The sequence below is a fragment of the Pelecanus crispus genome, chromosome 1 (assembly GCF_030463565.1).
Source record: "Pelecanus crispus isolate bPelCri1 chromosome 1, bPelCri1.pri, whole genome shotgun sequence".
NCBI lineage: Eukaryota > Metazoa > Chordata > Aves > Pelecaniformes > Pelecanidae > Pelecanus > Pelecanus crispus.
Window position 1 is genome coordinate 30974895 of NC_134643.1, and position 72089 is coordinate 31046983.

General features: G+C 40.2%; 1 protein-coding gene across 1 annotated transcript; it reads left to right on the forward strand.

The window, feature by feature from the left end:
• The first annotated feature begins 6498 nt into the window (after positions 1 to 6498).
• On the forward strand, positions 6499 to 28539 carry TMEM168 (transmembrane protein 168). Its single transcript, XM_075720555.1, has 4 exons — positions 6499 to 7708; positions 20515 to 20657; positions 22829 to 23103; positions 27291 to 28539. Exons 1-4 carry the CDS (start codon positions 6572 to 6574, stop codon positions 27836 to 27838), a joined length of 2103 nt encoding a protein of 700 aa, XP_075576670.1. The 5' UTR covers positions 6499 to 6571; the 3' UTR covers positions 27839 to 28539.
• Positions 28540 to 72089: the final 43550 nt, after the last annotated feature.

A 72089-nucleotide genomic window follows, 5' to 3' on the forward strand; every position in this document is an offset into this window, starting at 1 on the left:
AGTTGGTTTTTTTTAATTTTTAAGTAAAATATTCCCCAAAAAGTTCAAGAAATAGTTGCTTGAAGAGTATTCCTAAATCACAGTCGGACAGATACAGTACCAACTAAGTGTTGTCCATGATGCTGGTAAAGCATTTGGAGCAGGTGACACTTACTAAGCAACTGAGATTTCTACTGCTTGTTAAAGGAAAACCTCTTAGTTTGGGTTTTTGTTTTTGTTTTTTTTTTTAACCTGTGTGACTTTTAGGCCTGTTGGCCAGTTTTATTTAAAATTTGAAGAGGGGTAAGGATTTTGGAGATGTCTGAAGTTCTTGTGAATCAGTTGTCTTGAATAACTGAGGCAGGGAAGACAGACTGTCGAAGTTCAGATGTCTGAGTATCCAGCTGCTGCTGGTCAGCCCTAGTGCTTCTTGACTAAGGGGATGAAGGGTCTGGTTGTAATAAAAGGATTACAGGAACAAAGGACATAAATCTGCAGCAGGCCAGCCCTCTTGCAGTTCAAAAAGCCCCTGTGCAGCAGCTGTCTAAACTTACTCAAAGTTGAACTACCCTTGTTTTGCCTGTCTAAGCAGTGGAGCTATTAAGACCCAGAAACTTCCCACTCTTTCCCACCTGCCTACAAGGGCCAATTCAAAACACTTCCAACACAAAGTGTTGTGAAACACTGGTGGTCAAGGAGGTGTGCCTCCTGTATCATGCAAGGGTGGTGAAAGCTTTTGTTTGGGAAGCACAAGTCGGTCCAGGACCAGAGTCTGCTCCCCCAGAAGGCTCCTGCTAGCAAATCATGGGAAAGGCTAGAGAGCGTTCAGTCCATCTTGCAGTCCTGATTCAAACACAGCTTTCCCTCTTCTGTGACCTAAGCACCAGTTGATAGTGTTCAGAGGTTTTGTGGGGTTTTTTTTCATTCTTCCAGCCTATTAACCTTGCCTATTTTTGCGACTGGAGGGGACAACGCGCTTTCGGTCTTGCCTATCACCTAGATGCTACTGCATTCCCCGAGACAGCTGTGGGGCTGGAGGGTGCCGATGCGAATGCTGGTACAACCCCACTCTGGCCCGACGACACCAGGCGAGATGTAGGTGACTCTTCATACAAGAAAATGTCGCTCTGGACTCCAGGCAGCTGGAGCAGCACAGCCCAGACCAAGGCCTGGCCTTGGCAAGGTGCAAAACAACTGGTTACAACTACCTGAAAGGAGGTTGTAGTGAGGTGGGTGTTGGTCTCTTCTCCCATGTAGTCAGTGATAGGATGAGAGGAAATGGGCTCAAGCTGCGCCAGGGGAGGTTTAGGTTGGAAATTGGGAAAAATTTCTTTACGGAAAGGGTGGTCAAGCATTGGAACAGGCTGCCCAGAGAGGTGGTGGAGTCCCCATCCCTGGAAGCGTTCAAAAAACGGGTAGATGTGGCACTTCGGGCCATGGTTTAGTCTAGTCTCTCCTTAATTGGTTTAGAGTGGGCTTGGTAGTGTAGGTTAATGGTTGGACTGGATGATCTTAAAGGTCTTTTCCAACCTAAACGATTCTATGATTCTCATCTGCGGTAAAGCTGTAAGCAGTAGTACACACTACTGCTGCAGGTGAACATCATCACTGGTTTAAGTCAAGTCCAGCAGGTAGCACCCAGACACCAGAACCAAAGCCTGTGGGAAGGACCCAATCAGTCTGGCATTCAGCAAGACTAAACTCTTCAGATGCCTAATGTCCACATATTCTGTGCCACTTCAGGCATTAGCTTGAGATACCTATGTTACAAGCATAACAGCCCTAGGTTTTCTCTGTAGTTAACAGAAGCAAGTTTCTGCAGAGGGATTCTGACAACCAGGGATTTAGAAAGCTGGAGTAACTACACACCTAACTTCAGCAGTGCAGATGCTTGTCTATGCTTGGGCAGGATAAATTTTAGTCTAGGATCTTGAGTTAGGGCTTACAGTGCGCGGGAGTTACATAAAGCCAATGATTAGGTTTAACATAAGTGCACCCCTTCTCCCCGCCGCCGACAGCTGCCCCCGGTCTGACTGGCGCCGCCCGAGCGCAGGTGCCGTCCCACCGAGCGCCTTGCCGCCCGGGGCAGGGGCAGGCCCGGCCTGGCCGCCGCGGCGAGCTGGGCTGCGGCAGCGTCCCGGCCCTCGCCGCCCGGGCGGCCGCGGCGGCGTTTGAGCCTTGGCGCGGCCCGTAGCCGGGACGCCTCGCTCAGCCTCAACATGGCGGCGGCGCTGCGCGGGGGGTGCGAAGTTTCCGCGACGCCTGTTGAGGTGAGTGCGGGCCGGGGCCGGGGCCGGGGCCGGGGCCCGGGCCCGTCCGCCCGCGGGCGGGGGGCACGGCGGGGGCCCGCGATCTCCCGGGGCTTAGTCCGGGCTTGCTGCGGCGAGCCGGGGGCGAGGGGACCTGGCGGACAGCGCCGGGGGGGGGATGCGGCCTGGCGGGGCGGGGGCCGTCTGCGCAGAGCAGCTTCCCGGGGCGGCAGCTTGTGGTAATGGGGTTGCCCGCGGCTGGCAGCGCCCGCTCCGCGCAGCCGAATGCCTCCGTTAAACTTCCGTGGCCGGGTTCGGCCGGGTGCTCTCCGTTTGTCTGGCACCGGCGATCCGTAACGTGGGGTCGGTACTAACACCTGAAAACTAACGCAGTCGTTCATCTGGGGTCTAAGCCTGCTGTGTTAATGCGTTAGCTAAATGCGGCTTTTTTGTTTAAAAAAAGTCTCGTGGAGTTGCTTTTTTTAAAAAAAATATGCACTAAACTGGAAGAATTAAGCTGAAGGAAAGCGGGTCCAGTGTTTTAGATAGGCCTTACCTGGACTTCAAATCAACTACAGTTAAACTACTGAGCCATCTTTGGGTTTTTGTTCTTTTTTCTACTTTCTTAGACAAATTATGGTGAAAACTACTTTGGGAGTGCTGGACCGTTACATATAGGAAAGCTCTTAGATAGTTTACTGTCCAAATCTGTAGTTAGACTCCAGGCTTTGCTCAAAATTGTGTTTGCAAAAGTTGACGGATGTTTATGGGTGTACGTATTCCGCTTGTTTTGGATCTAAACGTGATTTGCTCAGATACGTACCTCAGATGTTGCAACCTAAAACTTTAAGGCCATTAGTTTAAAAAACAAGCAAACACAACACCCCTCCCCCCCCCCCCGACTTTGAACAGTCTTTGTCTGAACAGTCAAAGTCTTAACAGAAATTAATAAGAAATAGCTATGTTTTAAGGAATAAATCAGATAGTGAAATTTCTCATTAAAATTGTCTGAATTGCTGTGTTACATTTATTTGGTAATACCTGTGTGATGGGATACATTAATCATGAACACGCTGCCTTTTCCTCTTTTCCCCAAAAAGTTGACCATGAGTTTTGGTTCGAAAAAGACTAATGATTAATAGTGTGGTTTCGCAGTACCCCTTTTTGCTAATTGGCTAGAAGATCGGGAAGAGGAGGTTGCATTCACAGTCTGAGCTGTCGTTTTATGAATACTTTGTGCTCGAGCAGACTTTGTGTCTTTCCGCTAGGAACAGGCATGTTCCCCCGCTCCAGCACTCGGCGCACGTGGGGCGGCAGCAGAGGAGCTTCTCTTCGGTGTTTCTCGCGACGTGATGGCAGCAAAACTCCGCTTGGCACCAGCTGAACCAGTCAGAGTGGTTTTCTGTCAGAGCGGCTGCTTGCCTGCAAGGGAGTTTGCTAGTGTAACGATCCCACCAGAAAATAATTTTGCGACTAGCGAAATTTTAAGCCAGGCGTTAGGTGGGAGCTTCCGCCTTTTGCGCGTGAGCCAGCCTGCTGGCTTCCGTGAGGCTGGTGTCCAAGAGAATATGTACAGCATTAGCCCTTTGACTTGGAGGGGTTCCGGAAAGGCTCAGGAACCAAGATAACAGGATGGGGTGGCAGATGTGCTTCCTCGTAGAAGTAGTCACGCGTCAGTGCTGTGGGTTGGAAGGAAATGTGAAATCGTTCCTCTATACTTGAAGATCTTAAAGGTCTTTTCCAACCTAAATGATTCTGTGATTCTATTCATGGTTTAAACGAGAGATAACTGGGGGTAGGAGGTGTAGGTATTGAAGTAAATGGCTCAAATTGTCCATCAAGTGAATGTTGATTGCAGTACAAGAAACAGTGAGACTGAGGACAGTGCTGTGATACCTATGTTGTAACCTGGGTAGCTAGCTTTCAGCTGTGTTGCTAATGTGAAGTAGAAAACAAATGAAAGGTTGAGGGAAACAGTAAGTATATTACCAAGAGAGGGGAGAAATATTGTGAGATTTTAAGCATCCAGGCATCTCAGAATTAAGTTTTATGTATAAAACAGTAATAATAATGAGTACTATGAAGATGCACAGCTGAAATCCGAAGAAGTTTAACTTGCAACAGCATCATGTAATAACCATTTGCTTTAAGTATATGGTATGTATTCTGTTTCAGTTAAACAGATTTTTAATGCACAGTTCTTTCCAAACTAATATCTGCAATGTTGTTAGGTATTTAACATAATTTGAAAATACATGTTATCAAACTTAAGTAATTTAAACAATAGGAATTCTTAGGCTGACTTTGTCTCTACACCAATTACTTAAACTGGTTTTACACTGGATGTCAGTCTTCAAATCAGCCAAAGCTTACAGGCAAATCAGTCAATTCACTTTTTCTTTTGTTGTTCACTGGTTTGAAAAATGACAATTTGAAAATCAAGAGAGAATAAAGGCTAAGTTTCAGTTTCAGTCAAGTTGTCCTTTCATACTTCCCCTAGCATTATAAACGAAAGCAGTAAGCAGTAACCTAGCTCTGAGTGTTCTTGACACATTGGCTGCCTTCTCATACTGCTAACTCTTCAGAAGTCTCTGCAAGATGGGCGATTAGGTAGTTACTTCCAAAATGATAGGTGCTACGTATGAGTCTTCTTCCTTCTTGGGGATTCTGCCCATTACCTGTATAATCATACTCTTCGATAAGCTTTTCATTAACAACTTCAAAAACAAAAGTAATTCATAAATATAAATGTTACATAGGATTTCAGTAAGTTTTAGCTAAGGGAATTTGGACAATTGGTTGTTCTGGGTCTCTCTGTAATTTGTGGTACTTCTTAAGAAAATTAGAGACAAAAAAATATTGATGCTGATTTTCTTGTTTCTGTATTTTCTTGTGATCCACCTGTTTTCTGCCTTATTCTCTCTGGAGGTATAGGCTCTGATTTTATTCACTTAGTGACTCCTGGTTTAGAATTTCTAGGCACAAAAGGATCAAAAATCAGAAGTACCTGTGGTTCCCTTTACATGTAGTTTCACAGAAAGCTTGTTCTCCGAGTAATTCTTACCAATTTGTCACTTATAACACATTTTGTGTACAGAACAGGGTTGTGACTTCAGAGTACAAACCTTTTTTGCCTTTAACTAAAGAGCTTCAGAGTATGCCTCTGACAACTCTGTGATAAGTAGAAAAGTATATAAATACAGTGAAATAGAGATTTTCAAGGAAATAGAATTTCCTCAGTAACTTCTTTGTTTCTGATTATAGCAATTAATAGTATTGTTTATGTATAAACTCAGTAAGATTCAGCACCGATAGGATTACAGTGATCCTCGTGTTTTAAGACTGAGTTCAGACCAGGAAGAAGCATGTCCTGTAAAATAGTAATGATCACCAGTGAGATCTGTCTAGCCACATTTTCTTACAGAATTCCCCCTAAAAAGATTACTATCTGTTCCTATGCTATATTAAAAAGAAAAGCATGTCAGTTAAATGGATCTGAGTAGGGGGAGCTTATGTTCTAAATATAAAATTTATACTGATAACTTTTTGCCGTTTTTGTGGGGAAAAAAAGTGGCTTGGAGGAGTGAAAGTTAAAGCTTTGATTGGACATTAAAAAAAGTCTCTGAAAAAGTTGCCAGATCAATTGATAACATCCGTGTGTCCGCTCCTCATCTGTGAAATGGAGATAGTATTAATATCCTTTTTCATGATCTACTGTGGGTCAAGCTCATTAACTGATTATGGAGTTTTTTTGTAAATCCTGTAGCTATTTGACTACTAAAAAGACTACTGAAAAGGTTTAGTATAAAGTGAGAACTTACCAAATGTAATGGTGAAGTAAACCATGTTTTAAAACAATATTAAAATATTTTAGAAGGTAATTGGGTATCTTAGGAATATGTTGAATACCCATAGATATCCAGTATAGATACCTAATGGGTGTTTTTTGTGGAAAAACTGCACAGGCCAGGTTTGGTTTACCTTTTCGTCTCATTCAAATTATGAAATAAGATTTATGCAAAACCCATTTTATATTGGTTTTAATAATGACCCCAGTTTGAATGACCTTTAACAACACACTTACTTGATCTTTATTATGTGTTTTTTAATTCAGGTGTTAAACTCCTTGGTGAGAAAGGATGTGTCGGGTTTATGCTGTGCATGATTAAAAGGAATTATTTGCCACTAACGCTTCTTTTAATTCTTTTTCCAGGACTTCTGTGATTCTGGACCACTGTTACTGAAATGATATTACAGAAGGCGGCGATTGCATTGTGTTTGTTGGATGAAACCCAAATATTTATTTTCAGTCAAGTGGGTAGAACCCCCTAACTGCAGTTTACATGTGTAGGTCACTGCGTTACTGTGTTAGTCATTGTCTCTATACAGCAATGACAAGGCTAGAAGAGGCAAACAGAGAAGTGAACATGCACTCATCAGTCAGATACCTTGGCTATCTTGCCAGAATCAACTTACTGGTTGCCATTTGCATGGGCCTCTATGTCAGATGGGAAAAAACTGCGGATGCACTGATTTTGGTAATATTTATTCTGGGGCTCTTTGTTCTTGGAATTGCCAGCATACTGTACTACTATTTTTCAATGGAAACAGCAAGTCTGAGTCTCTCCAATCTTTGGTTTGGTTTTTTGCTTGGCCTTCTCTGTTTTCTTAATAATTCTGCCTTCAAGACGGATGTGAAAGAAGAAGCTACTAAATATTTGCTCCTTTCTGCCATTGTTTTACGGATATTATGTGCTTTGGTTGAGAGGATTTGTGGTTGTATTCATCATCGACCGACTCTGCTGACAACAGTTGAATTTTTGGAGCTAGTTGGATTTGCAATTGCCAGCACAACTATGCTGGTGGAAAAATCTATGAGTATTATTCTGTTGGTCATGGCTTTGGCTATGTTGATTATTGACCTACGTATGAAGTCTTTTTTGGCAATTCCGAATTTGGCAATTTTTGGAGCCATTGCATCCTTACTCTTTTTTCCATCACTCCAAATCCCCACAAACCCATTTGCCTTGGCATGTTTCTTCAGCTGCCTGATTTCAGATCCCCTTCTCGACGTTTACTTCAGTGGACTTTCAGTTACTGAACGATGGAAGCCCTACTTGTACCGTGGTAAAATTTGCAGGCGGCTGTCTGTCATCTCAGTTGGAGTCATTGAACTAATCTTTTTCATTCTTGCAGCCTTTAAACTACGTGATTTGGATCTCTGGTATTTTGTGATACCTGGTTTTTCTATTTTTGGAATTTTCTGGATGATTTGTCATGTGATTTTTTTTATAACTCTGTGGGGTTTTCACACAAAACTGAATGACTGTCACAAGGTATACTATACCCACCGTGCAGAAAATAACAGCCTTGACAGAGTTATGGCATCTAGAGGAATGCGTCACTTCTGTTTAATTTCAGAACAGCTAGTATTTTTCAGTCTTGTCGCGACTGCTGTTTTGGGGGCCGTTTCTTGGCAGGTAAATAATAATCTCTGTATCTTGATCTCCCTCTTGAGAATGCTCTGGAGAATTCTTGACTCCTTAAAATTCCTGTGACATTTGATGGTGTGCTGTGGCTCAGCAATTCAGTGTTGGAACACTTGGTTTCATCAGCATGCTCTTTGAATTTAACACTTTGTGCTGCCTTAAGGCAGCTGGAACTAACCAGCTTCCTTAAGTGGGCAGAATGGGAAGAGTTAATGCTTCCAGGGCAAAAGTGTGCAAAGTATTTTAAGTTTACCGACCAATGAAATTATTTTGCTTTTGAATTCATTGTGCCATAAAATTTGTTTTCAAAGTAAATCATAGTGTTGAACCCTAGTAATGCACGTTATACGGATGGCTTTTCTTATGGACTATTTTAATTGAATCAAGGCAAATTCATGTTTTAAGAATGTATTTTTCAATAATTTTGCTTTGCATTGAACCATTAATGTGGAGTTAGAGATCAGCTGAAAAACTGGTAAACTGTTGGTATAGCATGTGCTCCAAGTATCTTATTTTCAAACCTGGTTATGCACCACAGGATATGTCCTCTGAAAGACCAGTTCTTAAAATCACACAGCGTTCTTTGACTTTTCTTTCCATTTCTGAATTAAGGCCACTGTCTTGTCTTTAGCAGAAAACATACATTTCTCTCAAAAGGTTTGTTCAGTGCCCAAGTTAAAGTACATTGTGTGTTGTCACAGTAGCAGCAGGGTGAAAAGGGAGTTTGGTGTCTATTTTCTTTAAGTTGATGAAAAAAAAGACGACAATCATTTTTGTCCCCATGCATCTCTTAAATGAATTACATATATACATCATATATATGTAAAAATTATATATTATTTAGGGCAGATCCAGCTTACAGAAATGTTTCTATACTGTTTCCAAAACAATTTGTTGCCCATTCCTGCAGATTTTCTTAGAATCATAGAATCGTTTAGGTTGGAAAAGACCTTTAAGATCATCCAGTCCAACCATTAAGCTAACACTACCACGTCCACCACTAAAACAATTAAGGGTAGAGTAGCAATTTCTTGTTTCCTGGCTTGGTGGCTGGATTATTTTTTAATGAAAGGAAAAACTAGGTTGGAAAGGATCTCCAAGATCATCAGTCCAACCATCAACCCAACACCACCATGCCCACTAAACCATGTCCCAAAGTGCCACATCTACCCGTTTTTTGAATACTTCCAGGGGTATTGACTCCACCACCTCTCTGGGCAGCCTGTTCCAATGCTTCACTACTCTTTCCGTGAAGAAATTCTTCCTAATATCCAACCTAAACCTCCCCTGGCGCAACTTGAGGCCATTTCCTCTCGTCCTATTGCTAACTACATGGGAAAAGAGACCAACACCCACCTCACTACAACCTCCTTTCAGGTAGTTGTAGAGAGTGATAAGGTCTCCCCTCAGCCTCCTCTTCTCCAGGCTAAACAACCCCAGTTCCCTCAGCCGCTCCTCATAAGGCCTGTGCTCCAGACCCTTCACCAGCTTCGTTGCCCTTCTTTGAACACACTCCAGCACCTCAATGTCTTTCTTGTATTGAGGGGCCCAAAACTGGACACAGTATTCCAGGTGCGGCCTCACCAGTGCTGAGTACAAGGGGACAATCACCTCCCTGCTCCTGCTGGCCACACTGTTCCTGATACAAGCCAGGATGCTGTTGGCCTTCTTGGCCACCTGGGCACACTGCTGGCTCATGTTCAGCCGGCTGTCAGCCAACACCCCCAGGTCCTTTTTGGCCAGGCAGCTTTCCAGCCACTCTTCCCCAAGCCTGTAGCGCTGCATGGGGTTGTTGTGACCCAAGTGCAGGACCCGGCACTTGGCCTTGTTGAACCTCATACAGTTGGCCTCAGCCCATCGGTCCAGCCTGTCCAGGTCCCTCTGCAAGGCCATCCTACCCTCCAGCAGATCGACACTCCCACCCAGTTTGGTGTCATCTGCAAACTTACTGAGGGCGCACTCAATCCCCTCATCCAGATCATTGATAAAGATACTAAACAAGGCTGGCCCCAAAACTGAGCCCTGGGGAACACTGCTTGTGACCGGTAAATTAGATTAAATAATGTTATGGATGAAAGGTGTTACAGAACTTCATGGAAAAGGAAATTGACAGGTATTTTGTGAGGGTTTGTGTGTTGGTTTTTTTGTTTGGTTTGGGGTGGGGTTTTTTTGGTTTTTTGGGGTTTTTTTTTGGTTTTTTGCATGAAGAGCATTAGAGGTTAACAGACAAGCCTGTGTAGTTTTGCTCTTTCTTTGGAAAATTATCAGCATGCATAGCTGTAGTGCGTGGGCTTGCAGAAAGGACAAAAGGAAGAAATAGAACCAAAAAGAAGCAGAGAAGAAAAATTCCCAAAATGTATTTACTGAAAATGAAGGTGCTGCACTGAAATAAATGGGAAGGTGGTTTGGGAGACAGAAACAATAAAGATGGAATATCAGCATGCTAATATTTCTAACTTCCATACTTTTTCTTCTGAGACTTGTGTGATTTTATCAAAATGCAAGTCGTTAATTTTTATATGCTAGATGACTGGTTTTCAGTAAAAGCAATTTTTTACCATCTCTATCAGATAGTCTTATTAATTTCTCTATCCTTGCCCTCCTCCTTTAACATCCTGAGACACACTAGTTAATAATGATATAGTTTTAAAATTGCTTGGATGGAGTCACTTCACCTAGTTACACCTAACAGAGCAGTCAGAGCAAATCAAGTACGTAAGTTGTCCAGACAGTCACTGGAGAGAGGCGGTTCATTTTGGTGGTGGCCAGAGCCTGCCTGCAGGGAGCTAGCCACCGGACTTGGACAGGATCTCCCGCTGTAGCCCTTCAGGGGGGGGGCTCCCTCTCCCCATGCCATCTGTTTAAAGCACACAGGCGCTTCCTTTAGAACTGCTTCATTACCGCAAGCTGTCTGCGTAAGCAGGGAGGGTTGGGTTCATACTCATCTTGTTACTTTTTGCTCTTCACATTGATTGAGAATGCATTGTACTTTTTTTCTGTTTCTGTCCTCTACCCCAAAATGACTGCAACTGTTACATGTCTGATAATTTTCAGGCCTAATTTTGAAGTACAGTTGTACTGTGGAATGACTTGTGCAGGACCATTCACAAGAAGCAAACTGGCAATGCTTCTAAAATCTTAGTATTTGTTACTGGCTAATTTAGATTTGTAGCATCCTGTATGTAAATAAGATAAGCTGTTGCTCATCACCTCTGTCTGATAGGTTGCGTATTTGCCTGTTCAGTGGGAAAAGAAGTAATTGTAGTGGAAAAAGTGAAAGGCATCAGACCAAATACTTCTGCTTGTCAGGAAATCCATTTTTTTTCTTGTAATAATTTATTTTTGGTAGATAATTACATTTACATTTCTTTTACTGTATTTATATTTCTTTCATCATGTATTTATAGTAATGAATTAGCTTAAGCCTATGAATGCAGTTGTGTCCAACTAAAATAATTTCTACTTCAGAAGATGTTGTGAAGTTTGCCTTGCAGATCACTGTGCCTGTTCCATCTGTTGTCAGAAAATGAAATACTTTATCAGGCCTGGCCAGAACATAATTTAATAAATGGATGTATCATTTATCATAGTGATTGCAGGAAACTGTGGCCTTTTCTGTATTTTTCTGGATAGTATCAAGTTTCAAAATAATTAGAAGTATTTAATAATTAATAATATTAATAATAATTAAGTATTTAATAATTAGAAGCAATTATGCATAAGCATACAATTTACCCTCTTGCAGGGCATTTGTTTCTTTCTAGAGGTTTAAAGAAGCTAGTATTTTTCTTCTTTGTAGGGGGAATTCAAGGCCTCAAGACTCTACTTTAGAATCCTTTGCTGGATTTTTGAGTCTGCTGTTTCAGGAGGTCTAACAAGCTCAACAGTAATGCAGAAAACAAGCTTCTCCAGTGAATGTGTCCTTTCCTTATGGTGATTTATATGTGTTGTAACAGTTAGAGATACAAAATCAGAATGCTCTCTGCCTTTCCTCTTTAAAAAGTAATAGTTATTGCTAAATACTTAGTGGGTTGGGATTTCAGGGGTTTGTTTGGTTTTGTTTTGTTTTTAAGAAAACTTTGCTGCAGAAAAAAGCTAGTTATCAGTATGTGGTAGAAAGAGGTCTTAGGGCTGTCTTATATGCCTTTCCGTGAAAACATCAGTTTAATGTTTATTAGTGGTCAAAAAAGCAAATTAAATACTGGGAATTATTAGGAAAGGACTGGAGGTATCATGCCACTGTATAAATCCGTAGCTTCCATATTTTGAATAACTGCAATTCTTACTTGCTATCCTATAGGTAAGAAAACAAGCGAAGGTTCAGAGAAGGGCAACAAGATTCATTATAGACATGAAACAGTTTATATGGAGGCAATGAATAAACAAGGATGCTTCAGTCAGGAAAAGAGAAAACTAAGTGAGAATATGATGAACATATAAAATATTGTGTGTGATGTGGGAGAAAGTAAACAGTAAGAGACAATAAAGGATCAGTTTCAGTGCAAAGGTTGAGGGCAATCAAGTTGGCAAGAAGCAGGCTGGAGGCAGACAGATGGGAATAGTTCCTCATACAGCGCTGAGTTAGCTCTGGGGCTGTGGATCGTGGCATGCTGTGCACGCCGAGCAGTTGCAGAGGCTCAGGAGGAAGCTGGACAAGTTCATGGAAACAAATCCGCTGAGGTTTACGTACTATATGGAAACCACATCTGGCTCAGGAAGTCCTTGAGCCACCAGTGGTTGGAGTATTCAGGAAACATATGTGCTTGGTCTGTCCTTACAGTCTTTCCTAGGCATCCATTTGGCCTCTTTGGAGGCAAGACATTCTTCTAGATGGACTTTTGGTGCAGCCTAATGCAACCACTCTTACATTCTTACGGATTTCTTTTTTTACTTAAATGTTCAATATATTTTTTCCTTATATCCTTAGGAACACCAAGTATTCCTCAGTCACCAGTTCCTGAAAATGTGTTTGCACTTTTTAAAATTGTTTAAAACATTTTTCACATATGTAAGATTAACAGTTTTCAGTCTTTGCAACTTGCAGTTTGGGATTTATATTGTCATTTTAGTAAGTGCTAATTATATTTGAAATCTGTTAAGTGTCACCTAGAAGGTGAAGCATTTTTTACTTATACCTTTCCTAACTCTGAAGATGTACTGAAAGCTTGCTTAATGATCCTGCATTTGATGAGAGGGGTGGCTTGAAATCACTTCACGGTCTGCCGTTTGACCTCCTATATAATGAATAGAACTGGCTGAAAACCTAAGCCTTGGAAAGGTACCGCCTAACAGCCAACTATAAATAATTAGCCCTAGCATATAAAAAATCTAGCTCAGCTGTGTGTGTTAGGTTATAGCCAGAAACGAGGTGGTGGAGGGGAGGGGTTCTGTTTCGTGGAAAACTTTGTTATAGGCGCATTATGTATGCCCTTTTAACGTTTTTAATAACTGTAGTATCTGTGCATCATATAAATCTCTAAGTGTATGAAAGGTCAAGGCCTGAAGAGACAGTCGTCTGCTAATTGGTGGCTAGAAGTATCCTATTTGATTAAAATTGCCAGAAAAATATCAAATCTTCTTTTGCAGAAAGGCTTTTAAAGTGAGGTCAATTAACTCGCTGTTGCACTCACCGTGGTTTTCTGACTCATGCAGAACTGTTGAGGCTGGAAGTCCTGTTAGGCAAGGACCTTTCTTTAAGGGGAGCTTAGCCCTTGTAATAAGCCAAGGGCTGAAAGTCTCTGTTCCTGATGCTTTGCTATATGCTTGGGAAGAACTGTGGCTCCTGAAAACAGAATCTCTCTCCGACAGATCAAGCTTTAAATGTGAAGAGCAGAGTTGTCAGGTCTGTCTGAAGCTGGGGGATGAGCTCAGGAGACGCTTGAAGTGTAAAAGTACTTTGTTAAAGCTGGTTGAATTCAAAAATGGAGTCACAGCTTTTCAGTGGGGCATGTTTCAGCTGGGACATGGTCTGCTTCTGAGAATAATCCCTGCTTTAGCTGGAGAGGAAAGACACCTTGCTTTGTTGGTAGAAATACATGGACATTTTCCTTGCAAAATCTGCTGGAAGTGTTTTGCACCTGCCTTTACTTTTGTGTGAGTAATTTCAGTCAGATCAATGGACTCTTTAACTCCAACTTAACTCACTTCAGCACTCACATGCCTGCCCATAGTTAGGCCCTTGGATGGGACAAGATCCAGAAGTCATGCAAATGACTCAGGCATTACTTCTCTCAGAAGCCAATAGAATGATGGAAGATTTGCAGATAGAGCTCTTGGAATTTGCAAGCAAAGATCTTGGAAAGGTTTGGAGGAACCTTTTTCTCAGAAATTTAAAATCAGATTTTGTTAAGTGCTCTATGCCAAGGTAACAGTACAGTTTTTCTGAATTACTGGCCAAGGAGAATTATTATCCCTGGAAGACCTGTATTTAGTATTACCAAGAGAAAAATTAACTATGTCAGAGACAGGTAAAGTAATGGAATGAAGTACTTTCAGTACATTATTCTTGTTTTTAGTGAATTTTATAGGTTAGTAAGATAATAGTCTTCATGATATGCATGAGTACTTGTACTTAGATGGACAGTACTATTGAACTCAAATTATTCATGGAAGAAAAGTTAGTTTATGTATGGATACTTTCTTGGTTTGGGGAGAGTTAGTGATTTTGTAGTCTTTATTGTGGTGTGATTGGCTGGTGTTTCTTGAAAGCTCAGTTTACAATGCCTTAAAAGTCACCATCTTCAATTTTATTTAACTTCTCTAAAAACAAGATTATTTTCTGAATAGTAAGAAGTTTCTAAGTAATCTCTATACTTACGTACACATACTTTTGTTAACATCACATTAAATAACTGTTTGGAATGCAAATCATATTCAGTCTTTCTCCTTCGTTTTCCCCTGCTTTTCTTCCTGACTTGTATTTTTAATCCACTCTTCCTCAGCCTTTGCTTGTCCAGTTAAATATTCCACCCCCCCCAATCCCTGGAGGCTCTGCTGCAGCTTTTGGTCTCTCCATATTTTCTCCAACAGCCATTCCACTCCTGCTTTTCTGGTTTTTTTCCATCTCTGTCTGTCTGCTCATCTTTAGTTCCCCCCTTCCTTTTCCTCAGTCAGTTTTTCCCCTCCTTGCTGATTTGACTTGCCTATCTGTGCCTCGCTGTTTCTTCATGAACTCATCTGTTCAGTTTCTTTTGCAGTAACATTATTCCCAACTCTTTCATCATCTCTTAAGCTGGATCTTAAATCCCCCATGCTCACTGCTCATCATTTCTTTTCAAACTCACCTGCTATCCTGTTTGTTTTTCCTGCCCATCTTCCTCTCCGCAGTAGGTGCTCGGCCCTCCTTGGCTCTCTGCGTCTCCAGTCCTGTCCCGAGGGCTACATCAGGTTGTCTGCTCACGTCCGCAGTGGCAGCACACCTTGCTGCTGTCACCACCACTTCCAGAGGCCCTAGGTCATGAAGGGTACCTTTGGTGACAAGAGAAAGGAAGTATTCAGTGTTAGTCTAAAGAATCTAATTTATATGTTAAACTTTGCTGTCACAGTGTCATTAATTCCAGAATTCAAATTTTTATATTAAAAAAAAAAAATCAGAAATCCATTTAGAGTGCTTTTAAATTGACAGCCACTTCTGGTTTTGCTGGGACACATGCATGTAGACTAAAGCACAGGCTTTCCCGTGGTTAGAACAGTAGCAGGGATGGGAAATGTAACACATTAAATCCATCTGCCAGTGAACACGATGACTGTTTTCTGCAAACTGTTTTCTAGATTTTCCCAGGGCTGTTTTAATAGTCAGAAGTAATGGATTATTTATTGTTCTCTAGAGACTATTCTTTCATTCAGTGATTTGTTATAAGGCAGTTTCCTCTGGTAGTTGATCTACATTGTAACTTCACAAATTTTTTCTTTAAGCTTCTTTTTACCTGTAATATACATATCTTGGTTTCATTTGGAATAAGCTATCCATCAAATATTTGTAGATTAGCTATCATGTTATCCTTTTTCTCCTGAGCCTTCTATGTCATGGAGCATATACTTATTTGTTTTTGCAGAATTGCTGCAGAGGAGCTAAGCAGAACTGTTTATTTTATATTTACTTACGTGTGTGTATATGGGTATATAAAAATAAGTAAATATTATTCAGCTTGGATAATGGACAGCAGGGCAGAATTTTTGCTTGGAAGTACACAAAGACATCTTTGTAAGCCTCCTCTGTTGTTGGTCTGTTACATATAATCCCAGGCAGCCTGCTCTAGGTGGCCCTGCTTGAGCAGCAGGGTAGACGATTTCCAGAGGCCCCTTCCAGCCTCAGCCATTCAGTGGTTCTATGATCTTAGTTGACATATGTTTAGTAATTCATTCCTATTTTAACCAGAAGGGCTCTTCTACATGTCTTTGTAACTGGCTTCCAGTTTAAACTAACACTTCTTTTTTTTTTTTCTTCCTCCTCATTATTTTCATCAGTCACATGTCAGTAATGCTCCATTGTTAGATATGGTTGCAGAATTGTTCTGCTTCCAACACTGGTTTACTCCTTGGGACTGGAGTTGTCCTATCCATGAATATAAAATTATATATCTTGGCTGTAAAATACCTCTAAATTCTTCTGGTGTTTTAACAGTTACACTTAACAATAAGCATTGCTCGAAAAGCTAAAGAAAATGGAAAGGTAATACTACTAGTGAATCTCACTGATCTTTTATTGTCTGACATTTTAGTCATCAGAGGCAAAAAGTATGTTTCTTTTTTACCTTTTCTACATTATTTGAAAAGAGAACACACTGTGTATTTCCTAAATATTCATTTGGAAGAAGACAGACAAAGGCAAAAAAAACCCAGACTAGGAGATAAAATGGCTTCTCATGTTTTCTCGGAATTGCTGGGGTGGTCCCTGTATTCTGTTTGCTTCTTGAGCAGTCTGTCTGGAATCAATGGGCACTTGGAGTACAGGGATGTACTGCAGGCTGAGATTGCCAGTGCAGTTGAAAACAGAATGAAAATGGGTTGAGCAGATGAAAGAATAAAATCCCTTTCTGGCTCCGTCTATGCATCCATGGCCATCTGCTCCATTAAGGACCAGTCATCAAATCTTTTGGATTTAGTAAAGCACTAACAGTTTCCACCTGGCATCCTAGCTGTTATCTGAAAAGAGGAACCTATCTTCAGATTTACAGTAATTACTAACTTAATTAGATAGTATTTTTTGCTATTTCAAGTTCCTATAGTTTAGATGTTTTAAAATGCCATCAGTCATCTTTTGCAGCACTGAATTAAAAAAAAATTTAATATCTTACTATAGAACTGCTCTAAACGTCATTAATCATTTTTTCATTTGTTAGTGATATATTTCTTCTAAGTCAAAGCTGTTGAGGAAGTGTTGACAGCAGGTGCCAGCATCTTTACATTAGATAGATGTCTATAAATGTAAAGTACCCATACTAACAATACTTTCCTACTCCACAGCATAAGGTGGCCACTAAATGAAAACGAAATTGAAACTTCAGATGGAGCTGAGTTTATTTGTAACACTACAGAGCATATTTCCCATTCCTCTTTAATATTTGGTACAAACTCAAAGCAGGATGCAGAGCAAGATGGATCACTGAGATGGTCCTTACAGTTTCTATGTAGGATCCTTATCTCACAAGTACTTGTGAATTTTCTTGCCAGTATCTTTGTATTAGTAGGAGTACTTTGAACAATTAAATATAAATATTTTTTAGAAGTCAGACTTAGTCAGAAGTTTGGTGAAAACTATTAATCTCTGTGATGATCTCAAGTCGTGCTGCTGCAGAACACTGTGGGCTTAATAACTTGCATGTGTTTAGGGGATTGGGGAAATGCAGGGAGTGTTTAGAACAACATGGCATGTTATAAGAAAACTTCTACAATTAAATTCATATAAAGTAATAATAGTATTCTATAGGATATTATGATTGCTGTAGTTTTTATGGGCAAATGTGGTTTTTATTTTGTAATATGTTCACTGGGCTCAAAACATCAATGCAATGTAAGATCAGTTTGCTCTAACAAGATCCAAGAAAAGTCATATTTATATGTGTCATATTTGTATATGATGGAAAAGCTGAATTTGTTAGAAAAATGCATTATAATACTTCCTGGTTCATGCTTTCAGTCTTTCTAAAGCTTAGAAAATCCTCTAACTGATCATGAACAGGAAGGTTTTCCAGACAAGCCCTTCAATTTCTGCAGGATTCAAGTCTTCATTTTTTCTTTAACTTAAAGCAAATTATCCTTCTTGTATCTACAATTGCAAAAGTAAGTCTTCAAATCTTGAAACTGGTTTAGCTGGAGAGCTCCGCTACTTCATCAAAGTCTTATATTTTACAGGGTTTCTATAGAATGAAAACCAACCAAATCTTTTTAAGTGTTTATTGCTGCTGCTCTGAGTGCATTTTATAAGCGCATTTGGAAAACTGAGCAACAAAAATCAGCAGTTTCTTCTGATACATTTGAAACAAAAATTATGTTGTCTTAGTTACAGGATTTTTTCCTCCGTATTGACAATGAAACAAGTAACCATTGTTGTTACAGTGTTTCAATCTTTCCTGTCTTCGGGTGATTTCAGGTAATTGTATGGATTTGGGGGAAATTATTCTGAAAATCTTCATCCTCTGACACAAAACTCGAGAATCACTGTGTGAACGGTTCTCTGCACTTGTCCTAAATACATTCCATCTGCTCACTCACTCGTTGATCCTGACCCTCTGAGTGTAGGCAAGACTGGGACAGGGAAAGGAATATATCTAGAATGATGCAAAATACCTCCAGAGATGGCTAAGAAAATCATGTACATAAAGGTGATTGTGAATCTCCAATAATGTATGTGCGCTTCATAGACACACATTGTTCCTTGTAGATTCAAATTATTAGCACCAAAACATCAAATTATATGATACCACATGAAATCGGATTGCAGTATTAACACTAGCATTATCACCTGTTGATGGACTTCTTATATCCAAAGCAGTTTTGTAGCTCGAATGTTGGCAAGTCAATGAGCATATTAATTGCACTTGTGATAAGGTATGCAGGGCTGTGGGTAAAGGGAAGCTCTCAGGGGTTGTGCTGTAACATGATTTGATATCTGCTCAGTGTCATGTCCTCATGTCCTTGAGACCTAGAAGCTAAATAAATAAACTTTTCATTTGTCATGAATTATATAAAGCATAGTAGGAGCTGGATATATTTTTATAGTGGTTTCAGATGTTGGAATGTGAGGATAATGCTAACAGTTAACAGTTATTTGAGAATAGTGCTATTAGTTAATAATACTATCAGTTAGTTATCAGTTAATATCAGATTCTGGTGTTTATTTGTGGTTAGAAGTATTGCTCTCACCACACACAGGTGCGATCCTTCCATCAGAAGTATAATGGGATACTTTTTAAAACTGGGACAGGTAGCAAACAGTATTCTTCCTTAGGGCAGGAAGCACATTAGATGAAAACTGTTCTTTCAGACTAAGTCATGTAATATTTATGTGTTTAAAAACTGAATACAGTTGAGTTAGTGCCATGTGCCAACAAGAACCGAGTTGGTTTAGGTGTAATTTACTTTCCAAGTTATTAATAGTTTTGTCTATGTGTTAAGCTGAACTACCTACCAGTCCACGTCAAATCACTGAGTGTTAAACAATAAGGCAATATCCAGATTTTTAAAAAACATTAAATATTGTAGATTTATGAAAAGAGGGCAAATAAAACATATATGTAGTCAGAGGCCACGGGACTCTTCTCAAGACAGAAATCCGTAGCTATGAATTTGTTTCCTTTGCTATGTAACAAACATTAATATTTAATAACCACACCATTGATTAATATCAAGTTCTTGGTTAATTATATATTATAATACTGTTTCTACCTTTCCTAATGCATTTAATGCCTCATTAAACCCATTCACATCAGATTAAAATAATTAAAATGAATCTGTATCTGTTCTGCTTCTCACTGACAGCTGGCATTTCACAAGTCCATTTTTATTTTACTGGTACTAGTGGTTGAGACTTAACTTTTGAGACTTCTTGTTTTTTACAGAAATCATCTATGTATCAGTGAGTGTAATCTTTTCCAAAACTGCTTTTTACCTACAAACCAGGAAAGCTCAGTGTAGGGTATTAGCTGTGTGAATGCTACAAAGTCCTGTAGTGGATATCCCTTCTCATCTGGTATTTATGTAGCTGATAAAGAATTGACTTTTTAATTGCAATAATGTTCATAAATGTTCTCACAAGTCATCTTTTGTGTGATACATAGTATTCCACAAAGACTATTTTAAAAAATCTTGCAGTTAAAAAGCAAGAATAGTTAAATCTCTATTTTTAATGATGCAATATAGTATGCTATCATCTGATGCTAGGCACATAATATTCTGTTGTACTTTACTGATTAAGGCCTGATCCTGCAGATATTTGCAGATATTTTATGCACATAAATAATTCTGTGGCATTCAATTTGTCTGCTTACATGGGTAAAGTTAAGCTATGATCAGGGCTTTTAAACCTAAGTCCTGTGCTGTTAGTGTTTTCATTTCAGAAGACTGATCCCTGTTTACCAGCCACCTTGTCTCCAAACCCCCGAATTGGCCTTTCATTTGTCTTTAGAGTACTTCACCATGTAATACGTGCAAAAATAAGTATACATTACATACAATAACTTGCACGTTTCAGGACCCAATTACGTTTGATCAAACACAGGGAATTATTCATCAAACTGTAACCAACAGCTAGGAAGGATTTTTCATGCAATCCCTAAATCTGTCTGTTTTCTTTGTAGCCAACCAATGGAATCTTCATGAGTGCATTTCTCATTGTGTTACCTCTGGAGTCCATGGCTCATGGGCTTTTCCATGAGCTGGGAAACTGCTTGGGAGGAACCTGTGTTGGGTATGCTGTTGTGATTCCCACCAACTTTTGCAGGTATAGTTACCATGTCTTTCAGCTTCACAGTAGCGTAAGTGTACTGTTAGCTCGTAGAGGCAATGCAGAATGCAGTGCTGTTGCTTGTATTTTTCTGTAATTACATACACATTTAAATAATAGGCGGAGTTTGTATTTTTCCTTTCCTCACCTTCCAAAAAGAATGAGTAACTCCAACTCCACCCTTTTATATGTATTTAATTTGCTTTTAGAAAGCCAATGAATGCTTTATGCACCAACCACACATAGGCAGATTCCACAGTCAGTATCTCACGCAAAGGAGGATTGGGGCATTTGCCTGAGTGCAGAAGGTTGAATAAATCAAACACATCAGTTTAAAACAATTTTGAATTCTATTAAATGACTCTACATTGAAAGGACACTGAAATTAGATTTGCGAGTGGACTACGTGTCAGTTATTGGTGTTGTGAATTTACAGCTGATTTTTGTTCCGATATAAATGTTACCATATGAAAAATGCTTGGGGGTGGAGGGATTGTACTATTATTATTATTTGCCCATTTGTGTGTTTTCTTGTAAGCTGTAAACTTGCAAATGCTACTTTAGCTGTAGAATTAAAATTGTGTGTACACATTTTTTTTGTAAACGATAACCAAGAGCTATGTAAGTTATCTAGTTGAGTTACAAGAGAAACAGAGTGGTAAGTTGAAATGAGAGGCTTAAAAATGCAACTGCCCAATTTATGAAAACTGCCCAGCTTGCAGTACATATAATGAATTCAGTGGGTAGGGAAAAAGATTAAAAAGGCGAAGAAACAGAAGTTAGCATGCTGATCTTAGATCACTATATGTTAAATAGTGTAAAATGCTGTAAACAAATTGTCTGAGCTTTGATCTACAGTCTTCAGCTGTGCAGTCTTTTAAAAAAATCCATGTAGTCAATTATTGTTAGGGATAAAAAAATAAATTTTCAAAATTTACATTACAATAGAAATAAATTCTTTTTGTTTCCATGGCAATACTTTAATTCTTTCATTGTATTGTATTATTCTGTCTCTGGCAGCTCCCGGTAATTTCTGAGTGAGTGAGATACTCTTCAGCAACTGTTTAGGACCTGACAGAACTAAACTTCCTTATTAACAAAGCTTGACTGTTGCAGTAATGGGGCCAGTCTTCGCTTGCTGAGACAAACAGTAATGATGATGTATTCCATCTAATTGTAGTAGTGGAACGTTAGCCTTCATGAAGGCACTAGACAGGTGAGGAGGTGCAAAAGTTAATTAGCTAGACCAAAAAAGAAAGCAGGTAGCTTTACACACTGACTTGCAAAAAAAAAACCATGAAGAATACATACATACATAAATATACATAAAAAACAGAAGTCATATTTTGTATTAGTTGAGTAAGACCATCTCTGTATTTTCATCCACAAAACCTGTCCATTGCCCAGGGAACCCAGGTACTCTTTTGTTACATATGCATATTCTTTTTTTTTTTATGTATATACACACACACACATATATATAGATATGTGGATTGTTTCAGGTCTGGTTTGTAATTTTCTTAGAACTTTCATTTTCTAAGCGGTGAATACCATAATCTGAAACATATTTCTTATGCTAAAAGATCAGCATCTGAACAGCACACACAAGTAAGAATTACCATGTTTGTGTGAGTACCATATTGAATAAAGGCTAGTTTGGAACAGAGATAAATCAATTCAATATACCTAAGCAAAGTGTGTACTTGGATCTCTCTTTAGTCTGTTATTGGAAACTAGTTTGTATGATGTTTTGTGCAGACTAACACTCATTCTCCCTGCCCTTCTTCCTAGTTGTGTGTGGACAAATGCCTGTGTGAAAGCAGTGCTCTTTCAGTGGGACTTAATGAAATTGTTGAAGCCCAGCGTGTTCACATCACAGTTCCCCTCTCTCTCCGTGTCTCAGCTGCAGGAATAGCACAGAGTTGTGCAAGGACTATGCTTCAAAGTGAAGAAGTGTGACAAAAGGGAGGGGGAGATAGCGGTCCCTCACTCAAATACAGTGTTTTGAATTGTTTATAAACTGTGCCTTTCAAGTCAGTTTAAATTTAGAACAGTGCTACTTAACAGCAGAGGAAATACGCACAGGGCAAAAAATCATCAATTGCTAAAAGTCCCCTAAGCATGAAATAATTATAAATCATAATCATAGCTGTTTTTCTTCTCTTTAGTCCTGATGGCCAACCAACTCTCCTTCCACCTGAGCATGTACAAGAGTTAAATCTGAGGTCTACTGGCATGCTTAATGCCATCCAAAGATTTTTTGCATATCACATGATTGAGACGTATGGTTGTGATTACTCTACAAGTGGACTGACCTTTGATACCCTTCACTCCAAGATCAAGTCTTTTCTTGAACTTCGGACAGCAGATGGACCCAGACATGATACCTACATTTTATATTACAGTGGTCACTCACATAGCACTGGTGAATGGGCACTGGCAGGTGAGTGGTTTGGGGATTTTTTTTTTTAGTGATGGTTTTGGTATTGATAAACTTTCCAAATCAATTCATTAAAAAAATCATACTGTATTGCAAAACTTTGACATTTTGGTCACATTTATTATGTGGCAGTCCAGAATGGCAAAGAAGCACCAGTCACTGGAGAACAGGTTTATACAAGCTCCTGGCAGGGAAGGAAGAAAAGAAAGTGTAATATACAGAGCATGGCTGTTAAGAGATTCAGGGGCTACAAGGAATCATCAGAATAGGCAAGGTTGCAGGCTAACTACCTCTGCTAGTGGAGAGAATGGAGAAATGGAGAAGCCCCTTTTGTATGCAGTTAACTTGATGTAAAGAAGCAGCTCTTGCCATCCTCTGTATGACAGTCAGGTATGTTACTTTATGAACTTCTGTGTCATTTTAGTATTTAGTCACTTTGATAAAAATCCTTTTGCAGCTAACTAATCTTACACTTGTTCGCAAAATTGTCTAAATATTGTTGACCCCAAATGTATGCTTACAAATTTAAACATGATTTCAAATTCCCCTTACAATTCAGCAAGTTAACTTTAAAGATTACTTTTTTTTCCAGAATAGTAAAGTGGAAATGACCCCCTCCTGCTCTAAAGACAGATTCCCCCTGTATTTTGAGGAATATTTGCTCACTGTAATGAACAAGCATAATCTCTTCTCATTCCCTGGACATGGCAGAGTGAATTATAGAGCGTTCTGTGTCACTGTGTCAGTTAGGCTGTCATGAAGGACTGCATTCATGTCTTCAAGATATGCTCTGGTTTTTTTTGTAAAAGATAGACTCAATAAAAGAAATAGGAGGCAGGTATACAATCCACACTAGAAAAACAGATCTTCAAACATATAGCAAACCTTGTATCTTGAAAACAGCTATGGTTTGCTGGCATCCTAGAGTTTGAGAGTCACTGTGGGCACGAAGTAGCCTCAACATTACAAATCCCTATATAAAGGGCCGGTTTAGTACCTTGTCATATGCTTGGCATAGACTACACCATTTCCCATTTTCTTGGCCTGTTTTTAGTGAGGAGGTACAAAATTCTTCTTGCCCTTTATAATGGGCAGTCCCATCTCAACTGTATTCTTCGGTAAACCTACTGAAGTTTTCAAACCATTGGTAGGTTTAGCCTTGCTATCCTGCTGTATGGAACTGGGCTTCCGAGGTTGCTGTGTGCAAAAAGTGAATCTTGTAGTAAATACATTGAAAATTTGCAGCGTTTTTCCTTCCTGGGACAGAATTAATTCTCTTGGATAGCGCTCTGCCTGCGAGCTCCTGGCTGTTTGTCAGCAGTCTCTCTCCAGGGGCATGTGCTCTTCAACAGTGTAGACAGATACTAGCTTTGCATGTGGTCAAGCTGCAGTGTTTGGGCGCAGGTCAGTTTTCATCTGGAGGCCTTTTACCTGTTTTAGTGCAACTCCACACCTGAACTGTTACACCTGCTGAAGAGCAACGCATATTTTTTCTCAAAGGCTTCATCTGTATCAGTGATTTTACAAAGCCACAGCTGTACTCTGAGCTTAGTGCAAGTGACGTACCGCAGTGTACGCCAGGGTGGCTGAACGTCTTCTCCGAGAATAAGGTGGTCTTGTCCCTAAGAGCAGCTGCCACCCTGTGCAATTGCCGAGTGTGTCCGCACATTGTGCGGAGGAGGCTAGCAGAAAAACTCTGCCTCCCACCCGTGCGCCAGCCAGCAGCATAGACACAGTGAGCTTTCTACCGTATATAGAGCCAAATGTTGCTGCAAAAATTGGACAGCTTCCAGCCCAGTCCTGGCTTACCTCTGGCCAGCCTGGAGTGTGACAGGGGAGCTCAGGTCTCTGTACACCTGTTGAGGTAGCTGCAGCCTAAATTAAACTCTGTCTTCACTTCTAGGATAAGGGCCAAGGTAACCATTACAATAAAGAGAAAGCTTCTGTGCTAAAAGGTAACTGTGTAAATGCAGTGGTGTTCAGCTTTTTCACGAAGTTGCTTTTCAGTTCTCTATGCAAGCACATCTTCAGCTTCTACTTAGAGATACATATAGTCACATAAAGGAGAGGAACAGGCAGCTGTCACATCTTGCATCCTTTTTTGTGATTAATTTTAGATAGATCATGGAGTGTAACCTGATACTCCTTCCAGATAGCACTGCCCCTGAATGTAACTTGGAGTGTAAACTGAAAGAATGAAGGCTGTTTCCATGTGTAATTGTACCACATGTATTGGACAGTGGTGTTTTTTGACAGATGGAGCATTTGGTCATCAGCTCCCGTAACGTGTACCGTCCTCCGACCTCTGGAGAGGATGAAGAGAGATGGCAACAATGAAATACAACATTTGGATCCAATAGAAAAAGTAGTGTCTTACTTGTGGCTTATGCCATGATACAGCACAGCAGTAGCAGTGTAGTCTTTGCTTTATAATGACATCTTTTAAAGGAGGCTTACCGGATTTATTAGTTCACTAATGATGTTTCTCTGTTGTTGGAAGCTGGATGTAACACAGTGGTGTATAAAAGAAACTGTTAACTAGTTATTCATAAAGTATGAGCAGTCAAATGACCTGGGAGGTCATGTTCTCTGCGTGAAGGCAAAGGCAAGAGCTGGGCTAATGAAGCTTTGTCTCTGTTGCTGAAACTGTTGGCTTAACTGCCTGCGAGACCTGCCAAAGAGCCAGATGTGACCAGACGTGTAGATTTCTTACACAGCTTGGTGCCTAAGTCTTGCGCTGGCTGGTAAGTCCATGTGTTTGAGGTCAGTAGGGTTAGAAGCTGAGCATGTGTTTGTGTGTATGAAGGATGAGATGGTTCTCTTTGGGCAGTTCTATCCAGTACTGTTTTGAAATCACCTGCACCCCTGCATAGTTACACTAAAAGGAAGTTTATTTATAAGCCTTTAAAACGTGAACAAATAAAGAAATTTTTACTGCTAATTGACACAGAAGACTTACCTAGAAAAAGGGAAACTGCTTCTATACAAGTGTGCTGTAAATAACTGCAGCAATAACTGCATGGTCCAGATCATGGACCAAGACAAGTCATTACTGTAGGTTTGTATATTAAGATGTTCTTTGGTACTAATTTTCCAGGTTTGCATTTTTTTTGGAGAAAGGTGTAACCCTGTAATTTTGCTGTTACTTTAACTGCGATAGCATGCTCAAAGCTTTAACTCTGAGCTATTAATTTGAAGCACTTTTTTGTCACTCCTTACAGGTAGAAATGCAAGTGCTGAAATATGCAGCTATTCTGTTTGAGATTCATCTGTGCAGTTAAATTCCTACTAACAAAATTTGAAACACTGCTAAATGTACTTATATTGCACAACAAAAATCACCATGGAATTAAAATGCAGTTATTTTAAATCACATGTTTCTACCTTTCTTCTAAAAGTCTTCATTTTTTTTTAAAGTTGACTTTTCAAACTAGAGTGGTGGTGTTGTAAATCTGTATCATAGCTCCAACCAGTCAACACCTAGATGTATCAGTTCTTCACATTAATAGTCCCTATTGCAAGATGTTTTCCTTAGGCACTTGGGTAAGTAGTCTGATTTTCAAAACTCCATAGATCCTGCAGCCTCCAGGCTGAACAACCCCGACTGTCTCAGCCTGTCTTCATAGGAGAGGCGCTCCTCTGGACTCTGGTCCATGTCCTTCTTATGTTGAGGGCCCCAGAGCTGGACACAGTACTCCAGGTGGGGTCTCACGAGAATGGAGTAGAGGGGCAGAATCACCTCCCTTGACCTGCTGGCCACACTTCTTTTGATGCAGCCCAGGATACATTTAATAAAAACATATTTTAAAAAGTCCTTTTTTTTTTTTCTTCCTTAAAATTATTAGGATTTAATACAAAATAAGCTCTATTTCAGGTCATCTTTCCTTGTTTAGCTATTTCCAGATTTCTTCAATAGGGTGTAATTTCTTTTATTCTGTGAGGGAATTCCTTTTTTTTTTTTTAAAAAAAAAAATCAAGAGTGAGTTAATGGCCTCATCTGCCACAGCAAGTCAGGTGGAATCAGTTAATACCTCTCTGAAGATCTGCAACATCTACAAACAGGGAGGATCAGTTGAAAACTTCTGTCTGTCCAGGTTGTTAAAATAAGGGATTCTTGGAACCCGTAGTCAAAATTCTACAGAGGTTTCTGTTTTTTCGTCCTAATATTAAATCTTTTTTCCTTGTGGCAGGGGGTGATGCTTTACAACTTGACACACTGTTGGAGTGGTGGAGAGAAAAGAATAGCACTTTTTGTTCTCGACTCATCATCGTTTTAGACTGTGAGAACTCTCAGCCTTGGGTTAAAGAAGTGAGAAAAGTAAATGACCAATATGTTGCCGTGCAAGGAGCAGAAATGGCCAGAGTTGTAGACATCGAGGAAGCAGGCCCTCCACAGCTTGGTGACTTCACCAGGCAATGGGTTGAGTACAACTGTAACCCCGACAGTAACATCAGCTGGTCCGAAAAGGGACGTACAGTGAAAGCGGTGTATGGTGTGTCGAAACACTGGAGCGACTACACTTTGCATTTGCCAACGGGAAGCGATGTTGCCAAACACTGGATGATCTACTTCCCACGTATCACCTATCCGTTAGTACATTTGGCAAACTGGTTTTGTGGTCTCAATCTGTTTTGGGTCTGTAAAGCGTGTTTTAGGTGCTTGAAAAGACTGAAAATGAGTTGGTTTCTTCCCACAGTGCTGGACACAGGACAGGGTTTCAAACTCGTCAAATCCTAGTTAGCAACCAAAGAGAAAATGAAGTGAGAGCTCTTGGAACTTTCTCACTGTACCATACTTACAACTTTTTATATGACTATTTTTCTCTGAAAAAGTCTGCTACACTCACTTTATTCAGCTCTTTGAGCAGCTACAGTATATGCAACAGATAGGAACTGCAATCTTAAACAGAAGAGAGTAGGACTATGATACTTGAGTTTTGTTACTGGTCTGTATGTACATATGTAAGAGACTTATTTAATATGACCATGCATTTTGGAGACAATTTGCATGTTCATATGCATTACTTAAAGGAGCCTTCATTCAGAGTCACCAGTTTGATGGACAACAGCTCCTGTGAATGTTACAGCATGCTTATTTGTCATTTATATCCACTGTAAGGTTCAAATACAGGAAAGGAACCAAGCTAATACTCAGATCAATTTATATGTCCTTGAAATTACATAGTGGGGTCAAGGGTATTATACAGCAGCACTGAGCCAAAAAAATAGAAGAATGAATAGCCATTGTAGGTAAGTAGCTACCGAGAATCTTTAGTTTTATTTGCTTTTGCATCTTCAGCCCCTGCCTCAGTTCTCTACTGGCATCAGTGGAAATTTGCCACGGAAAACAAGGAAATCGGACAACCCTCTAATGTTCTGATGCTGCTCAGACAACATTTTCTGAAGTGCAGTTTTAAAAACTTCCAGTGTTACTTTCAAAATTCAGTATCTAGCTGGTGATCTTTTTCTTTTTTTCTAAATATTCCCAGTAGTTAATTCATATATGGAATAAAAAGTGCACTGAGAGTTTTTCCCTCGCCTGTTAGGGCGGTTTTGTCTTTTCCAGGCTCTTACTAGTTTGTATTTTGAAAAGCAACCCTGAAGAAAAAAACCTAAAACCCAAGGAATTTAACAGAAAATAATGCATAGATAAAAATGTAAATACAGGTGTTGCTTCCACATTTATCTGAAGTCTTTGCTGTGCCTAAGACCTTGATTCTGTAAAATGCGGAGTACAGGATTGGACCAATGAGTTCATTATCTATTAAAACCACGAGCAAAGTTTGTCAGAAAGAATAGATTATTCCCTTAGGGGAGGAGTGAATCCTGAGTATTCTTCAACTCTGTTCTCCCAGCCACAGGATCCTGGTCTTAATCTTTTCACTTACAGAGCTGGATGGAACTCTGGAAATCCTGCCCCGGCCCTTCAGTCAGAGAAGCTGCATAGCTTTCTGATCTCATAAGTGCAGAAAATAAGGAGTGAAACAACTAAGTGGCTAAGGCAGTATAATTTGTGGTGGGTTTTTATATACATGTGTGCAATCCAGTAGACCCAGAGTTTACTTTTTTCCTGTTTCCATCAGTATTTTAATGAAAATGTTAGGCATTAGCTGATATTTGTCTAAAATATAATTTTTTTGTTATTATTTAAATACATGAAAATATTCCAGGAGCTCTTTAAGTCTTTGCCATCAAGGGTTTTTCTAATTCCATTTGAACTTTCTAGCCAGCTAAGTCAGAGAATCTGCTAACACTGATACCTGTTAGTAACTCCTGAAAATGTGTGATTAAATTATAAGATCTGCAATAACCACAGTAATTTGCACCCACCAACTTAAAAATGGTGATTTTTGTAGGATTTACAAGTGACAGCCACTAAGTTTCTTCGTTAATGTGTATTACACAACTTTGTTTAGCAAGACGCAACCCCCCCACCCTGCTTTGCCTTTCTCCATCCCCTTCCATAAGGTGAAAAGGGGATAAAGAAATGAGAGGTGAGATGTGATATCCTACGAAGACTCAGTTCCATTGGGTCTTCTCTAAGTAAATTCTGTGATTGCAGCTCTGTCACAGACTTGGGAGGTGGCAGGTCTCAGTAAGGACAGAGGGTAATCTCACCATCTAACTCCAGGTATCCAACTTAAGTTACTAATGTGGGAGCCTGAGGTAGGAGTCATCTCATTCAAATTCAGATGTCTGAAACCTAGACATCTAAATCCATGCTTGTGACCTAAAGTGCTCCACTGCTCATTAACAAAGAGAAATAAATATTTCTAGAGGAAGACTCATTTGATCTCCATTTTAGGGTGAATTTTCCTGTGATTCTGCCTATTAGTTTTGTTTTGGTTTTGCTTTCATATGCCAAAGGTCAAGCAGACAAATCCCTTCTGTCTGTTTAATAACCTTAGAGCACTTCTGTTCTAAGTCATCCTCTGGAGCCTGGGCTGGGTACATAAGCTCCTCGATCAAGCACATAAATTGGATACTTGAAGTTAGGCTGAACGAGCATCTGTCAGGTTGCAGAAAAGCAGCACTGCCTCCTCTGCAGAAGTAATTTTCAGCCATTTCTGGCCAACAACCCTTCAGTACAGAGAAAAAAGATTGCATAAAAGCAATCATTTGATTTGTAAAATCCCCATTATTTTGACTGCTATTTCAGTAAAAGTTCATCTGATTGCATCATAAGCTGTTCCAGCTTGAGCACTAGAAATTTTTAACCAAGTCCACTTAAAGCAACACTGTAATACCCGGTAGCCACCCTGTGAACATTTGAAAGTCAAGAAGTTAATCCTTTTTTGTTTTGGAAGAGCTTTGAACATCAACCATAACACTTCTTGCTAATTATAATGGGTAAATCTTACTCTGTGCCTGCTACTGTTACATTTTTATGAACATCGTCTGTATTTTTCTTCTTGTGCATCAAGGGGAGTAGGAAGAGTGTGGGACTCCTGACCTGTCCTGGGACACTGAGCAGACTAAAATGGAGTATCCCTTCTGCAGTGCAGTGATGGGCCTAGCTTTGGGCAGAACAAACACAACAGTTGGTGCTGATCTTTGACCTCTGTTTATTAAATGGTTTCCAGCTTCTTATGAAACTGTTAGATTTTCTTTAGGATAGACTGAGTGATCTTCAGCAGTTTTCTGAAAGTTAGATAAAGAGCCAACTAAAAATACAGAAAAAAGATTATTTGCAAAACTAATCATGTGTTTGCAGACTTGTTTCAGTTTTCTCAACTAAAGAACTCTAGTTTCTGAATTTGAAATAGTTTTAACATGAGCAAAGGTATTCCTACTTTTGATTTTGTTTATTTTTTTAAACAGCAAACGCATAGTGAAAATGCTGATTTAAACTAAAAGAAATGTTTACAGCCATTCAAAACTGTGAGGGCTTTTTGGACAAAGAGACTGTCTTGTGTGTTTCAAAACACGATAAAACCCAGGGTGTGGGATGATGAGCCTCAGGAATTCAACAGTATTAATTCCCTGCTTCTACACCAGCTAATATCAAGGTGTCCTACCGTGACCCACGTCCCCAGGTGGAGGTGGAGTTCTCCGGTTCCTGGCATTCGTGCACCTCCGCAGTCTCTGCCCAGCCCCGGGCACGTCTCTGAGGGGCAACGCACCAGGAGCTCCTAATCCCAGGGAGGAGTTATCCCTCCACTATTCCCTGTATGAAATACAGGGGCAACGCCTGAAAGAGAAATCAAAATCAAATTCCAAAGAATGCTACCTATGCTATCAGTTACATATAAGTTGGGTTTTTTTAGCGGTAACCTGCTTATGAATTAATTGTCTGGATAGAGAAAATCTGAACTTTTTTTTTAGAGGCTTGTCTCTGTACTGTATATTCAGGCATTTTGTTATAAAGGTTGTTACAAATTTATATCACGACAGTAATTTTATGTTGGCTTTGTTTCATTTGCTTCCTGTAAGTATCAGGCTTGCTGAAACATGCAAATGCACTAAGTCCTACAAACTTAAGTATTTAAAAGGAATTCTAATTGCAAATTCACAGTAGTGTTTTTCTCTGAACAAGTATTGGGGAAAAAAGCCATTCTTCATTTTTGCACTACCAGAGTTACGTATTTGCAGTTCCTTATGCTTTGTATGCCTTGTGATTGTTGTCCAGCTTTCAGTTCAAGTTTTTCCCAGAAATAATTTCTTCGCCTTTATTAAGTTTTCCCTTTATGTTGCAAAAACATAATTAATGCTATGCTAGCTGTAAAACACCTCTGTTGCCAGCAGCAGACAATGCAACTGGGTTAAATTTCTTGTTTATAAATACTTTTTTGTGGGAAGACTTTTACTGGACTTACCAATTTTAGATCTGTAAATAGATTTTTTTGTGTGTGTATTTGTGATATTGCTTAAATATATTTTGCTGGTTTGGATGTTCATTTCCATTTCATGTTTTTGTTTATGCCTTGATCACTTCCAAAATTTCTGTGTTCCCTCTTGAATTACATGGGTTTTTTCTGTACAGCTGGTTTCAGAGTATTTTTTTTTTTAGCTAGAAATTGCAACAGAGTTTACTGAAAATACTCTAAGGATTATCTGTAGTTTAACATTTTAATTGGAATTAGAAATATTAGCATAAATTATTAACACCTTTCACCTTGTCATTTTTTTATCACTTAGTCTACAAGCTAGTAAAAATGTTCTTTGTGCTTTCAGACATTACTTTATAGAGCCTTAATTCAAGACTTCATTTACATGAGTATTTGTATTTAATCAAACTTGTCATCTCCAGTAAGGTCTGACTCTAAAGTCAATGGAGGGCTCCTGTCTGAGAGAGATCGAGCTTGGGAGAACAAAGCAGAAGGACGCTGACACTGCCGAATGCTGAGGAGGTCGGATCTGCGCATCTGCTCCTCTCAGAAACTGCCGGGGAGGTTCCTGCACTCCCTACTCGTGAAACAGCCCTGGCATTACCCTTGACAAGCCGGGGCTGAGCCGTGCACCTCTCAGTGGAGACTGCGTTGGGAAGCGGAGGAGAAGCGGAGCTGCTGGTGTGACGGGGAGTGACGGGCATGTCAGCGGTAATCCAGTGTCCAGAGCCGCAGACAAGGGCGCTGCACCATCAGCAGCGCTTTTAACACATTGACTAGCTGAGTACGATGAAGATTTAGTGGCACTTTCTTAACAGAAGGAATTTAGAGTTATCCTTCTATTTCATGATTGAATCAGTTACTTTTGCAGCTTATTAATCGGTGTTCCTTTTTTACCAAATTTCTGTAGATCCTTTCTGTTTGGTCTGAAATCCAGAGGTAACCTTAGGGAGCAAGACAGCTCGCCCTCAGTGCTACCCTGCAGCCATTCTAAGTCTCTTTGAATGGAGTTAAGCAGCCCAAGGTATGTCTGCATCCATGAAAGAAGACTTGGGGGTTTTGGAGGTTTTTTTGGTCAACTTTTTTGGTGACCTAGGAAATAAAAGTCAGTGTAAATAGACATACGAATATTCAAATAACGTTTCTTCTCAGGTGCTGTTACATACTAGTGTTGGGAAACAAGCGTAGCAGAAAAATTCAAGCACTTTGATTTGGAGCAAGGAGTGCATAAAGGCTTTGACCAGTGCTGTGCCAGCACTGCACGCAGCCGGTCTCCAGCGGCTCTTGAACACATTGCCCGCTACCACTGTGGTAGATAAAATACAAATACGCCATTACCGCTGTATTATGCTGGAGACTGGAAAGCTGGGTCCAGTAAAGACTGTCAGTATTACAGAGCTCACCTTTAGAGGTTCAGGCCCAGAATGAGTGCAGCGTCCTTGCACAACCAGATGGACACCTTAGGCACCTGCGAAGGGTTGGTCACCCTGCAAGGCAGCAGTCGGACTCTTTGGGGTACTGAGTAGGAAACTGTTCCCAACAGGTGCTTGCAGCATCCAGCTGCTTACAGCTACTGACATGGAAGTTTAAAGCTTCGCTTCTCATCAGCACTGAATTATTTTCACTATATAGTAATTATATAGCCACTTCAATGTATATTGAAACATTCTGGGCTCTCACCTCGCATACTGCTCTGCACGGAGCTAGGGAACTGCCAGTGCTGACTCATGCCAGGGTTGACGCTGATGGAGAAAGACAGCCAGCTCTGTTGATTACAGACAGTTCTACAGTTAATAGCTGCTCAAATAAATCAATGTGAACCTGACTTTGCCATCCCACAAACGCAAAGCCAGGATACTGTAAGACAGTGTGTGTCAGGAGTCTAAAACAGACAGCTTGGCTTCCTTTGCAAATCAAAGAGAACAGCCTGATTCAGAGATTGGCAATAGCCAGAAGAGAAGTAGAAACTTTTTGCAAAAACGTGTTTGCTTTATAAATTGTGTATAAGGTCCCTAGATAACATGGTACGGAGTACATTATAAATGCATAAGAGATCCATTAAGAGAGATGGGGAGGGGGGGGAAAAGCTGACAAATTAGGTTTATATAGCTGAAAGCCCTAAAGATTTCTTCTGCCTTGCAAAAGAGTATAAAGATTTTTATCCTTGGAGAAAGGTTACTTCTTTTCCCAGAAAGGAAAGGGCAGAAGAAAAGGAAGAAGGCAAAAAAAAAAAAAGCAGCCAAGAGAAAAAGCAGTACTAGCAGGTGGGTCAGATTTGGCGCTGTGGCCAGAACGGGCTCTGCAGAGCTAGAACTAGAGCGAGGCTTCAGAACTGATCGGGTTTGTTCCTTACCGAAGCAGCCTGTGTGTACCGTCAGACTGTCTTACCTTCCAAGCCAGGGCAGCGGCATCCAAACTGCCTACCGAACACGTCCCACACCAGCTCCCAAGCCCTGCCTGGGAAAGCTGTCTGCCTGGCCAGAAGTATGCCGCGGCCCGTCCTAACAAAGCGACAGGCTAGACCGGCAAGTATTCATTCTGGGCTCGTGTCCTGGCACCGTTTAATTTACTGTTATAAAGATAGCTTCTAAAAAATTATGATTATTACATTTTTAATACAGTGCCTGAAACCAGATAATGCTGTACAGCTACAGCTGGACGAGTAGTGAGGTTTTTATAGTACGAAGGCAATAGTGGATGCTACATACCCTCAGGCACGTTCCCACAGCAGTGTTTGTGCATGAAACATCTGCTGTGGCACTGAAGAAGGTTGCCGGTCTTCTGCCATCGCTGGTGAGGAAGCTGGCTCAGACCATTGAAGCCAGGTCTCCGCCCCTGTTTCATTTTTACCCTCAGGTAAGGCTCCAGATGCTTCTCTGGATGAGAAAAGCTGGTACCTTCCCTGCTGAATTTGAAGTCAGTTTCTAATATCTAAAATGGCTCAGGGAAATAGGTTGTTTAAAGATCGACCGTGCTCTGATAAGAGATTTAATGAATGCAGACAGAATACAGTGCTGGCATACGCGGACGAGGTATATGAACTACAGAAGGATGGAAAACGGGGCTGGATGGGGAGCAGGAACCCCTGTAAAGGAATCGCATCCTGTTTGTCTTGCACCCAGATGTACCACAACACTGCCTGATTTAGGGCAGGAAGTCGAATATTTTGTAGTGCCTGCTTGTTTGGTATAGGTGTATAAAAATAGTAAAACTAAGATAACTACCAGGAAGGATTCAGATGACTGACCTACAGCCTACCTAATCTACAAATACAGAAAGTGCGTACCGGGCCAGTACTCAGGAGATCGCCCCTCTCTGAACAAGTCAGAACAGACAGGTTCCACCGGAAGACAAGGGGACGTAAGCCTTTGGACCACCTTGTTTTTGATGCACAAAAACGTACATCAACACCAGGAGGAGTGAAGCTGTTGGAGACTTGTAATAGATATAGAGAGTCTTCAGGCATATCCAGTTCTGGGCGAGCAGTTTGTCCTGCTGTGCATGCCAGACTGCAGCTTAGCAAGTGTGGGGTTTCTGGGAATCTGATCCAAGCTTCTAATGCCTGTTACAAAACTGTATGATTTAGAGACAATTTTTGTGAAAGGGAGAAAGAACCCAAACCATCTGAAAAGCTAGTACTTTTCTGAAATTCATTGCTGGGCGTCAGCTGCCCTGTGGCTCTTCTGAGGAAACAACAAAAGGAATCGATGGCAGCCAGGAAATTGCTACGCACGCTTGCACGGTGAACTGCTGCGACTGGGACGTTAGCAGCTCTCGCTTGCCTGTACCCTGGAGAGAAGGTTTGTTGGTCATTGCGTGATGCTAGGTAGCAAGTTGCAGCTGGAGTACTGTTACCGTAGTTCATTTTCTAGCTCTTTCCCCAGCTCTTCGCTAAATAACCTTAATTGAGAGTTAAGCTGTGAGTCCTGCCAGAGGGTGTTGCAGATGCTTATATGGATTAAAGAGATCTAGGACAGACTCATGGGAGACAGCTGCACCGCGAGCTCTGAGCTACAAAGCTAGTAACTCAAGTTCAGGACCCCTCTCAACTACAAACTGCTTGACCCATTCTTAGGGCTCGTCCCATTTTTGGCCACTGTCAGAAACACAGCACTGGGCTGGATGGGGGCTCTGACCAGGTCTGATGCAGCTGCTCTCAGTTACATTCTCCACCCCTTGAAAAGCCCACAGCCCTCCTGTCTACCCAGTGAGCAAAGCGCCAAATGGCCACTGAGACCAGCACACTGCTCAGTGGTTGCCAGATGGTGTCTACCGTGTGTAGACATGTCATCGTGGCTGACAGAGTGCCAGGGGGTTAGTAGGTGTCGTGGTTTAGCCCCAGCCAGCAACTCAGCACCACGCAGCCGCTCGCTCACTCCCCCTGCCCCGATGGGATGGGGGAGAGAATTGGAGGAGTAAGAGTGAGAAACATTCCTGGGTTGAGATAAGAACAGTTTAATAATTGAAATAAAGTAAAATAGTAATGATAATATAATAATGATAATAATAATAACAATATACAAAGCAAGTGATGCACAATGCAATTGCTCACCACCTGCCGACCGATACCCAGACAGTTCCTGAGCAGCGATCGCTGCTCCCCGGCCAACCCCCCCCAGTTTCTATACTGAGCATGATGCCATATGGTATGGAATAGCCCTTTGGTCAGTTTGGATCAACTATTCTGGCTGTGCCCCCTCCCAGTTTCTTGTGCGCCTGGCAGAGCATGGGAAGCTGAAAAGTCCTTGACTAGCATAAGCAGTACTCAGCAACAACTAAAAACATCAGTGTGTTATCAACATTCTTCTCCTACTAAATCCAAAACACAGCACTATGCCTGCTACCAGGAAGAAAATTATCCAAGCCGAAACCAGGACAGTAGGTACCTGTTTGAGGATGCCAGGATCTTTAAGATCAGTCAGTAAAATACCCCAGAACCATAAACTGTGAAACTATTCTAAGTTTTAGGTCCATATTAGGTTGTAGGATAGCCACTGTGTGACCCCGAATGCCCACGATAGTGTCAATGTGTTGATTTGACCTGTAATGTCAAAACTGAAGTAAATACCCCAAAATATCACTTTGAGGAGAGAACTCCTTCCCTTTTCACTCTCTTGTCTTCTAGTTACAGTCTTTATATTTCCAGCGATCCTAGGATGGTTTCAGCTGTGTTAGTTACATTTTTGATGACTTCAGAATTTATGAGGCACTCTGCTTTAGACCGCAAAAAGGAAATAAGTCAAAACCTGTCACAAAGCTGTCAGTTCACAGCTCATTCCAGCTCATCTATCTTTCACTTTTCATTTATTTATTTGGTTGTCTTTCCCACAGCAGAAATCCCTGGTTTGAGTGCCGTAGCTCAGCTACAGCTCCTATTGCAGCCATCAGATTTACCCCAAACCCCACTCAGCTGAAGCCGTGATGAGAATGGTACCACGAGAGGGCTGGGGAATAACCACCGAGCTTGCAGGCAGCAGAGTGAAAGCATCCAGTGCTCACGTGGGAGCCTCCTGTATCTGCACAGCTCTGGACACCCACATCAGTGCTTCTGCCAGTCCGTATATCCTACAGTCTAATAAACATTGGTTTATTTACTGAGAAGTCAAAGGGAGACGTAACATACTTCAAACACTCCTGATTTTATGGGGTACAAAGTAGGACCCGGCTAGCACTTTGCCACCAAACATCATCCTGCCACCTGAGCAAAGCCAACCTTTAGCACTCTATTAGGGTTTCCTCAGCATACAGAAACAGCTCCTTCCCTCACCCCAGCTGTTTGCAGCCTCGCTTGAATTGCATGGCAAGGCTACGCATTGGGGTGTGCACAACGCTGGAGAAGAGCTGCCCTCCGGAGAAACCCTGCTGTCCATTGCCCTCCCTCCAGGAGAAAGGGGGACTAGCCCAGAGCCTCTACCTACTATCGGCGGGTGGTGTGAAGGTGTGGTGCCGCCCCACACCCGGGGTTTCAAGTCTTCATCTACAGAAGGCAAGGCATGCAAGCAGACCTCCAAGGCCACCAGCAAGGCAGGATGTGTGATTGATGAACTGTCAATAACATCAACTGAAAGCCCAGCCACAGATGGGTAAGCAGCTTGTGACTGGGAAGTGATAAGGCCATTCTTGGAGTTAAATGCTTAGAATGCTTAGAATGCTTTTTTGGGTTGGAAGGGACCTTGAGAGATCATCGAGCCCAACCCCCCTGCAGTAAGCAGGGATTGAACCTGTGAACTTGGCGTTATTAGCGCCATGTTCTAACCAACTGAGCTAACCCGGCTGGTCAAGTTAATTTCTGGAGTCTTGTTTCACCATTAAAGCGGTATTTTAAAACCATACCAAGGGAAAGAGAAGGAGGAAAAGGCAAGAAGCCCAGCTGGCGCTACTGGCAGTAAGGCTGTTGGTTGGCACTAAGGTCACGGTCAGGGCAGATTGCAGTGAGTGGGCACAAGGTTCAGCTCACCAGCCTGATTTCAGTGCTTATACTTCATCTTCCCAGAATGTCGTCTGAACTCTGTGCCACTGCCTGCATTTGTCAGTGAAATGCCAGTGTCCCCTCAGTTCTGCTTCTGCGTCCAACTGGAAGCTCGCAGTCCACAGGGGGCTGCATAGCAAACCACCCAGCTCGGGGTTCTGAGCACCTCTAAGTCTGTAAGGTTTTACCCTGTTCATCTCTCTATTGGGTTTGCACAGCAAAGTTTTGGTAGCAGGGGGGCTACAGGGGTGGCTTCTGTGAGAAGCTGCTAGAAGCTTCCCCTATGTCCGATAGAGCCAATGCCAGCCGGCTCCAAGATGGACCCGCTGCTGGCCGAGGCCAAGCCCATCAGCAGCAGTGGTAGTGCCTCTGTGATAACACATTTAAGAAGGGGGAAAAAAAAACCTGCAAGAGTGGCTTTGGTGGGCACCTGGCGTCCAGCCGAGGTCAACCCACCACAATCTCCTTGCAGAACTTGACCTTGTGGGTGCAGTTAGACAAGACCTCCAAACACATGCTTTAAACAAGAACTGGTAAGAGGGAAAAGGGACTTTCCCACTTAACTAGATGACTGGCTCCTGTACTCACTGAGGACATTGGAAACTGGCCTCGATTGCCAACACTCCAGCTACTTTAAACAGTATTTAAAGATATTTGGGATCAGGCTTCCCCACTCAGGAGAGCGTGATACTCTTGAGTACAGCACATCACCTTTCTCTGAGCCAGCCCACCGCACCACGTGAACTGAAATACTCCTACGATGAGGGCTGGAAAAGATGCTCCACCAGAGACTACTGCAACACTGGGTGGGAGGTGCTGTTCTCACTGAGCAGCCACGGGAAGTGAACCGTGACCACCCACGCCACGGGGGAATAGCTGTAAATACCAAGTTTTGGGTAAATAAGAACATTCCTGTCTCCTTGCCAAACAGCTGTTGATTTATTAGGGCAAGGGGGTGTAAGGTTCCAGAAGCAGCTTGTCCTTGTGTACAACAAATCCCATCCTGTACAGCCTCGTGGTGTTTGCAGGAAAACCAGCAGTGAGTATTTACTTACCACTCTTCGTCTCAGGAAACCATGCATGAATGCAAGCACAGGAAGCTGCATTTTAAATGTCAAAATATGCTTTAAAAGCTTCACGTCAGCTACGCTTTTCCAAGCTAGAAAAATACCAACAGCTTCAAGAATAATACGATGAGAGAAGAAATTAAATTACTTATCTTTTTTCTTTCTTCCCTTCATAAACCGCACTCTCCTGAAGCCAAGCACTAATATATTAAAATGTTTTTCACCAGTGGCATTTTGCACATCAGGAAGAGCTCATAATTTTATTTTGAATTAGTATTTGCATATTCAGTTAGTCAAATCCATTTCCTCTCATGATTAAGCATGCTATGTAATTGATATCCTTCTTCCCTGTAGTGTGACACAGCATGCGACTCAAAACTTGCCTTCATAAGGATACTCGTGAATGCTAAAGCACAAGACATGCAGAAAAGCATATTGCATTCCTGTATGCTCAGGCTAGAGGAAAATAACTGTAGTGCTCTATAACTTAGCTTTCTTCAGGGGACTGGGTGATGTCTTTGATCTGAGAGAGACATATTTGCAAGGAAATACCAAGGAAGCTCTCCCCATTTGTAATTTTGTGAGTTTGAGGCATGTTGAGGGAAATGAGCTCATCATACCAAGAATGTATCCGTTTCTTATAAAGAGGACACCAACCCCGAAGACTGTTTTAGGGCTTTTTTGGTTTTGTTTTTTAAGCATTGAATTCACTTTAGGAAACAAGCCAAACTTACACTTAGCGAGTTGCTCCAAAAATGCACTACCATCCCCATGGGTTTTTTGCCCCATGCAGAGTATGGGCAGCCAGGACAGTGCCCTGTGCTTCATCAAACATTTAGAGAGGCATCACATGCCCAGCCACCATCTCCCTGTATTTCAAACTTTCTTCCACCTAACCTAGACTTTTCAAACTTGTCCTAATTGAAAAGTAAGCCCCTGGCAAGTATAAAATTTTAATACTCAGCCACCTGAGACGTCCAGTGAAGAAGAAAAGTTTTTAAAGAAATTGAACCTGAGAAAAAGATAACCACTGAAGCAACCACTGGAGTAACTGAAAACCTTAACAAACAAGGATCCAGGTGTTGAACACAGGCTTAGAAGCGGCACACTGCTGCAGCGCTGGGACAGCATGCAAGGCGTTCTTCACGTGCATATGCCTACAGGCCCTGAATGGCAGCTGTACATGTTTCTCCACTTCTTAAGAAGTCTTAATTTCTTATTCAGATCAATGTTTCTAATTCTAAAATGATTCGTAATACAAGGTAATGCCATTATATTAGAAAACGGCTTAATGTGCAAGTTCATTCCATGCCAAAAGCAAGGCAGCAGGGTCCCTAATTCTAAATAAAATCTATTTTATGCCAAATATCCTTGCCAAAGCCCTCTAATGAGCTGGCACCAAACGGCTTCACAGGAACATCCTAGTGTCAGCAGTGCCTGCCAGGCATTACCGGTACCTTACAATGACTCTTTCCCCCCGCCCACCATGTGGTTGTCAGTTTGTTCTGCCCTTCTCCAAGTGGTAAGCATGCAAATTTCCTCTCTCAACCAGCACACACGTTAAAAAACCAGGTCACTTCAGTAAATTGTACTTCAGCTCTGTCATGTCTGGAAATATTAAACATTACTATTAAATATTTATATAGTGAAGCAGTTCTGTCGCTGATAGAGAAAGCGGTCAGTGCTAGAGTCTGAATCACAAATGTGACTAGTAGACCTTTCATTCATACACAGACAGGAGAAAAACTTTATGTGGGATTCAATTGCTTCAAGTGCTTACATGAATTATCCTAAAGACTTTGCTCAGCCCAAATGCTCCTTGCCTGTGGAAAAGCTGAAGGTTTCACCTACTGGCCTAGTGGGAACTGAGGATATGAGAATATTTTAAGGTCTTTCTTGACAAATAAGCATGTTCCTCTCAGGAGGAACCAAAAATGAGATCAAAGCACTGCCTTCTCTCTATTAATTTAATCATCATGAGCCAAATTATAAGCTAGTTTCTTACAAACTCCCATTAGAGGAAGCTTTCCCTGAGAAGTAACTGAATAAACTCCAGAAGAAATCCAAGTGTCTCTCCCCATTACCCAGCACACGCAACACATCCCTGCAGTAGCAAAACATACTGCCCAAGTGCTTTAACATTACAGGTAGAGTATTTGTTACTCAGGAGTAGTTACACACATTAATTGTTATGTTTTGTACTGTATTGCCATCCACAGGCACTGATAGCTGAGTATAGCAAAACATGGGAAAAAAAAAAAGGCAAATAAAAAAAGAGAAACAACCCAGAAGAGAATGCTGACCTTCTTACCTGAGAGCTTACTTCCATGAAGGTCTAGCTAGCACTGAGCTGTGGTCTCCAAAAGCTGCTAACACATCTCCATGACCTCTCTCCTCCTGGGGTAGCCAGTCATCTCCAGGTCATTACCAGTGTGTGTCAGACACAGTGATCCACTCTACAGCCCTGCTAACACCCACACAGTCTTGTAGAGAAGCACTTGACAGCCTGCTCCTTACAGCCTCCACTCTGCTTGTCAACAAGAAGCAGCTTTGCCGACAGCTTGAGCAGATCATAGACAAGGAGCCATGGACCCACGTCCAGTAACAAGTTTTCCTGGGTGCCCTTGGTGCAGCGTGAAAAGGTTTCAGGGCTCATGGAGAGAGAAACGTGTTCCTTGGATGTAGGGCAACCTGCCCTGACTGAAGAACCTCATCATGAGATGGATCACATCTCTAGAGATATGACAAAAAACTGGCAAAGCTGGGGAACAAGCACCCCAATACCAGACTCCTGATCTCTGCAAAAGCCAGTCACCAGCACCACCCAGAAAGCTGCTGCCTCTGCTCATCAGCAATCAGTTAGGCCTGAGCAGGTTATTTGCTGGCTGGTGACAGGATTGTGCTCTGCTGATGTAAAGAAAGTACAGCTGGTGCAGGTAGGACGAGATATATTTTCAGCAGGGTGGAAGGGATGCAAGAACCTTATCTACTCCTCCTTGCTGTTGCATTATGTGTCTGTCTTTGTTAGTGGAGTACCTTACTCCAAAGTGTGGTTTAGCACGGTAATATGTCCCCATTAATGCACTGTGCTGTAAAGCATCTACTTCTTCCCTCCGCTACTGTAATTGGTAGAATTGATGGTCTTCCCTCTGGAGACCCACCTTACCCTCCGCTGCCCTGATCAGCAAAGCCTTTGCCTGAATGGCTGGTGAACTAATGTCTGATTAGCTGCAAGCTAAGGATGAAGTATGAATTTGGAAAACTGAAAAACAAGTTACAAGGCTGGAGACTTCCATTTAACAGCCTTTTAGTGTTAAGATTATATAATTCAAGACACAGAGGTAGAAATTATGACCAACTAGAAAGCTACTGTCTCCAGAAGAACATTATGCAGCCTCTGATGAAGCTATGACAGGAGGGGGCTATTTTTTATTATTATTAATTTAAAATAAATTCTAGTGAAGCTGTGGCTGTGCTGTCTTCATGCTTTGTGTAATTTTGAATGGCTGGCCTATGAACGGCTGGTGAGAATTGTAAGACCTATTTTGTGAATCTACCATGAAACATTGCTTGTCTGTCTTTAATGAAATATAAGAAAAATGAAAGATGACTGTTCTCTTACAGCTTGGAAGGAAGTTTATACTCCTGTGATTTATTAAGTTTGTGGCTGTGATGGTTTTTTTATGCTTTGTTTAATTTAATATTGTATGAACATTGCTATTAAATGTCATGAATATTGCTAGGGAACTTAATGAATATTGTAAAATCTGGGGTCTGAACAATTAATGAAATGCAACATACAATTTCATGAAAACAACACACATGGGCGCATGTTGTCTTGGAGTCTGCCCAACTTACAACATATTTCACTGAGATCTTAATTATTTTCTTTATACACTGACATCTATATTTCATGAAAACATTAGGGAGTCTTTTTGAAATACTTTAGATATTTCATGAAAATTGCTGAATATGAAAGCAGAACTTCTTTGGCTGAAAATTGCTCTTTTGTAGAACTTTTTTCAATTATATAGATGTAAAATACTTCATTTCAAAACAAATAAATAGAATTCATTTTGCTGTAATAAATTACACCGAAGAAGAAAGCTCATAAACTTAAAAAGAGTAAGTCATTAAATTTTGATGCTTACGGAAACTATTGTGTGAATTTGTCAAAGTCCAAGAGACTACAAGTTTCCAACTTTACAAGTAGTTGCCCACTTCGTTTCAGGTATCTTGAGGAGCAGGATCTTGTGTGGGAGAGAGCCCTCAGCTGGATGTCCTGTTTCAGTACAGCCGTCTAACCAAACCTTCAGTTCTTCATGCCCTATGCTGTGACCTGTGCAGAAAATAAGCTGGGGGTGGAGGGAGGGAAAAAAAGGTCTTGTTTCAGTCTGCTTTCCAGTGAAGCCATTTGCCTGTTCTTTATCTGCAGGAGTGATACTCACTTATCCCTGTTTTCCCAAGTCTTGTTGTTTATGGTGAGATTTTCTTCAGTTATAACATGGCTAACCCCTCATCTTTCTCTTTCCAACCCTGAGAGATCCTGAAAACAGTCCTGAAAACACTTGCTGTCAGCCTTCTTAAACTACTAGGCGTTGTTCAAGCACTTCCTCCTTTGATTTTTCTCTTCTTCTTATTCAGATTTGCAAGGAAGGAGGAAATTGTCATTGACAGCACCAATGGTTCATGTTCCATTACTGTGGAAGGCAGGTACATTGACATGAACTTCTTACTTGGATGACTTAAAAGATGCAGCCTCCCACACCCTTCAGTTAAGAGATGTTTGCATCTTCCCTAGACTGGAGAAAAAAAAATTGTTCCCCTGCCTTGTTTTCCTCCAGTATGACACCATGTGGTCAAGAGTCCTCTCTGTATGCTCCGGTGATGTGTGGCCAGTGGGGGTAGGTGGGTGATTTTTTTTTTTTTTTTGCTGTGGACTATTGAGCGAGAAGAGCTGACTGTTAGCAGCAATGTTTCCCATCACCGCAGTGAGCTTTCAGAGGACATTGGCAGGGAAGTACTTGGGAAAGCCATGGAAGAAATGTCATGCTTTGAATGCCTTCAGGAAGTAAGCTAGCAATTGTACAGTGGTTTCCACTGGCACACTGCAGCTAGTATTAAAAAACACAGATACTTGTTTAAGAAGGTAAATGGAAACTTAGCAAGACACAGGCAGATGGATTCCCTCACAAAATGCTGCTAGCAGGTAAGGGTGTAGCTTGATGTAGTGGAGCCGATGAGAAGGGAGTGCTGCCTGGCAGTGTTACAGCAGTACCGTCAGTGTATCCTGCAGATAGGTACAAAGTTCATTCACTGGTTATAATAACCCCTGTAGGATTTCCTCATAGAATTGCCTTGTTAAGCAATTAAATGCTCTATCACCATGACATAATTCTATGCGTCATCTGTCATAAGTGTCATCTCAACAATCTAATGATAAAACTGAACCAAAATGTTCAGTTGTCTCACTTATAGACTGCTCCAGAAACTTATTTCACTGTAAAGTTTCATTACCCTAAATCTAGTATGTGGCACACTAAAAACACCGCCAAGGTAGACAGGTTGCTTGCTGATGCCACAATCCTCTTGGACATCTCTCCTCAGCCCTGTGAACCAGAAGCTGTCCTTGCCTCAGAGGGCCTGGCGTTGTCAGCAGCCGAGAGAGGCTCACTGCAGGCTGCTCTCTGATGAAATGCCATCCAGCTTGTCAGAACATGAATACGATAAAAATATACTGCAGGTCTGGGTTTTGCCCAGTTTCCTCTGGAGATGACACATAATAACCCTGTGTGTGCATGCGTATGTTCCCAGTAACTTTCAAACGTAGTGATCAATATAAATCTCATTTCATGTCATGCCAGAGACATTAAAGATGTTAGGTTCCTGCAAGTTTCATGAAATGATGCAGAGGAGATGGAGAGGGACCTCCCGTAAGCGTCCCTCTTGAATGAAAGGCTGAACTCGCTTCAGGTGCTAGTGACCGCATACGAGAGTGAATACATCGTGAATGTCCGTATTGCTGTTGTGTAAATCACAGCTAATGTCATTAAACACCGGAGAGTCCAGCTAGGGGACTCAGATCCACAGGTTAACTCATTTCCTTTGGTTTTTGCTGCTCAGAAAACCTGCTGTTTGTTCTTTGGGTCTTCTACAATTTGCTTTTACCTCACTGTGTTAATAAAACAGGCTAGCCCAGATGCCTCTTGGTTCATGTACCCCTTCAGGGGATACTTCTCAAGCCCATCCTGTACCTTTCCTTTTTCCCCAAAGTCACGGAGATCTGCTCCGCCCTGGCTGACACTGCACTGGAGTACCACAACCATATTCTGACAGTGATGCCAGGGATGTGCAGGTAAAAATGCCCACAATTTTCTCCACAGCTGGATAAGGCCTGAAAGCAACAGGACTACTTGGTCCTGGTGTGAAACACAACAGAAGGACTGCCGTGCATTAAAAGCGTATCTTTGTCTGCACTACATCAATAAGCAGTGAACTTAAAGCACCTTCAAAACAGACTGAGGAACAAACACTGTCTTGGCAGTCGGTACACTCTAATTATTCTGCATTGTTAGTTGTTAGCTGCAGCTGCTTTCATGAGCAGTAGCTAAGCTTAATGTGAAATAAATACCCCTGCGAAGATACATCTTTAGCTTTGGACTTGCCATCTCATCCAAACTGCTGCAGTGTCACAGGAAAATAGCTGGTTTTAAACATTCATTCTCTATACTACTTTCTTGAGCTGTTTCGTAAAGCAATCTTCAAGACGCATTTATGAGGCAGTTAATGGTATCCAGTGAAACAACTCAGCCAAAACAAAGCGGGTACCCTCAGGTGGGGAATTTTCACAGGGTGGGTAGTGCAGTATCACGGCCCAAGCTCAGGGGAACCCAGAACAGCCCCCATAACTCAGCAGCGGACCCCTGCCCTCTGCCCCCCAGCTGTCTGGCTGCTTCTGTGCCGAGCACCTGCAAAGGAAACAGGAAGCAGGAGCCTGCCAGCATTATTCTTTACTGACAAAACAAAAAGTGGCTGGCAAAAGTTGAAGGTTGCTTTGGGGTGTCCAGTGCCCTCCTCAGCTTGCCTAAGATGGAGTCTGGGACAAGAAGACTGAGGTGATTCGAAGGTAAGCAGCTCTCCTGGCCTCTAAGGTAGGAGGCCCAATGTCACGTCTTGCAGAAGGACCCTGGGTTCGCAGGCTCACCAGAGATCAGTTCCTCCAAGATCCTGGTACACACTAAGAGGCAGCTGACCTCTATCCCCTACAAAGCCCGTTCCTCCTACTTCTCCAGTTCCACCCCCCCGCAGCCATTCTCCCCAGAGTTGCCCCAACACTTCAACTTTTCCCATAATTTCCCTTTCTCTTCATTGCAACCCCAAGTTTTTTCCTCAGCAGCTTTTCATCCTGTAGCCTCTGCCCCTGATGGACATTCACATGTAATTTCTTTTCTGAACTGGCTGAATTGTAACCCATGTGAAGCAGATAATTTCTTAAGACATTTCCTTTAAGTGAAAAGAACAGAAACACAGTTTCCTCCAACGGTAATTTCTAAATTCAACAGTGATTTCTGTCAAAGAGAAGCATGACCTTTACATAGACTGGACGGTGTTGCAGTTCAGCGGCCGCAGTATGTTCCCACTGAAGTCACTGTCAAATGGCAACTTCACAAGGCCACATTTTATTGGCCCAGGAGACCTCCTCCACTCTCCCTAAAGAGAGAATTAAGCTCTCCATACAGGTCCCTCAGAGGTGCACAAGGTGCTTTGCTCAGGCTAGGATAAGTGTTGAGTAACTAAGAACATTTGAGATATAAATAGATTAATGATTTGCAGGTGACATCTTCCCAAAAGATGCGACCTTCACTTTCTAGCGCTAAAACAGCCCTGGTTTATGAAATGGAAAATGAATTTCAAGACTCCTGCCTGAATCTGAGTCACAAGTGTTATTCCACATCAGCCCAGGACATGCCAGATTTCAAGGTAATCTTGAGTACATGTGTGTAATTTAGACTTCCAGAAGAGCCAATATTTACATTTGAAGGGCATATCAGCTTCACTATAGCAAAGTCAGCACTGTAATGTGATCCCCAGATGAAGCTGAAGGATGTAATTCATGAATGCATAGAGATTACCTAGGAATTCCTGTTGTGGTGACCTCAACCTCTTGGAAAATCCTACCCCTGCTTCAGGTATGCCTCTGCTCTTCATGCAACAGCTGCTAAAATGTCAAAGATTTACAAAGATTACCCATGAACTGCAATGGTTCAGTTGCTGTGACACACATATCTGAGACTGCAATAAAATTGAAAGAAGCGGGGCAGAAAACAGGAGCGTGACAATTCCTCTGCATTACAATGAAAAACTGGATTATACTGACCAAAGGGATGCATGCATTTCAAAGAGGTCTTGTTGTAAAGCAGGCATGGTGCATTGCAGGCGATTCTGCTTGACCTCATCAGAGTCTGCATTTTCTTTTTGTTTAAAGGTACAACAAATCACTACAGTGAAGTAAATAACAGTCACGGACTTTTCTGGAATATACACCACTATCTGTTAAAGCTGATAAGGTAAACTGCACTGCTATTAAGTCTCCAATACCTTGGATTAAAATGAGTTTTTAGTAATTGCACTGAGTCAAAGCTGCTCCTGAACTCATTAGTCACAAAGGATCTCTTAATTTCTCACTGTTGTGTTGGACTAAATGGGATTTTGCTGTCCTCTTCTATCTATACTTTTTTTTTCTCCCCTTGCTATCAGTAATATCTCCCCACAACCTTTTAAAGAGAGAGCTTTCCTGTAAGGACTCAGTTGTGCACACATGAGAGGCAGGCAAGTCTCCTGTTACGGCTATACAGAGCATCTAAGTTGAAACATGGATTTTGTGTTGAAGAGGGAAGAAATACTATCGTTAGTGTTCCTTTAAATGCCTCTTCTACGTCACAAATATGTTCAGTATTTTCTTAATAAAAAAACAGTTTGGTCTGCAGAACCTCTGAAAACTAAGCCACATGTTTTAGTGACTAAATTTAAGAATACAAATACCATCGGTTTAACTTAAATTAGCCATAAAATTTTACCTTCTTATACCAGACAAGCCTAGCACAGACCTACCGTCTTAAGACCACCTTCTCTGGCTGCATTTTTTGAAAACAGGCTGACTCAGGCTTCTGTCCAAAATTGCTGCGATACAGTTTAAAATTTCCCAGCTGCATCTCTGCGATCCCCTCTGGAACAGGTGAAGCTGAGCAGGAGGTACGTGTGCACCAGCAGGACATATCCTGGTAGAACGCTTAAGTGTTAACCAACACATGCAAAAAGGCAGCTAGACTTACTTCATACTGTGATACCCAAGACCTCTAAAAGTGTCAGGCCTTTCTCCTCCTGGTGTCACCAAATCAGGCTATGATGCACAAAAAGGAAGAAAAAGACTTCATGTCTACCACTTTGTTTTATTAATTGAAATTAAAATTAGTCTACTGGTTTGTTTTTATCCATCCAGTACTGAATAGGGTTGGCATATCTGCAGCAAAATTCAGACATGCTGTTTCCATATGTTAAAAGCTATGAAATCTGCATGTTATGAACTCTCTGTTGTGTGTGCAAGCCTAAGTTTGTCCTTTTTGTTTTTTAAAATCAGAACTGGTATGCTGCAGGACAGGAAATTGGAAACCAGATCTTCTCCTTATGAGACAATCAATAACTGAACAAGTTGTGCAGGGAGTTAGGTTGGGAAATTGCTTCTCCTTGTGTTGTCCACAGAGATATAAAAGAAAATTAAAGATTTGAGGGAGTGAAAACAAGTGTCAGAGTTGGGTTTTAAACCTTCAGATGAGAGGTTTAAAGGACATGCTTTCTCAGGCAGAAGAACCATCTTGATTGTCAGAAGAGTCCAGGTCTAGATCAAATCCCCCAAAAACACTCAAGAGGAAATTAGCTGTGTAAATGCTACTATTTCGCGTAGCTCTGGATGCCCTTTGTGACTTACGTAAGAATACAGAGTAACTGCTTAGAAATCCCTCTGTAAATCTCATCTTTTGTATTTCTGTTGCCTAAAAGACTTCAGAACTTCTGCAGCAAGCGTCACTGCAGTGTTACTACACTAAGTTACTACACTTAGCTATTTCCCATACCTCACTATTTGAGAGGAAACACTCTGTAAGTCCTGAGTGAGTGTGGGGAGACCCTGAAGCGAAGGGAAGCAATCCTTCAGAACCACAAGAACTCCCTGGTTTTTCTGGCTAGGTCGGGGTAGCATATGTGTGCCTTGTCTGGGCAGCCAAGGCTTGTAGCTACATGTTCTGGCTTAAGCTTTGGGGGACAAGACAGCAAACTTCAGGCTCAACCTAGTTGCTGGCACACAAATTCCTTCTCAGGTCTAGGGCAAGTCAGGGTTTCAGATTGTGGGTTCTGCTATAAAGCACCTAAAACCGAGTGCTGCAGGATCACATTTATTCTCTTTACTTTTACCTTATATTCTTGGGAGGATTCAGATCCTGATTGTTTTACTAATATTGTCTGAAATATAATTCATACACCAAGATGTATTTGATTCTGGCATAGTAACATTTTGTCTTGTCCCAGTGTTACCCTTTGGGAAAACGATCCTTTTTAGAATCAAGGGCTGTAGTCTGTGAGTTACAAAAACCTGAACCAAACAGTAAAGACCAGCTCTTCCTGTGTTACTGTTGATTTTGGGAATACCCCAGGGCAAATGGGCTTTCTATATATTGAGGGAGCAGAGTGAAAATCCTTAGCGTATGAATCTCATAATCTGAGCAAATCAACAGGAGATCAGAGGGGATTTTCTTACAGGTTAAACAGGGCATGCCGCAGGAGGGCACAGCCGAAAGGTTTTTAGAAGTTGACAAGACGTAGACATCTCGTAGCTAAACTCAGAGATGTCTGACTGCTTGGCAGGCCTGAACAGGTAAAATGCCGTATTATCTGTACCAGAAGCTAGTGATCCAGTGAACCAGGGCAGCAAAGGTGCCAGCAAAGGGGCACGGTGCGAAGCTGCATAATCAGACGTGGGGACCGAGACCTGCAGAGTTAGCGCAATGCCTCTGTCTGAAGCAATTTGCTTTGCTGAGAAGGTTCAGTAATGTAGTGTTATGCAATTACACAAAGCTATGCAGCTGGTCAAATGCTTCTTCCTACGTCTACTGCTATTTATATATTCCCAGACTGAAAGCTGGCATGCAGACACTAGCTGGCCTGAGAGTAGCGTGAGCTTTGTTTTCATAAAAAATGAGCTTAGCTTCACCTCAAGAGCTTTGCAAACTTCCTAGGCTAATAGATCCGTTAAATTTAGGCTCTGAACCAAACTCTGCAATCCTGTGTTTTCTGGGCACTACAGCTATCAAGCAATGTTGAGAATCAGGTCATATATTCAGTAGTTTTTCTTTAGATAACCATAGTTTAAAAAAATCCACCAAACTTTGGCATTAATACATCATACCATTAAAAGACAAAAGGAACTTCAATGTAAACTAAAAATGCTTTTTGAGAATGTTACTAAAATACAATATTATTATGCTATAACAAGTTGGATTAAAGCCTGAAACTTAAAAAAAAAAAAACAAACAACCCTAAGATAAATTCTTTTTACCATACAGTTTTAGTGCTGCTTAAAAAAGCAGCTAAATACTTGAAATAGGTTGAGGTGATACAATAGGCCTGCTAATTGTTTTAAGTACTAAAAAAGCACAAAAAGCAGAACTATGCCAAATTGAATTTAACCCCTGTTTCTTTTTTTTCCACTATAGGGTTGCCACATAAACAAAATAGGTTTCTAATCTGTGTATAAAAGACAGCAGGAGCTTTTTAATGCAGAGGTGAGAGACATGTAAGCATTAGCTGCAGAACCTGTTCCACCTGGAGCAAAAACATTAAGGGAGCTCTCCAGAGCAAGAGCAGGGAGAGCACAGAAAGAGGTCACCGGTCCTCAAGACCTGCAAAGAGTAACTGTCCCTGCGGGATCCAAAGCAGGTATCAAGGTAGCCACAGTAGTTATCTGAATTATTTACACTGAGCAAATTAAAAGCAGATACTATGGTGCTACAACAATGTCTCTTTTTAGCAATCTTAAATAACCACTAAGCATCTGAAAGGTTGATGACAAGAAAAATATGAAGACGCTTACTTTATTGATATGGCCTTGGTAAATCTGTTCTCTTTACATTATTTGTCTTCTGAAGGAACAGAGGATCACTTCCAGGTTTTGCTGCATTATGGTCATAATTATGCCAGTTAAAACAAGGTATGTACAACTAGGCTTGGATAAAAATACATGGCTGAGATGGTTTTCTTGATTAGTTATCATTGTAGATGGATGTGCTGTCACAGGGACTGTTAAATGTAGAAATAATTTTCTGTTTTTCTGGTTAAAATCTTTCATTCTGTACTGGAAAGGGAAATCTGCAAAGATTCTATATTTTTTTAAAAATTAAAAATTAGGAGTAATTCTAAAAATTCTAACAGTGCCACACAGACAACTGATCTAGAATGAGTAAATATAGCATTTTAATTCTTTGAATATAACGAGTATAATGCTTTTAAGAGACCAGTTTTTCAGGACTGCTTCTCCTCAGCTTCCCCAAGTTCAGTAAGAATAAATAGCATTCCGTGCCTCCTTAGGAAGATAAGCCCCACAATGTACAAGCTGGGAATGCACTACTGTAAAGCACTAGCACCTCCCAGAGGATGCTGCCTGCTGCCAGCTCTGTAGTACCCCAAACAGTCTTTTCTCCCAGCTAGTAGTCTCATTTTAGGGGCACAAATGTTGATACAGGTGTGAGTTAAGATGTGAAGTGTCTTGCAAACACTACACAGGAAGCCCTCCACTGAAGCCCTCACATGTTACAGTCACACTGTCTCCAATCACAGCCAGTGAATAATCCAGTGAAACAGAGATCTTCCTACTCCAGGAACAAGACCTAAGAGCTGCAGAAAGCTGGGGCATTCAGCTCAGTTTGGATTCAGGAATATGAAAGAAGACAGTTTCATTTTATAAATGGAAAATATTTTAAAATAAATTTCAAATAGGAAAGAACTCTAGAAATATAGATTTTATATTCAATGGGAACACAATCTTCTTGAAATCTCAGCATTCTCAGAAATTCTCAGTTTTGATTAGGCTGCTTAATCAGTAGTAGTATTGGCTCTGCAGACTGAGGCTGCAGTACTGGATTATAATACATTACAGCAGTGCTCTCCATTCAAGGAACTGACAGAAAGGAGTGCTGAGACACATCTTCTTCCCACAGCAACATACTGGTACATTTGATCTAAAAGTTATCATCCATTCTCATGAAACCTGATTCACTCTCCATTGAGATTAAAAGATAAAGACTCTTCTGGCTTCAGTAGCAGCTAGATGTGGTCTCTGTTGTCTACAGAACCATCATTGCCACAGAGAAAGTAAAAGAAGCACCAATGGAATTATCAGGCTTTCCCTTTTTATAACTGAGAATGTAATAGAAGATTTCCAGTCCTACAAAAATCAAGGGGAGGAACAGATTCCAACTCCCTGAACAAAAATGTTTCCTGAATAAACACAGGGAATGTCGTTGGTAAAAGAATTATATGCAGAGAAAAAAAAAAAAAAAGTATTTAACTCAGAATCCAAGAATATTTTAAAACCAGAAGTATTTTAATACACTCCTTAATCAAACAGATTGTATTAGATCACAAAGAAGAAATATGATTTAGGCATCAATGCCTTAAATGTAAAACAAAGAAAAATAATGCAAAAGAAACTTTATGCATTCCTCCGTTCTACTATATTTATGATAAAAGTATGCAAGCAGTACAGGACAACATTTTTTTGAAAATCCATTACACAAAGCCTCTTGTCAAATATTTCAAAGTGATTTGAGACAAACACAATCTTTTTTTGATACTCTAGTAAAAAAGTACTGTATTTAGAGAAACTTACTATGATAAATTTTTACTAAAGTGTTTTTGGCTTCCTCAAAAATGAATAAATACTGGTACTGATGCTCTGATGATTAGATAAGCCTTGACACCAAGAGCTGTGACATAGTTTAAGTTAATCTTTAGCAAGGATAACTGTGTGAATGCTGCCAAAATGAATACCAAGCAGAGACATAAATATCATACACTTCTTGAAGATACATGCTGCCATTTCTTAGACTCTTTCCATCTCCAGTATGCAGTGCCACTTCTCCATTGCAAGTCTGCTGCTGACTGCTCTGGAAAGTGTGACTGTCTGAACTTTTACATGGATGCAAAGTTGTTCTAAGCCACTATACCAGACAGCCAGACCTTTGCTAAACACAACAAAAGCAAGGCACAAGGTTCCACCAAGGACAGCAACCTTCTTCAATTATTTGGTAAGTAACTATATCTTAAGCCAGGAAGCCTGGTCTCTCAATGCAGCGGCACATGCTTGCAATTCCAACTCTGCACAGTACTGAGAGACTTCAGAGGAACGTTTGATACTCCACATCACTTCAGTCCTAGTAACTACAAGCCGCAAAATTCTGACCACTTTTGCAGAAGTCGGAATGTGTCAGAAGTTAAATCCTCAAATTTGGAAGGAGTTAGGCTCATTGAACTGCATTGCAGACTGACGTGACTAAGCGTAAAATAATCTCAGTCCAGAACTAAAACTGATACATATTACTGCAGGAAACTTGTTTTATTTTCCTACTAATGACTAGACTGAACAGTAAAGTGTAATCATTTATAATCTTACAATTCCACAATATTAAAAAAAAACCTTCACCAGATAATCAATGCCAATATCCAGGAATTGGTTCTCTAAAAAAGCTGCATGATCATCTTACTTTAGCTGCCTGCTGGCACTGTACCATACTCATCAACATATCCTCCTCTTTGTCTGTGTAACCACATAGATCTAAATGAAAATGTAGACTTGATGGGATTCATGGAGTATTACCTAGCCCTGAGCGACAGGAAGTATATTCTACGGTGAGCTAACAAAGACTTCCTGTTAGAGGATAATACTTCCTAAGAGCTAAGTCTATTAACCTTTAAACAAGTACTTTGAAAAACAGCTTGGAAAGCCACCAAAACATGATCAATTTAAAGGAGTTCAAGAAACTCCTTCTTTAACATTAAAGAAGCAAATTTTTTTTAATTCAAACAAAACATGCGAACATTCCTATTCCTAGAACCATTGATTTAAATAGAAATAAGACAGCAAGACTGAAATACGAGGTGTATGTATGCTGAAAGGGTGCGAATTCACAATAGATTTCTCAAACTTGAAGTTATGTAAAGGAATCAAAATGTCTAATGCTGATTAATCAAATCATATACTTGAGCTAAATGGAAAAACAATTTAAGCTTATAAATAGTCCAAAAGTTCACACATGTGTGCAAGACAAACCATCGCAACATTTAGATACCTCCGTTATGTGTCTCCATTGCCAAAGTCCAAAATTTAGTTTCTAAAATGCTTGTTCAGCTGTTGCCTAAGTCAGGAAGCATTTAGCATAGGTGGATGTAGGTGCCCAAAGTGGATCTAAATCAAACACATGCAGTTAAATCCAGCAGTGACAGTCAAAAACCAGACCCCCCACATTTTCACCTGTAGAGGAGACGCACACAGTTCTTCTTGATAGAAAACACTGAAACAATCAAATTATTTGGGACTAAAACCAGTGTCTCACCTTATAACATATATTGTCTCTTTCTGGCCAAAGAATACTTAAGTATGCCATTTAAAAGTGGAGCAATTTCAAGTGGAGATTGAGAGCACTCTTTCACTGAACTAAAATTACCTGCTTCAGGAGTTAAGTCCTATGAGTTCAAATCCTCTTCAGGAAAAGGGAAGAACTGAAACAGTTCTCCAACATCCAAAGTGAGTTGCCAGAGCCATGAAATAAAACATTTGACATTTTTAAGAAGAAGGATTGCTTACTGCAGCATTTCTAAGAGTATTCCCAAAGATATCAATTTCTTACTTTCAGGGAAAACCACTTTGTTAAGTAAATATAAGGTTATAAGCATTTATCAGTGGTCAGAACTTATATTGTCTTCACAAAAACCCACTTAATGAGGAGATTGAGTGCACCCTCAGTAAGTTTGCAGACAACACCAAACTGGGTGGGAGTGTCGATCTGCTGGAGGGTAGGATGGCCCTGCAGAGGGACCTGGACAGGCTGGATTGATGGGCCGAGGCCAACTGGATGAGGTCTAACAAGGTCAAGTGCCGGGTCCTGCACTTGGGTCACAACAACCCCAGGCAACGCTACAGGCTTGGGGAGGAGTGGCTGGAAAGCTGCCTGGCTGAAAAGGACCTGGGGGTGCTGGTCAACAGCCAGCTGAACATGAGCCAGCAGTGTGCCCAGGTGGCCAAGAAGGCCAACAGCATCCTGGCTTGTATCAGGAACAGTGTGGGCAGCAGGAGCAGGGAGGTGATTGTCCCCCTGTACTCGGCGCTGGTGAGGCCGCACCATGAATACTGTGTCCAGTTTTGGGCCCCTCACTACAAGAAAGACATTGAGGTGCTGGAGTGTGTCCAGAGAATGGCAACGAAGCTGGTGAAGGGTCTGGAGCACAGGCCTTATGAGGAGCGGCTGAGGGAACTGGGGTTGTTTAGCCTGGAAAAGAGGAGGCTGAGGGGAGACCTTATTGCTCTCTACAGCTACCTGAAAGGAGGCTGTAGTGAGGTGGGTGTTGGTCTCTTCTCCCAAGCAGTTAGCGATAGGACGAGAGGAAATGGGCTCAAGCTGTGCCAGGGGAGGTTTAGGTTGGAAATTAGGAAAAATTTCTTTACGGAAAGGATGGTCAAGAATTGGAACAGGCTGCCCAGAGAGGTGGTGGAGTCCCCATCCCTGGAGGTGTTCAAAAAACGGGTAGATGTGGCACTTTGGGACATGGTTTAGTCTAGTCTACCCTTGATTGGTTTAGTGTGGACTTGGCAGTGCTAGGTTAATGGTTGGACTGGATGATCTTAAAGGTCTTTTCCAACCTAAATGATTCTATGATTCTATGATTAATTCTTCAAAACTGAGTAAATTAAGGATAAGCGTGCTTCCTACAGAAACATCAAAACTACTTTAGAATAAGAGCCACAGCCTTCATTTCATCTAAACTGAGAAATGCAGAATAAAACCCCATGCTAGTGCAGAAGGTCAATGGGAGGAGGTCCAGAGGACCTGACAGAGTAAGTCCGAGTAAGTCTGCATGTCAAGCTGACAATATTAAGTGTTGGCAAACACAAGGTAATGCATGCAGAAAGGAACAATGTGTCGAGTTCCAAACTAACTGTACCTCTCACCAAAGAAAAAGTCTTGAGATTAAAACCACAGTTCAATGTGCTGTGACAGATAATGCAAACAGTGTTAGAAACAATAAAGATGCTGAGAGGAAATAAGAGTGTATTTCAACATTTTTTATAAATCACTGAAGTGTCCTACAATACTCTTCTGGACTCACTAAGTGAAAGAACACATAAAGAACATACATATGCAAAGACAGTCAGGAGAATGATTAGAAAACAAAGTTGGGAAAGGCATCTATATGAGAAGACAACCAAAAGACTGTAATACTTTAACTCAGAGAAGAGTAAAAACATTATAGAGACAAGAAATAATGATTCAAAGAAGGAAAATGGAATGCTTCTGCCCACTTGTTCTTAAAAATACAAGATATAATATATAATATAATTTTAATAAATATCATCTGCAAGGCTTCCCATTCCAATTTTATGTACCCCATGTGCTTGTCATCATATTCACTTTGGCTTGAAACAATCATGAGGAACCTCAGCTGAATTCTGAATGCACTTATGCCTCATGTTGGAGCAGTCCTGTTCCTCTTGCAGTATATAATGCTCCACAGAATTACAATGGGAAGCTGGTCTGGTCATGGAATCCATATTGACAACAAGACTCGAATCAACATCCTTTCTGTAAAGTAAATAACTATTCTTTCTTTTTCAAGTGAGTTCCTGCATGGATTACAAGATCAGCAGACAGCAGCTCCAAAACTGCTGTTCAGGTTTGGAGATTTGCAAAACGAACCTAAAATTTCACCTATATTAGTGAATCTACAGAAGCAGTCTGAGTGACAATGGAATGGGCTCCAGTCCATGTAATTAGCTAGTTGTCTCATAATAGTATCTACCACCAATAAGATACACAGTTAAACATTGTTAAATATAAAAACTTGACCTCTAATCCATTTGTAACAGGCCACAAAGCCAAAGTAAGCTCCAAAGGGTTCTGTCCTGTCCAGGTTGTCTTAAAGATCCTTGATCACATCACTGGAAAGAAACTCAGCATTTTCCTAGTTCAAACTGAGCTCAGTCAAAGAAAAATGAGGAAGTTAATCAACAGGGAAAGTAAAGATTAAAGAATATCTTTGGTAAGATACAAAAATATGAAACTGGTGAGGAAGAATCTGTTTTGCAACTAACAATGTCATTTTTTCCATAAAGTTATATTAATTATCATTATATTTTCCTCCTTTAACTATATATTAACCAAGTCTTGTATCAGCATGTTTCATTTTGTCTCAGACCAATGTCAGAGAAGTCCTCATTGCTCTATAGATTGTTTAATCTAATAAAATAATTAAAAGATGTTACTTATACCTATAAACCTTCATTTTCTTACATCCTCAGGCTTCCACAGCTATAGTAACACTATTACTAGATAACCCACTCTCTACAAAATGCACCTTTACCTTTAAAGAATATAAAGTTGTAGAGTCAGAAATACAAAGGGAGCTTGGTCAAGTTGAGAATGTGTTTTAAGGGTTGGAAAGAAAAAGCCTGAATATAGAGAGTGAGAGGTGTTCTAACATCTCACTGGTGTGGCTGTGGGAGGGAGGCGATGGAGCTTTAGAACTGATGCAAAGAATCTCATCTGCATTCCAGAGCTGCACATCACAGCACAGAGCTGTTGCACTGAACAACAGAGTTGCTTCACTGCAATTTTTCACTGGAAAGAGAGAAAAGCTTATGTTCAGGAAATGGGTATAAAGCCCACAGAAAGAGTACCTGGAACATATTCAGGAGAGCTGAAAAAACCACAGAGATCCAAGCGTTTTGAGGTAACAAAATTTCAGGTATTATTTTTTGTAGTATGGTTGTTCCATATGTTATTTGTGTAAACAGATACGGACTAGTCTGCTTTATGCCTCTTCCACTGACGATTATACCTAGTCACCAATTCTGTGCTGAGATAAACAATTCTTGCCTAAAAAACAAGATGGAGGGAGCAATAGAAAAACACTATTCTTTTTCCAAATTACTTTTGTTTTTTGAAACCAACATAGGTCTGGTAAGCAGTCTCAGTTGACATCCATGCTTATAGTACCAGGGCATCTGGAGAAGCCACATGCACTACAGCAGACCTAAATTGTCATGACTGATGTTTATGTCTAATCAGCCCCACAGATGTGACAGGATAATTCTGCCTGAGTTGTTTACTCTCAGCACTCTGAGTCATATAAGGTGTCAATTATACTGAAGTTAATAAGAAAATATTTCATTTACTAACTGCAGGATCATACAATGAATCAGCCTCTGAAGAAACAGGATTAGTTAAAAAACAACAAACAATAATTGCTTGCATTTTTTTTTAAAAACCCACTATAACAATATAAAATCTAGTTCAGTCTTCCACATGCAAGTCAGATTCTTTAAATTCATGAATAATGGATATATCTCTTTTATGATGTCTTATTGCTTTCTATAGTATGAAAAGACAAGCATTATGCAAATATAACATCTTCAAAAAGTCTCTTCTCCACTAGGCATCGTTTTCTATTTTTCTGTTGCTAATATAATTGGCAAAATACTTGATACTACTGATTATGCTTTTTCTTGTAAACCACTTATTTTACGGACTTAAACAGCTGTGGTTTTGCCTCTATGAGCCTGTGATTTTGTTATAAAGTTGTAACCATGCTGTGAAAGAGCAATAGGCAAAGTCTTAGGCATACTATCCTATCAGCTGGTAAACAGCATTTGATAGCAATAAAGGTATAATTCAATCAACAATGGTACATTTCTAAAAAAGAAGGTTAATATTATTCTTCCCTCCTCTTCCTCAAGTAGTTGAACCCACATGAAATGAACAGGGATTTAATTTGTAGATGTTCTTGATTTATACAGAATCTCTTCAGAGATCTGCAAACATCTGTCACTGTTAACAATTCTAGGTCTCACCCTGGGACACCTTGAATCAATTCAGCTCTCTTCAAAATTTCTTTCAGGACCCATCGCATCTGCTATAAAATTAGACCACAGGCTAATTCAAACCTAGTGGCTCCAAGATTAGAGAAAACAAGGTTACAGTTAATGCATGTCTTGTTCATTCCTACATTACACCGTTTCTGCAAATGAAACCGAACTTCTGCAGCAATAAAACAATTACAAAAAAGTGTCAAATTCTGGCCAAAGATTTTGTTTGGAAACACTTGTTATAAAGTTATTTGCCACTAAAAGTACTTCAAACTTTTCAAGTACCACACCAGATTAATTCTACAGTGTTACAGACATTGAATGAAAAACTCCATTCTGAAAAATATCACTTTCAGTTCAGCAAGATATTGGGGACCAAGCCACCAGAAACTTCATGAAGTTCCATGAGAAGTGCAATGTTCAGCACCTGAGGCAGAAAACTGATGCATCACGACAGACTGAGAACAACTGGCTGAAGAGAAACCCTGCTGAAAAGCTTCTGGGGTAGCGATGGTGGATCTCAACTTGTGTATCATCCAATAGCGTGCCCTCATATAAGGCAAACACCACACACATTAGGAGGATTATGGCCAGCAAACTGCAGGGAGTGACTGCATCTCTTTCTACTTGACGTTGGTAAGGCACACTTGGGATAGCGTATCTAGCTTTGTGCCACCTAATTTGAGTAAAAAACTGGAGAAAGTACAGGAGGGGGTTCTTGAGCCAGAGGACACATGGCCTACAAGGAGAGGTAAAGGGAAAAAGGCGTGTTTCATTTGACGAGGAGATGAAGGGTGAGAGGGAGTAAGTGCAGCCTACAAGAAATAACTGAAAGGGAGTTACAAAAATGATGGTGTCAAACTTTTCAGACAATGGCCTCAAGTTGAAGTTCATACTGGGCATTAGGAAAAACCTATTCACCAGGAAGATACTGAACCTTGGAACAGGTTACCCAGAAAGGCCGTGGAAACTCCATCCCTGGAGATTTTCAAGACTCAGCTAGACAAAGTCACAGCTGACATGACTTGGATTCAGCAAGTGTCTTGCTACAAGTGGAAGGCTGGACTAGATGACATACAAAGATCCATTCTAACCAGTATTTCTGTGATTCTATGTGAAGAATTGAAAACCAGCATGTGGTCTTAAACATGCTTATCCTTGGAGAAATAACAAGCATTTTTATTTTTTTTTAAACTAGAGAAAATGGACTGCAATTTGCATTACACAGCAAATTGTAATTAAACCAATGCCATCTTTAGAGCTGCCTTTCAGTTTTTTCAGCTACACTAAAATGAAGCTACTTCAGCAGGGAGAAAACTGAGATCTAAGAATCCCAACTGCAGGCAAGCACCTTTGAGAAATGGAATTCAGACCTTATTTCTCTCCTCTGCATTTCTCCACTCATCTTTGCAGCTTCTTTGAAGTCACTTCTAATGTGCTTCATTTTCCCTGCTGTGTGTTAGGCACCTGTGCTCTTAACAATAACTGGTAAAGTTAAGGACTGCAACAACCAGGCACTGTTTGCCAATGCAGCTTCTGAACTCTGCAGTACCTCCGCTGAAAAAGATGAGTTGAAGACATAAAGGAGGATGTTTTTTTACTTTTAGCTATTTTGTAAATAATAAAAAAAAATAAATTGGAATACACTACACAGTAAAGATTCACAGGATGTATTTCATACAAAAGATACTCTAAATAGCTGCCAGCTTTTTCACTATTGTTAAGAAGTTGCAGGACCATCCTGGTTTGGTTTCCTTTCCTTCAAGTGTATACCATGGCTGGAAGAGGTATGAAAGATGAATAATAAGCCTAAAGCCAAGCAGACGTTTCTGGTATCAAAAGTATTTTTAAAAAGCACATAGCTCACAGTTGCTGGTGACAACCAAAATCTGCCACTAGTGACTGTGGCACAAGGACCAATGTTTTGCCATCATTTGTCTGGCTTATGAATTTTAAAATCTTCCTTTTAATGGGGTGGAGCTTTTTCCTTAGTGATAAAGCAACACAGTTTTGTCCCTGCACATGTATGTATGTGCACATATGTATGTAGACCACAACAGTTTAACTAATCATTTACTTCACAGATTTGGAACTAATGTTTGCCATGTAGGATAACTGGTACTTTATCCCTGTGATGACAATTCTACTGCTAATACCATCTTTGCTTTTTTCCTCATGGAGCTAAAGGCTTCTTTCTCTCCCAGCCACTCTGAAGCAGTCTTGGTGATTCACAGAATCCCCCCTGAAAACTCACCTTCTGAATAAAATATGGCCAAGTAATGCTATGTTTGAACGTGTTTGTACCTGTACAACAGTTTAGGAATTAAATTCAGTTTGAGCTTCTGTTGCACATTTTTTCATATAATTCTGTTTGTTCTAGTGTTGCACTAAATTGGGATATGCTGCTTATTCTAGTTTTGCCAAAACACACTTTTGTGTTAAATAAAACTCATTTGTATTTAGTCTTACACTCTAGTCTAGTTGAGCTCTAAGTCCAGTGACACTAGGCATGCTAGGATTGCATCAACAGCTCTGAAGGTCGCTTGCCTTTGCCACTAGCCTAGGTATGGTCTGACAGCACAGAATCAAAGCCAACACAGCTACGTTCAGGCCATCTTGAATTTTGCCTGGGTTCCCAGCAATGATCCCTGATATCTACAGATCTGTCCTGTGGTCTGAAAAGATTGGCATGGATTAGAATGGCCCAAAGTTTCACTTTCTTTCATGTTTCATGATGGCAAAATGTGGAGGAAACATTGGGAAAGGAATCATGTAAAAATGCTTATGCCAACACTGCTGTTCCTTCCTTTGCAAGAGCAAATTTTCATGAGGCTATTTTAGCCTCATGAAAACAAAAATCTCATTTTACCTCCACATTAGTGCTTAGATAAACAAACAAACCAAAACAAATTACAGAGAAACAACAACTAGAAATGAGTTTACATTTGCACTTCAATTAGTTAAAATTTTTCCCTGTGTTGTTTCACTGTTTGACCTACACATGCAAATATACTCTATAGTTTAAAAAAAAAAAATTAAAAATCTGTTTTGAACCCTCCCTGTGGGTATAACACTTCTTCCTTGTGCCTCTAGCTAAAAAGTGTTATTATTCTTTAACTGGTTTTATTAACTTTAATCAATTTGACACATTCAAGGAGAAAAAAATAAAAAACTATTAAAAAAAATCTTTCTCAGCAATTCTACTTAATAAGAAGAACCTCTGCCCCTTCTAATCAGCAACCCAGTATCGCTGGCAAGTATCTCTGAAAAGCATTAATTTAGGTGTTTTTAGCAAGACAATAAAAATCTATGCCTAGATTTAAAAAGTCATAACTTGGTCATTTGCCTGCAGTTATTTTATTTGCAAATTTTTGCACATATTATATTTTACAGATTAATCAGCAAATGTAGTCTACCTACCTGTCTTCAAACTCCACCACTTCAAGCCTTTTATTCTTTACCTGTCCATTCTTTCCATATTGTCAATTGAAAAAAAAAAAAAAACCAACCAAAACAAACCAGCCTACACTTCGGGTAGGGACTAAGTGGAACTCTGCTTTATGTTCCATAAAAACACTATGTACTTCTGTATTTCCATACAAATGCTTCTCAATAAAAACAAGAAAACAGAACATTCTAGAGGAAGAGAAATATGCCTTTGGGACAGATTTTCAGCCAATAAGAACAGATATATTATTACCTTCTGATGTTGCATCCAGTTCCTTCATTGTCTCCACATCTGATATCCTCCTTAAAAAGGCGGTGTTGTCTGGATATCTAGCTGGAGTACCACACATAAAAGGCTGCACTTTTTCGCATAGAAGTGATTCAGTTGCATGCTATTTCCTTAATGCTGCACTGAAAGAAAGCAGACTTTCTCAAAAAATGAAACTATTTCAATATTTTAGTAGAGAAATCTTTATGGATCAGAAACATGTTTCTTGAAAAAGTGTGTAATAAAATCTTTAATGCATTTAGAACAAAGGTCTGTAGGTAAATAACTTTAAGGGTAGAGTTGAGAACATAAACACACTGATATGTATGGAAAATATTAATTACTGTAAACACAGTGGTATTTTTTACTGGCATAGCTGTAAGTCTACCTCTCTCAAACCACTCCCGAAGGCCTGCCTCCCCCCACCAGAGCTGCCTGTGACCAAAGATTCAAGGCCCAGCTCTGATACAGCCGGTGGTGTGACCTTAGCTCTGACTGCTAAGCAAATTGCAAGGTGAGAAAGAGCAATGAGAGGAGCTGTAAAGCCAGGCGAGATAAGAAAGGTAAAATTGTAAATAGAGAATTACTGAGATAGAGATCCTCAGCAGTTTAAAGGGAAAAGAAAAACAACATATAAAGCTATAAAAACTTTAAGGAAAAAACAGGCAATCAGAGGATGACAGTTCAGCACCATCAAGGATCTGTTCCAAGGAGGAGCAGAAGTCAACCTTCCCCCACTCGACTGATACCTGTCTGGCCAGCAAATAGCGTTCATGTGTTTTATTGGGGTGGGGAGCATACTAATACTTAGCTGAGTAGCTTATTGATCCTACTGATCTTCTGTGTGTTCTAGCCAATAAGAAACCGATTTCTGCATTTGACTGGGATGTGTTCTGCATACAGAGTGTTCTTTGCGCATGGCCTCCTCCGCAATCACAGAGGGAAGGTAATTTACAATAAGGGCCCTACAAGTACAGTGCACAACCTAGTTGCAATAGAAATAAGGCTATACACAGTAGAAATATCTGAATTTAAAATAGTGAGGGGGTGTTCTCTGGAGAAAAAAATGGAGTTTTACTTTCAACGAAAGGAAGCTATTCTTCTTTAAAATAATAATAAAAAGTAAACTATATTTTGTGGCCTGCAAAAAATCCTAAACCAAAAGGTTGCAGGACAATTACATGCAAGGTTACATGCAATTCCAAGGATCCTGATTCAATGGTCCAAGACATCCCCTTCCAGTCTTAAGTTTATAATTTTATCATAGAATCATAGAATCATTTAGGTTGGAAAAGACCTTTAAGATCATCCAGTCCATCCATTAACCTAACATTACCAAGTCCACCACTAAACCAATTAAGGGTAGAGTAGCAATTTCTTGTTTCCTGGCTTGGTGGCTGGATTATTTTTTAATAAAAGTAAAAACCAGGAATCATTAAGATTGGAAAGCTCCAACAGCTCCATGTCCTTCTTGTGCTGAGGGCTCCAGAGCTGGACGCAGTGCTCCAGGTGAGGTCTCACCAGAGCAGAGTAGAGGGGCAGAATCACCTCCCTTGACCTGCTGGCCACGCTGCTTTTGATGCAGCCCAGGATTCGGTTGGCTTTCTGGGCTGCAAGCCCACGTTGTTGGCTCATGTCCAGCTTTTCATCCACCAGTACCCCCAAGTCCTTCTCCGCAGGGCTGCTCTCAATCCCATTTTTGGATCCCCCCAAAAGAAAATGTTTATATATGCTTTTTTATACAAAGGCTAATTTGAAAAAAACAGAAGATATTAATTATTCTTAATTCCTAAATCTAAGACATTATTAACCTATACCTAGATTAGCAGACAAATCAGTAGTATAGAGATCACAAAGTAGGAATCCAGTAGTTAAATAAATGAATAAAGACAAAATCAGGTAATTCAAAATTAAGGTCCCAATTAGTCCAACAAGTTGAAAGTATGGACATGCATAAATAGCAGTAAGCCACACATTTTACATTGCTTTCTGGCATTGCTTGTCTATCTCATTTTCTTTTAGTTTCTTTAAGGTAACTGTAAATTTTGGATCAGGAATTCTTAAAGCCCCTTAAAGGGCTCTTTATTGAAAAGTTACTGCAACAGAACAGCAAATTTTACAACAGCACAATCTTGCTTAATAATTTTTCATAAAGAAGATAATGACTGTAGAAACCTAAATTGGAAGACACCATGCTTTTACAGCCTGAGAAGGATATTAGAAATGTGTTAGCACTGCTGATTTCATAACATGTCTTTCCTATACCAGTTCTGAAATTATCACCAAGCTAGGCTTTCATGTGAGTACCATAACTTCCTAATTGAAGTATCAGGTATATAATCTCAATTGTATGAAATCTGTTCGTTGCATAGAGAGGGCCCTATTCCATGGGCATGGAGTCTGCCATGGAGTTGACACATGACTGTGTTTCCTTCATTAGAAATAAAATAATACCTGTAGCCTTCATGGGCTGTATGAATATGCTGTGGATCCACACGACAGTATCACTGTAAATTTTCAAATGCCTTAAATGACAGCATATCATCCAGAGATGATAATTTCAAAACCAATATTTTTAACTGTTTCACTACTGGTAACTTTTAGCAATTACCTAATTAGTGCCAAAGTTTAGTGGCACAATCACCATTTCTTACTCCCACCTATGCAGGAGGCAAAAACTATTCTTAGCCAAGCTGCCAAATCTTCAGCTGTGGCTGATAACAACGTTACTACAGTTAGTCTTTTCCAATGTAAAATCTACACTATGTCAAAAACCTCAAGGTACACAGAACATCATAAACTGATTCAAATTAAGTGTGAAAACAGATGATCAGGCCCCTGTAGATATGTTTCCACACTTAATTCAATAACTATATCATTCTGAAAGGCCTATTGCTGTGTATTTCTCCAGCTGGAACTAAAAATGCATTTGTAGTAGCTACAACATAACCACTAAAGTGATATGATAAAGATCAGGAAGAATACATCTTGTCTGACAATGTGCATTGGCCCTGAAGTTGAATGTTAATGAAATATTTTTCCCTGTTGTGTCTATCTTAATCCAGTACTTGTAAAAATCAAGCAGTTGAGGCCAATGAGTAAATTAATTTTTGCTGAAAAAGAAGCAAGAATTCCAGAGTTGGGTCCTTGATTCCCATGGCTATTAAATGGAAAATTGCATGAGCCTCCTCTTTAGAAAACACAGGGAAAACACCTTAGAGATACTCCCTCTCAGTATGAGTAACCTTACTACAAGGCCACAGAATTAAGTTTCCTTTTGAAAGCCATCGGGAATGGTGAGGTTTGCACTGATGTCAATGCACGCTAAGCAAGAAGTGGTCTGAGCTGACTAATGGATTTAAAGTGAATTAGCCATTTAGATGGAATTCAATTGCTTTGCTGCCCATTATTAAATCATAAGAGATCTTACAGAGGACCTACGTAACTGCTTCCCAGGTCAAAATGCCTCTAGGCTTACTCTAGCAGCCATCCCAAGGCACTGAAACTTTGTAAACCAAGGTAGAATAATGAAAATACTTTATTTCATTTGCCTCCACAGCTAGGCAATGCCAGAGAACAGTCAATCAATCTGTCTTGAGACTTGATCTTCTAACAGTAAGATACAAGTAAGATACAAAAGGTATTTGGGCAATCTGAATCTGGCCCCAAGCCTTGAATTCAAAGGGACTAGGAGATCCTTCTCTAAGTGTGTAAAGACCCGTCATTCATTGGAGACATCACCAAGTAAAGATGTGTTATCAGTGGGTCCAAATTCAAGAATGAGGACAGCACTGTCTGAGGTACTATGCCAGGAAATAATGACCACACATTCTAAGAATAATGAGCGTAGTCCAGACCTTTTATTTCCTAGTTGCAGAATACATTTTATTAATGGAACAAAACATATTTGTGCCATAACTATTGAAAGAATCCAATGGTAAAACATGAGATTAATACGTAACTAATAGAGATGATTCACGTATTGGTATAGCTAAATTGTAAAAGAGGAGTATTTCAGGTTTTGAAATAAGATGTTTTGCAAAATACTGTGTGAACTGTATTTTAATGATTGTTTTATTTACCCCAAAAGTGATACTTGTGTTGCTGTTTTTTCAGAAGAGCATTATTATGAGCTCTTCTCAAATACAGGGAGAGAAACAAATGTACTTATTTGGATCAATGTTAAAACCGCAGAATATTCATTCCTAATTTAGCTTTATTTTAATTGTTCACAATCTTGCCGTAGTTTCTAGATAAAATGGTAGCCATAGCAACTACATATGTATCAGATAGAAATCAGTATCAAATCCATCCACCATACACAAAAATTTTAGGATAGAGCTAAGAGAAAACAACTGAGGAATATTCGTGCATCAAATGTGTCATATTGAGAAGCTAAATTCATATATATTACCTCAGCAGATTATGTTTTATGGATAACGAACTGTTGCAACATGTTACTCTGATGATCAAAATTCAGATCTGAGAACAACTCTGAACAATAAAGGATAACACCTGAGGTACGGATCTTCCCTCCAGGACAAAACAGCTTCTGTCTCCACCAAGTGACCATTTTACTAAAAAGTAATTTTACTTATGTAAAAGCACTGTCAAATATACATAAAATAAGACATACTAATTCAACCTCAGTGTGGCTATATATTTGAAAAAAAAAAAAAACATAAACCAAAAATGAGTTTATCTAGTTCTGTTCTCAATAAACAAGTGCTACAATTCCAATTTCCATGAGATATGACTACATTTAAGGCCAGCATAGTTGTAGATGCAGTTTTACTGTAAACATTCAGTTTTCTGAACAGAAATTCTCAGTCGTGGGAAGCATGAAAAGAACAGTCAGCTTAAACAGAACAGCTTCCAAGACTGTTCACAAGGCACAAAAGGACAGTATTTTTACCTAGCTTTATAAAATAACTTTTTATCACTCTCTGGCATAAACAAAAGACTAACTGATTCTTAAACCCTTGCTAGTGTAACAGCCTGGTCTGGCTTTTTTTCATAATACTATTCCTATGGGAGATCAGAACTCTTCATTGTTCCATTTTGCAGCCTCGTTTATGGCCTTTTAACACAACAGAGAAGTTACTGGAGTATTAACAATCATTCCCTCACTGAACTTTCACTTAAAGGTACCGATTAAGCAGCTTTGCTTAACAAAACAAAACGTGTGCTTGTTCTCAAAGAAATAATGCATTTTACCTGGCTAGCCAGCTATACAAAAGCACATCTCTGAATCGGGACTCAGTATCTCAAAAATTGAAAGACCAGTTCTGACCTGTTACAAGAACTGAAGATGCTCACAGCCTTATTTCACTACTCACTACATTTGTTTATCTAATGGTCTAACCAGAATTACGGGAATGCAGGGTGCAGCCACACCGAAAAAGCAGCAGGCTATTAGCAGCCCAGCAACTTAGTTTTTCTCCTTTTTTGTGTTCATTTCTAATCACAATGGATATATGAGATGGGTCATATTCCTTAAGAAGCAAACTAAAAGGTCACGCCAATGCACATCTCAGTCTAACCACATTAATGTTTGAAAAGTTCATCACATCAGCTCACAGGTAGTAAGTTCAAATGAAAGCTTTTATAATTAACAATAATAGTTTCTATCATAACATTGAAGACGGGATTTTAAAATTTAGTTCCTGATTATAGCATGTATTTTCACATCTTTGGACTCAAATCAGATTGGGACTGGTACTTTTCAAAAAGCTTTGGAAAAATATACTTGCATAAAGCTAAAGTTAATTAAGGATACTATAATTTCAGAGGTGACATTAATCTTTTTCAGGGAGAGAAGAAATTTTGAGAAGTTACTTCATGTCAGCTCAGCAGCAATTAATAGAATGTCCATTTCCACTTGAGTTGGTGACAGTCATATAGAGCTAGGTTTCTACCTCTTGGATTCACTGCTTAATCATTAATGTCTACCTGCTCTCAGAAGAAATTTTAGATAACCAGTTTCACTAAAATTTCAATAGATTAGTCTTCCTCTGTGTCAACTTGCCCAATATTATTGCCGTATCAGTGCAATTTTATTAGTTTATTAGTTTATTCTCATCTAATTAAAAAGATACAATCACAAGGGGGCTGGCATGCAGATCATTCTTTTTGGAGAGGTGATGTTTACCCAAAAAAAGCAATATGATACACGAGTCTGCATATTCTTTGCATTTTGTTAGAGGTCTGCTCAGTAAGCATAATCCCTTCTGCATCCAGTAAAGCACCAGTATTTTTCCTCATTCTGCCCTTTAGTACTTCTTATAGGGGAAATTCCCATCATAAAGGAAGATCTGTATAAGCAAAAGATGAATTATCTTCTTCAAAGACATTTGAAAACAGTGCGTAGCACCTAAGTCACATCTCTTTGTCTCCTCACAGGTATATTCTTAGCCCTTCAGTGTCCAAAAGTGGTGCTATAAAGTTCTGCATGTGAAGGAGTTATCTACATACAGACCCTGGGGAAAAATATCCTGCAGGTGATTCTACTATGACAATCCCATGGCCACTGGGAAAAAAAACTGGAATAACCAGGGGCTCTTATTGCCAAAAAGCAAAGCCATAATAGATCAAACCTTGTTCCAACTCGTCATTTCAGATAGGCTCTTTACTTCTCTATACAATCAAATGAGTTCTCATTTATCATAGACAAATGCCATTTTAAGACTACAGAAGTCCTCCACATCAAAAAACTGCTGACTTTTCCTGGACAGTTGAAAGGCCTGTTAATGGGAAAAGAACTGAAATTTTAACTAGATTATCAGCAGTATGTAATTAAATGCATAATAACATAGTGATGATTCCTTGAGTAAGCTTGAGCATGTGGAGAAGCTACAGATACCAGATTCCAAACCCCATCACTCCCAATCCCTTGACGGATTAATAACAAGAAACAAGTGTCCACCTGGCCAGTTTTAATACACATGATGTCAGTGGTGATCAAGAATCACTTAACCTGTGAAAACTAGCTAGTTGCCTCAGCAAATCTTACAGCCTTAATCAAGGGGTCCTCAGACTGCACTGGCACTTTGAGTCTCAGCAGTCCCACTAAATAACTATCTATAGGTGCTAAGTGCACCTTACATTTCCACATCTTTTGCCTCCAGACCAAGGACAAAGCATATCGGAAAGGCATTTTTGGGAAGGCAGAATACATGCTCACGATGCTACATCTGCTCTGTGAAATAACGGAGGATTCTCTACAAATTTGCTGTGCTTTCGCAGAGCATTAGAAGTAAAGTGTCTATTTACTAATTGCACATTAATTACCAGAGTACTTGCAACACAATCCTATACTGTAATCAGCAGCATATGAAAATTGTAAGCTATCTAGCAAATGAACTTGAAACGCTCCAGATGTATGTATTAAAGTCCAATTGCAAAAGATTAGAGTTAAAACATTGGTTCCAGGGAGCATATAATTAATTTTAAGTCACTCTGAATTCTATAAAATTACTTGGTGTTTAAAATTAAGCATATTCTTCAGTGTTTCTCCTTCACAGCTTTAAGTCTAATCACCCAGTTTACTTGGCAAGACTCTTTGAAATCATATCTTCAATTCCCAGCCAGCAAGGTGACTTCATTCCTTTAGCTTTAAAGAGTGATTAATTACATTTCAGCTATTATGTCATCATTGGCCATGTTGGTAACATAGAAACTGATGTTTTATCTGCCCAGTGTAGATATTAACAATCTCATAAAAATAAATTTGTATGGGAATGTTTTATTTTGCTCTTGGAATGCCATGATCTGTCTTCTAAGATCTGCTTGTAAGAACTATTCCAAAAATTGATTATTCATGTAGTAAAAGAAGTGTAATCTTCAGTAAACTAGCCTGAAGATTTCCTGAGGAACTTTCCAAATTTTCATTTAGTGTGTTTCATATAGATGCAACTTGAATTTTTCACCTGCAAAATCCTCTGTGATGTTATAATATTGTCCCATGTGGAGTAATTTGCATCTAATACAAACTGAACTGAAAAGGCCTATGGATCCTTCTTAAAAGACAAAAGAAGGGGGGGAAATGCAATAAAGATTGATCCTCATTTACTTCAAAATGTATTTTCCTTACTGATCCTCAGATGTGTGAGCGGGTGATGAAATTAACCCAGGTTTGACACTTTACTGAATAAGTGTTTTACTCTGTGAACTGAAACATTGTCTAGAACTGTTCCACTGATGCTGTATTACTATTACATGCACACACACACTGCTCAGTAACCATAAATCTTCATATTTCTTAATAGTGTTAATTTTAACCTTAATGATAACGTTCCATCTACCCATAATTCCTTTTTCTCCTTAAAACCAGGATACCGTATTTAGTCATGCTGCCAGAAACAAAAGACACTCCCGATTCTTTGGCAGTCTCAATTTCTTTCCATCCCACTTTTGCAAGTATTCTTGCAGTTAACTCTAAACCAATTTCAGCTTTAGAAAATACTGTGTGCCACAGTGGAAGGTAATATCAGAATGACAGTTCTTTTTGGGCTGGCATTATTTCACCATTGATATTATCTCAACTTTTCAGAGGTTAATCGGCTCACATTTCAATGCCTCATCACATCAGTACAACCTGGGAAATCACTGTAAGCTTCCTATTGTTTTCAAACTATAATAATCGTTCTCTTCATCCCTCTAAAGGGCTACATTCACTGTAAAATCTCCACTGGTATCCTTCCTCTGAAGGACAACTGTTTTTAGA

Coding starts and splice junctions, on each gene's coding strand:
- TMEM168 (XM_075720555.1), top strand. CDS start 6,572: ATGTGTAGGTCACTGCGTTACTGTGTTAGTCATTGTCTCTATACAGCA. Junction 7,709..20,514: donor TGGGGGCCGTTTCTTGGCAG/GTAAATAATAAT, acceptor TTTTCTTTGTAG/CCAACCAATGGAATCTTCAT. Junction 23,104..27,290: donor TGGTGAATGGGCACTGGCAG/GTGAGTGGTTTG, acceptor TCCTTGTGGCAG/GGGGTGATGCTTTACAACTT.